Here is a 68,477-nt window from a genome sequence, read left to right as displayed (position 1 = left end):
CGAACAGGTCTGGTACCGACTACAAAAATAATTGATTTGTTTATAATTTGGATGTTTAGATTATTAGAGTAATTTTTGGTCGTTTCAAAGTTAAATTATAAATTCAAAAAACCCCCTACTCAAAAATCTTTAAAAAGTAGAAAATGGTTGGACCGATTTTGGTAGAACATGTCTGAGAACCATCGCTAGAAAACCCTCTTTCAAATTAAAAAAAAACCGCATCCGAATCGGTTCACCTGTTTAGGATGCGGTGGAGCCACAGACAGACACATAGATAGCGGTACAACTTATAGCACCCCTCTTTTTGCGTCGGGGGTTAAAAAATAGGGGCACAACTCACTAATTGTAGCATGATGTTTGCTATTTAGTTCAAAAATGCAGGATATTTTTATGAATGTAGGGTAGGCTTAAAATTTTCTATGCGACGTATACTGACTTTGGACTTGTATCATGTAAACTGTAGTCTATTGACTTGCATATAATGCGCGCTATGTGAGGTATAGGATCGATGTTGTGCATTTAGTTCAGAATGTACACTAAAATTTATTAGAAATGTCACACCCTTATAATTAACTATGGTCCTTATTCAAGTAATAAGGTACAAATAAGTTTAGTCTCACGATTTTTTTGTGAGATCTGTCTTCCATTTACGCTACAAGTACTTGAATTTGTTTGAGATAGGTACATTTTATTTGTAACCTTATTAATGCCAAAACACCTAAGGGACTCTCACTCATGAGACGCATGTCTTGCGGCGCGCAACGGACGTCTCCGCCACGCCGCCCGAATGTAATTCAAAAAACGTCTCCTCAGTACATTTTGTATAGGAAGGACGTAAGATGCGCCCCCAGGAGGCGCGGCGGCGGAGTGTGGATGGTCCCTAAAGGCATCGTCTAGTCGTGGCTAAGGTGCCATAAGATTTGTGGCTAATGGTGTATCCTGTCAATTTAATATTTACACTTGATACTTTGTGGGTTAGATGCGTCTTTTGAAGATACCTTCTAAACGGAACATTTTAGAACTATTGCAACCCTCTATGTTGGAAATGTTAGAAGTATGGTCACTGAACTTTAAATTTATATGGACATCATAGTTCTCATTTAGGGAATTTCGTAAAATATCCACCAAACGCAAATAGATCGTTTACATCTGTGTTCTTGGCGTGTGAGTTTTTTTGCCTATGAAAACCTTTCAAAGGGTTACCGAGTAATTTTGATTCATATTGCCTTGACTGTAAGGACATTTGTGAAGATTATTTTAGTATCTTTATCTCGAATAATTTCAACGTATACGAGAAAATCACGCGCATATTTTAATATAAATATAAGAGAATGCTTGTAATATTAGTCATTTTAAGTGTTATATTTTAATAGTTAATTTAAACTTGAATGTTTTCAAAGATTTTTTTACGAATTTTTAATATTTTATCTTGCCAATGGCAGCTCTCTGGCAATGATAGTGAAAGGAAAAATGTGGTCAGTACCAGTAGTAAAACGAGATGTAAAAGGTACCATATTGTTGGTTAACATAAGGTCGAAATTTGTTTGTACATATCTTTAATACGGATTTCCTGTTAGACCGCCCTTATACTCTGTACGTTTTTAAGTAGGTATTTCAAAAAACGTAAACAACTAATTTGTACATTTACGGGTAGTTACGACATGACATTTGTTGGTTAACCAACCAAATACTAAACCAAGCGGATCTAACACTGAGTGACCAGGCAGGCAAGTATGTAATTTGTTGTTTTGACATGTGTCAATTCTCATAAATACAAACCTGTATTAAAACGGATTGTTTCTTTAGCAAGTTTCGTTTACACTTTCGCGTATATACACCTATCGCGTCTATCATCTTTGCAAAGTAACTCAGACAATGGACAAAAAGTGGACAAAGTACTTGCAAAGTGTAAACGGGGCTTTAGTCATACGCTTATGTTGTCCCATAGCTGAAGCAATATGTAGCTAAGTATGTTGTTTACACGTTTTATCGTAATAGTTTAAGATAACACCCACTGCATTGCGAATATGGAATATACAGGTCAGATAGGTAATAGGACAGAATGCGTTCAATTAAGAAAATGTGTTTTAGATTTGACATGGTTTTAGTTTTAACTCCAGAATAAGTTACTATTTAACCTAAGTACTTTTTAGGTGCAGCCTCATTCATCTAGATCTATTTTTAATTACTATTTAAGTATTTGAGAAACTATTAGAGCGTTTTCATTTCATTATCCAATACATAGGATATCGGTCCTACATCCGATATCGGACGGATATGTACTGTGAAAACGCACTTACGTAAAATGTACAGTAGGTATGTATTATTTAATGTTAGTTTATTCCCTTATTACCTATCTGACATTCGTCTTAAGATTTTTGTATATAATTTTGTAAAGTTTAGTACAAAAGAGTATTGAAATCTCAACAGTAATGAAGTTCCTGTGTAGATATTTTATTGTAAATAGTCTCACTTGGCAATAATATTCTATCTGTGCAAAATAATCCGCTCACTTTTGAACTTTATGTTGTTTAAGTATTTTTTGCAATATTAAGTATTCTTAAAGCATTTAACGGAATTTTTGGAGTGTCAGTGGGGAAATTTCTCATATATAAAATTATATACTGTTACCTTTATTCAGATCAAAGTTTACTATTTATTGTTCGATGGATGTTTTATAATATGACTTTGTGATTATTATTTAGATGAATATAATTATATCTAATGCAATCATTCGGTGTATTATTTTATTGATATTCCAGAGTAATCTACGGTATCCCAAATAAAATTTTAATGCAAACATATAGGTAAGTTTTGTAACTGACAGTTCTATTTTCAAATGTTTCTGATTTTGTGATAGCGCTAATTGCTTTACCGGGGCAGTATTAAGAATTACTTAGCTCCAGAACCAAACGACTGTGTGCGTAGCCGAATGCAAAAACTAGGCTTGTGTCGTTCACGAACTATGAACTGTTAGGAATAAAATCCCATCAATGACCGAAATGAACTGAATCTTTCCGTGCTCTGTGAATCGATCTTTGCTCATTTAGTTCAGTATAGGATCGGCGAGCGCGAGCGGTTTGGATCGAGAATGAGTGTGTGACTGCGCCGACCGAGAGCGAGAGCTACTTAGCAGAGCAACACAAAAACGTCAAGTTTTCATATTAAACTTCGGTTACTTACAACCTTTCGGTCCGGAATGTTACTATCTGTGGACTATTCGTATAATTTCGACACTATTCGGTCCCATTCGTTCTGATCTTTCCGACCGCAGTGGTCACTGGTCTGGCTGAACTAAATGAGCAAAAGACCTAAAAGAGCGAACTAGTTCGTGGGAGCGATTGAACGAGATCGGAGCGCTCCGATCAACGAACGAAACGGCACAAGCCTAGCAAAAACGCTCACTGTAATATCTCTTTCGAAGCTATCTATCTCTATCGCTCTTGCGTATTGACGCGACAGAGCCAGACTACGTTTCTGCGTTTCGCGTCGCAGAAATGCCATTCGGCTACGGGTCTGTTCTACAGTTCTAAATTTAAAGGCGACAGCGGCGAGCGGCGGCTATAGGTGCGAACGAAAGGTCAGATTGCTGTCTCGCTCCGACCTATGGCCGCAACTCAGCTGTCGCCTTAGCCCAGATAACCCTAAATGCAAAAATTCTTACCCCCGGATTTTTCGGGATATTTTGGTATATTGTAACTTACCCACTAGAAAAAACCAAAAAAAAGAATCGGTGTTATAACACCTGGTAGGGTTAAGTGGGTTAGACCATTGTCAGCGGCGCGTCATCTTATTCTCTCGATGGTAGAATGAACCGTTGTGGGACTATTAGTAAGGTAAAAGACACATAAAAAGATAAATTCATTCATCATAATCATACTTTAATAAATATCTATCACTGTCCATTGATATCTTACGCGTACAATATAAAACCTCAAGACCAGAGCCGATGACAAATATTTCCAAATATATGGCATTGCTAGATAATGAGATAAACAGCTTGAAATATATAATATCTCAGCAAAATGTTATGCGAAACAGCGTGTACATTGTAGGTCACAATGTTAGTTTTCAGTAAAACCCCCATAATATGACTCCTTATTTTTGTATCCTTTAGCATAACTTGCCATGTCGCGCGCGACTCCATACATGAAGCGCGCCTTTAAGTATGGACCCGCGCGCGACGAGGCAAGTTGTGCTAGAGGGGCTGGTATTAAATAGAGTTGCGGACAAAGTGCTAAAAATATGTATGCACAACCTTAACGTATAGGTAATAAAGTCGTGTATACATATTTTTGTCACTATAGTTTTTTTGATTGATTGATAATCTGTAATAAACTAGTAAGGGAGTTTCACTGATTTACATACAATACAATGTAAAAATATAAGGCACTGGTCCCACCGCGAGCTAGTAAACTATGAGCTATCGGCTATAAAAACCAACAAAAGATAAGCACACCCGTCCGTGTAAATAAAAGAGACACGGCGATGTTTATAGCTACTCGCCCAGCGGTGAGCTATTAATATCGCCGTGTCTCTTTTAGTTATCGGAGTGATTATCTTTCGTTCGTTTTTATAGCCGATAGCTCATAGTTTACTAGCTCGCGGTGGGACCAGTGCCTAAAGGTCAATTCACAAGAGCTGGCATGAATGGAACGAATGAGTGAATGACAAAATGCATGTGTGACAGATTAACCAATAATATGGTAGCTCTTGACAGTTACGACTGTTTATCGAGACAGCTGTCACTGATACAATAAAAGTTATGTTCATTCCATTTGCCAGCTTTCAGGAATCGACCTGTAGTAATGCAATATTAATTATAAATTATGCAATGGCCAAAAAGTCGCGCGAACCTCAAAAACATTAGCATAATCTCTTTACTATATACAGATACTGTTTTAATGCTTATTTTATAAATTGTTAATATAATACAGTCCGCACGACTTAAACTTATGTGCATTACAATATAGCTATAATATACTCGGTACTTCCCCAGTAAAGAGAAAATTACTTTAGATCTTAAAGTACAGCAAGAAAAATATAAAAGACGCATTTTCATATGCTGTTATTCTTTTATGTCACTATTTGGTCATTGATGCTGAAAAATCGATTACAATTGACAGTTTTTCTAATTTTTATTTATCATATGTACCGTACAAAGTCATAGATTGTTAAAACATGTTTGCCGTAAGGATGCGATAATCGACCTTATGGACAAATTCATTTCCCAATAGAAATCGTCACACCATTATTGTACATCATCCGATGTTCAAATGCTTTTTCATTAACGAAGCGAGACGATGTACCACACTGCAAGCTGACAATTCCTAAACTTTAAATAATGATCTCAGTGCGTTTTTACATAATTCAATCCGATATCGGATGTAGGACCGATATCCTATACATTAGAGCCGCCATCTTTGACATCCTTCTTACAATAAGAGTTTTGAATGATTCACGGTTATTTTCATTAGACTTATATTGACCGGGATATAGACCGGGTTTTTTCCGTGATCATGATGCATGCAACTGCGTCGAAATATCGGGAGCTCGACAAAAATCAAAAAGGTAATCACGGTCTATATCCCGGTCAATATAAGTCTAATCCTTCTTACAACCGATATCGGATTGGAGAAAGTGAAAACGCTCTCGGGATGCTCAGTCTCACCTGCTTCCCCATCAGTCCAGACTAGAACCTAGCAGAAATAAAACATCTTTCACCGCGAGCGAACTCTTCAAAATAAACTGACCATGACTTCGGTCAATTCTAACCTACACTGTCTTTTTATATTCGGACATCGTGCATTTCGAAAACGTATACTTAAAGGTATGTTTCGTAAATCGTAGCAAAAACGCACGATGACTTGAATTACAGAATTAGGCAGTGGTCCAGCCAAAAGCTATCGGCGATATTCTAAAAGATAGTAGCTCTCGTGTAAATAAAATAGAGAGCGAGCGATTTCTAGTTCATCGCTTGGCAACGAACTCGCTCGCGCTATCATCGCGTCTCTTTTATTTACACGGGAGCCACTATATTTTGTTCGCTTCTATCGCAATTGCTCATCGCTTACTCACTTTTGGTGGGACCAGTGCCTTAGAACATCGTTCTGATGTCGGTTCACACGTAGTTTAAAGATGTTTTAAATCTATAATGTACAAGCTTGCGCGCTTACAAGTACTAGCTGCCATCACTTATTGCTATCGCCGCCAGGTGTGTGCGCCACCTTATAATTGACATAAAATTCAAAACTATCTCTACAAAATTACCATAAGTTACGAATAAATATTTAAGCAAAAATTTTGTATCATGTATTTGTATGTAATAATGTATTGATTGAGATAGCTGTTACGTCATTTTACACACTTAAGTTTCAGTTGCTTACGCCGTGTCTTGCGTGGGCGATGGTCGCGCGACCGTCGCCGTCGCGTCTCATACTTCCATATCGATAAGGTTTGATTTCGTATGCGTCGCATCGCCGACCATCGCGCGACCTTCGCCCACGCAAGCCACGGCGTTAGATGCCATCATGCCACATTGTCATCATTATTTAAAAAAGGGAAAATTAAGTGTCAGACTTGAGCGAATGCCCGATAGGCTTGGCGCGCAGCCGGGCGGGCTCACCCTTGTGCACGCTACGCAGCGTCGACTCTGGACACATGTAAGAGTTTCAATTGTTTGCCATGCACGCCGCACGCCCCGCGCCGCTGTACGCCCAATATCGGCTGCACACTGAACTGAATGCTACGCTAAAAAAACTCAATGTACTTAACAATACCGACGCGCGCGCACCTGTCAGCGTCCTTATTTGGTACTAAAGACTAGATCTCATAAACTTTACATACTCCGTAACATCTATATTACTATTACACTATTCTTATGGCGGACAGAGGCGGGTTGCGATGTACTCATATATTGTACAAAATATTTAGAAAAAGGATCGCTAAACATTATTCGAGGCCGTTCAGTAAAAACCTTATTCTTAAAATTGCATGCGGTGAAAACCTATTATTTTTCATTTTATTAATAATGTGTTCATGTCTCTAAGTCTCTATACTCGTCAGTGTTAAAAACTCACGATTCTCATTTAAAAAAAAAGTAGCCGTGACCAGAAACTCTCATTTCTATGAACTATTAAGAAAATTTACTTCAACTCAACTTATCTACCCTAGATGAACTATCTAAAATCGATCATTTTCATAGGTTTTGATCATTTTAACTCAACTTATTTTTAGTAAAATACATCGTGCATCACTTTGGAAACTGCAATGAAACAATCAAAATTCTACGGACCTATGATGCTACATCGCGGTATCGTTTAGGTCTAAATCTCACTGAAATCATTCTTTTGCGTTTCCTTTTTACATTTGAACGCTATACATACATGTTAATACTTTTCATAGACAGCGGTCGGCGGTAAAAGTTTAGAAACGGCAAAGAGTGCGAATTTATAAAAGCTCACATGACACTAGATGAGATCATTACAGCATAGGCAAAATTGGTTCGGGCACAAAAATATCTCCAAAAATATAAAAATTGAGATACAAACGTACAAGTAGTCAAAAAAGACCTGTCTCGATATAACAGCAATGTGTTTATTAAAATAAAACTTGACATTTTCTCAACTGCGTGTGTGATAAGAAAGTTTGCAAACTTGGAACATTTTCGGAAACTTCTTAATATATATTTTTGAAAGGTCTGGAAACTTTCCCAACGTTTCGAAAGCGTCTATAAGTTGCACAGGATTAATAAATAATGATTGATATCCATGTAATGAGTCTTAGGCAGGTGTGTAAAATTATATCTTTAAGTTTACTTTGCACAACTTTTCTGGTCTGAAAATCATGTCACTATATAAAAAGGTAGTACATAAATCTAAAATACTAGGCGTGATATTTAATAAGTAGGTAAATATAAGCCGGTTTCGGTGCTATCAACCTCTTCTACATTGCCTGGCTTTAGAACGCCGATTCTTTATGAAACAACTGTCAACATTATTTAAAAGAATGAGGGTTTTCTGAATCGTATTTTAGCCAGGCGGCGATATACTGAGGCTGTCTAACAGCAAACTTCAAATCCACCAATCACAATAAATCGACATTTATTGTACTAAAATGTACCTAAGACTTAAGTACCTTGAAGTTTGAAAAAAAAAATGGTTCAGAATAGGTACCCTCACTACACTGCTACCTATTAGAAATTAGATAAACACGTAAAGTTCTGTCTGTCTGTATAGTCACCGTTTTTTAACGCAGTTAATATTGGCATGGTACCTAAGCATTATTGAAGAGATTGATGGTAGCCCCTAAACCCTCTGTGCCACATTTCCGTAGTGACACTGATTGTTATAATTTAACACTAAAATGTACAAGCAAAAGATGCGATACACAAAACTTTGTGCGATATAAATTAGACTATACAATAAAATTGTAAGATTGATAATTATACATTTTTACACAATTATACATTATTCCGTATTTACAAATATAAACAAAACGTTCGATCTTTCGTTCATTATCAGTATAATAATTATGTTCACCACAGATGTCATATATACCATAGATCAAGCAAACGTATCTATTTAGCGTGTCAAATGAACTCAGTGAAATCCACTGAGTTGTCCGTCTTTACTCGCAGCTTGCAGCTTTCGGGCGTCAATCTTTGTAAGTTGAAGTCAACCAAAACATAAAAAATGCCTCGTTACGTGATATTCAATTGCAACAACACAAAAATTATGAACAATCAAGAGCCTGAGACATATTTAAAATTACAGGCAAGAATCAACTTCAGTACAAAATTTGACACGCTCGGCCCCTATACAAATATATGAATTTGTTTCTTCTATCTAAATTAAGTTCTGTGATGTTCACTATAAGAGTCACTCACACGTCAAATGCTGGAAATATGCTAGTGTAGTGTTTTTCTTATAGGTGTTTAGTTCGACGCATAAAAACGTTGTTCATTGCTTGACAAAGTTAACAACCTCATACTTGAATTAGGCTACTTCGTTAGATGCCGAACCTATCATACAATAAAGGCCAGAGCAGACAGTTGGCTGTACTGATACTAAACATATCACTTCACTAAAAGTAAAGATAGTGATTTCCAGCCAGTTCATATATGCTGAAGGAAAATAATAATATAGTTATTTCAATTAACATCTATGCAGTCGGCGCAAAGGAAGTTGTTATGACAGCGCAACTTATTATTTGTCAAGAAAGAACGAGTCATAACCGTAATCGATTTAATATAATGTTGATACGGATAAGGGCCAACACACAGCCTCTTGTGAGCGCCGGTATCTAGTCGAGAGCTCGGGAGACGCTAGTACAAGTATGTGGAGACCCAAAAGCCTCCGCCACAAATGAGCGCGTACAGGGCGCGATAAGGGAGCCCGGCTGACGCCGCGCGCGAGTTTCTCCCGAGAGAAGTCGAACGAGATCAAAGCGAGCCGCAAGATACGCTCGCATCGCACTCCACTCACACTACGCTGTTAAAACGCTCATGTGTTGCGGAGACTTAAGAATTCTAGGGGATAAGTATAGTTAGGTTTTACATTGGAGCCCGTTTGAGTGTGTCGTTGAAAATAACGTAGGCATAAATTATATATACAAATCGGCAATTAAATATCTAATCTGAAACTTATCTCAACTAAATGTCAGTTATGATTAATGAGTATTCATCATAAAAATGTACACTTCAGGTTTTACAACCGCTAAGATGGCGGAACGTGATGGTGGCACACGAGTGGTGAAAAAAATAACGCTGTTAAATACTTATTTATATAGGACGACAAAAGATAATCTTCAACTGCTCTAGATTAAGAACCCCGAGTATGTTTTGTAAGTAACACTTGTTATGGGTGCCTGACATTGAAAAGTAATTATACTCGAGTAAATAAGGATAATAGAACTCAAGACAATCGCTGTAAAACAATACTGAATATTTACTAAAGCAATGCGGAATTTGCATCAACATTGCGTTTGATTTATAATTTACACGTATTTACATTCTTAGTAACAATACCTACGGTAGTCTAATTTGACTGCTACGGGTAGTAAGGTTGCCATCGGATAGGTGTATACGAGCGCTCGAGGTACTCAAAAATATCTCAACACGCCTCTCGGCATGACAATAGAGGCGCGTTCAGGCCCCGTAGCCGAATGGAATTACTGCGACGCGACATGCCGTAGAAAGGCAGTCTGGCTCTATCGCGCCAATACGCAAGAGCTATAGAGATAGATAGCTACGAAAGAGATATTATTGTGAGCGTTTCGTGAGCATTTGTGCATTCGGCTACGCAAACAGATATTAGTGAGCACCTCTGACGCTCCGATATATTTGATGGCGAGTGTACTACCCGTCGCAGTCAAATCAGCTACTCATTATAAATGATCTAAATAATTTAATCAAAGTTGGTATGACAAAACATATAGAGACACTAGCCGATGCCCAGGACTTCGTTAGCGTGGGTTTATTTCCCAAATTTAGGAAAGCCCAGTTTCCTGCCGAAGTTGCGGCTTCTTAAAATAGAACAAACTTTCGTCCTCCACTTAATCCCCTTAGGAGATGAATTTCCGAAAATACTGAATTCGTTTTTCTTTTATTAGTCTAACTGTCATTTTACGAAGCTTCGAGTTCGTCGATTTAAATAAAACAGTTGAACCCTTTTTAACACCTCCAGGGAACGAATTATCAACAACCAAGAAATCACTATTATTGTATTTAAACTAAAAAAAACTTGTTCTTCATACAAACGATCATCCCTTTTTCAACCCCCTTGGGGGATGAATATCCAAAAACGCTGAGATTACTTTTCTCCTATTCTAATTTATTAACTTTTTGCCAAGTTTCATGTTCCTAACTCAAAATAAAATTTGATCCCCATACATACTTTCATCCCCTTTTCAACCCGTTTACAGGTTTTTTTTAAATAGCTATATCCTGTAAACATCCAACCTAGTGTGTAAACTTCAGCGTGTCTGCCGTGGCAAAAAGGAAATGTCGATATAGGTGTTCTTTTATATTATAGGTAGGTAGTAGGTACAGAGGGTTATAAGCATATTCTATGACAAAGGGACTGAATTTTAAAATAATATGATGTGATGTAAAATCTTCAATAAAGGAAAACCTAATCTAAATGTTCAATTTGTTCCGTCACAGCCGTAAGCGTCAGATGTATTGACCACCTTGTTTTCATAGCTTCCCTGACCTAGCTAGATTTTACTCCCTAAGGCACTGGTCTCACGAAAAACGAGTAAGCGATGAGCTATCGACGATAGAAAGGAACAAAAGATAGTCGCTCCCGCGTAAATAAAAGAGACGCGATGATAGCGCGAGTGAACGTGAACTATAAATCGCTCGCGCTATCTTTTGTGCGTTTCTATCGCTGATAGCTCATCGCTTGCTCGTTTTTGGTGGAACTATTGCCTAAAATATTCTACTGATTTATATGTCGTTCACATCGTTGACTGGCCTTTCGTGAACCTTATTGTAATAAAATAAGGCCTGTCATTGGCCTGACACGGGTGTTGCAGTTAGTATACAAAATAAACAAAACTATAAAGTTAGTAGCTCAAGCCTACTAAAACAAAACAAAGGAACTTTTTTGTAATCCCGTAGACGTCTAAGTTTTCACATTATCCGATGCGATATCGGATGTAGGACCGATATATTAAAGGCGCCATCTTTGATTTTTGCCTTTGACATCGTTTCTACATCCGACATCGGATCGGATAAAGTGAAAACGCTCTAAGGCCGCGATATTTTTTACATGTGTCTTAACAATTTGTCGATATTTTTATAAAACTTTGAGATCCAAGGTATTTAAACACACCTCTTCAGGGTCGCTGAATGGGTTGATATTCCTTCTCATAGCCACAGCTTTATTTTTAATTATACATAAACAATTGCATTGAGATACGGGTTCATTGCGCTTTCTCGGTGGCATTCATCTGCAGCGCCGCCAGCGCCCTACTGGCATCAGACTGGCCCTTCGCGAATCTTCTGTCGCTGAATGGGTAGACACAGCTTCAATTGTTTTTTAACTACTCATTAACTGTATTGAGATACGGGTTTCCTATTGTTGTGGCAGGCTGACCTGTCGTTCGCTGCGATCCGTCCGCGCTTCCTCGGTAGCATTCTTCTGTAGCGCCGCTAGCGCTTTGCTAGCGTCAGCTTGGTCCTCCTTCCTCCAGGCGACGGTTCCCCTCGGGGCGTAGGAGGACTCCTCGAAGCCGGAGCGGAGGCCGAGGATGATGCTGAGCGCGGAGGCGTCCTGCCCGTGGCAGCCCGAGTAGCGGTATTGAGGCTTCTTGTCGAAGCGACAACCGCCGGCTGCTTGAGCACCTGTGACATAATACTGTTTTAAACTGGAGCATAAGAGAGGCCATGTGATGGGCAGGGTCGCCATGTGATGTGAAATAGTGCATGAAACACATTTACGTATAGGTTTCTGTCTGAAGTTAACAAATTAGCTTCTTGTTATTAACTGGGAATGTGAGTGTCCTTGGCGCTTACGATACGGTGATTTTTTTTCTTTTCAAAATCCATACTAATATTATAAATGGGAAAGTGTGTGTGTTTGTTTCTCCGTCTTTCACAGCAAAACGGAGCGATGAAATGACGTGATTTTTTTAAGTAGAGATAAAGCTAAAGGGATGAAGAGTGACACGGGCTACTTTTTTATTTGTTTTGTCTCTTTCTAACCCCCTACTTCCCTAAAATGGGGGTTGGAATTTTGTATGGAGCATTCCGCAATTTTCGAATTTAACACGAGCGAAGCCGCGGGCAAAAGCTAGTAATACATAGAAAATGCGAAAACATTGCAAACCTATACATCGTTTCTGTAAGGTTCACATTCGTTGAGGTTGACGTACCTATAGGCATGATGCAGTCCTGCGTGAGCGCGCACTGCACCCACGGCCGCATCACCTCCTTCACGGCCGGCGTGTCCGCCACTAACAACCTGCAATCGATATGAAATCGTTCAGCGGACAGTCACATGCTGGTGCCGTGACCAGGATAATTAGTTGGATATCTTTTATATACACGAAAATGACACTAATAGGAGTCGAAGATGACAAAGATGCGTCTTGAATCAATGTTAGTTGAAATAAATGTTTATAATAGATATTTAACAAACCTTGTGAGTTCCAGCATCTGCACGAAGAGGAAGTCGTCTAGCGCCGCGTTGAGGTAGTGGAACATCCTCGGGTGAGTGAAGGACGTGACGGCGGCGCGCCGAGGGTACGCCAGTACCCCGGAGTGGGCCGCTCTCGTCCACAGAGCGGTGAGAGAGGCCGGCGAGCCAGTCCAGCGCTGGTTGGGCTCAGCGAAGATCACGCCGCCCACTCGGGATAACGCGTGCTGTGGGCAAACGAAATCGTGTTAGAAATAACAATATCAACAACATAGTTAAGTGTCTGTAAGTTAAAGTTTATTCAAATTTGAGAACAATTGAAATCTTAAGAAAAGTAAGTAACATGCAAAATATGTTTTTTTCTCAAACATGCAATGAAATATTGTCTTTACGTTCCTTAAAATGGACTGGGAAGTATTGCTTTTTGGGCGCAACAACTCGAGAGGACTGTAAAGGGATTTCATATTATTTTTTAGGCCTAGGCCTGCAAAGTAACTTTTTTTTATAAAATATTGTCCTTTAGAGCATTTTTTTTTATTTCATTGTATGTTTGAGAAAAGCACTATACATGCCTCGGCGTGAAAACGGATTCCTGGCCTCGTATCCCTATCCGGCCTCGCTCGGGCCGGAAATTCTCATTTTCCCGGCGTCTGATGTAATGTACTATTTTGTCAAGAAATATTTTTACACGGTTGTTTAATTTTTAATGTCCCGAAAGATTATCATTACAGGATTACCTCAGTTCGTGAATGCCACACAAGCGACTAGTTGCCTAATGAGCCTATTACAGCTATTGGATTAGGTACCGAGTTTGCCTTTCATCGAAATATTTATATACAAATACATATCCAAATACATACTAAAATATTTATGTAATTTATTATTATTTTTTATTTCCAACGCACAGGAGAATTTCGCAATATTGTGTTTGTGAACAATGAGTACCTTCGCAAAGTGATGCAAATGAAATGAACCTTGTAACCCGCAATTTACATAAACTTGAAGATTAGCTCACTGCAACTTGCACAAAGATAAAGTTAATTATTGTCCTTAAATTTACTCATTTAAAAGAATTAAAAGGTGTAGCTTTTAATTTTATACGGGACGATGCAACACTACCAACCTACTGTACATTATTATTTTATTTTCCATTGGATTTTGTTTCTTGGTTCCGCGCCATCAAAATATATCGGAATGCAGCAGCTCAAAAAGTCTAACGCTAGGTTCGTTTTTCCCATACGGCGTTAATTTTTCCCTTCTTCCGTAATACGCCATGTACATTGACGAATCCATTAATAGTAGAGGCATCAAGCGCGGATCCAGCTTCGTGCCCAGGGGGGGGTCACGTGGTAAAGGCCCAAGCCCCAGAGGGGGGGTCACGTGGTCTATTTGTATGGCCAACCTAGGCTCCAGGGGGGGGTCATGACCCCCATGACCCCCCCCCTGGATCCGCGCATGAGAGGCATGGTCAGATATTTGTGAGCGCCTTGTCAGCATTGATATATCTGCCAACGACTACTCAAGTATTAGCCTGACGTCACACGGCGTAATGTAGGTAAACGGCGTCGTCGCGTCTATCGGCCGTCTGCCAGCCTTGGCCGCGCCGATTAATGGCCGGAACGATAAAAAACACAACCATTTCCTACTCGGCCTTTGGAGACAAGTAATAAGGGTACTTAGATTTTCCGGTGTAGTTATACCTAAACTATGGTAAACTAGATTCTATCCGCGACTTCGTTGGGAAGACTGGCAAAGCTATGTTGTTGATAACCCCGCCTGTGCGAGGATGAAATAAACGTCATAATTTCATCGAACTCGAACTTTGACTGTGACGAGGCTGTCGAAATCGCATCCAACTTAGCTTGGTATTAGTCTTGGTTCCTATGACTCTGGTCTTTTTCGGGTTTCAAGCTATCTCGATAGGTACCTACTCCATATCAGGTAAATTTCAAAAACCCGATACTTCATCGGAATTTAATGTCGACCGTATCGATAATAAGTTCCGAGAAAGAATATTGAGAACAAAAAATACTGCGTGGAGTTCCTCCGGAAGAAGTGAAACTGAAACAAATGTGGAAATGAAAATAGAAAGGAGTATTTCAAACTTCGAGTTGGCAACACTGAGCGTTAAACTTTTAACGCTGTCAGTTGGAAGTCGCATTTTCATTTTAAAAACGAACACAAATGAAATAGCGTCCTGTAAACTTCATCAACGGCAGTGTGACGTGACGCTAATAACATACTACACCCATGCGGTTATGCACACTCCGCTTTGACTTACATACTACTCTGAAACAAAAGAACAATCGTGTTCTCCCACCTTAGATCTAAACTAAACGAGTGAAGGATCATAATAGTAAAACTTCAGCTTATGCATTTACAGCTTTTCGCTTATAAAGTTGCCGTCAAATGTCATTACTGCAGTGGAAATTCATGTCGATAATGATTAGGTAAGAACCAGGTCGAGTTTAGGACGAGTGACCTAGTAGCTAAGTTTACGGTAAGTACTTTATCCTGCGACGAACTGGTGACAATTAGATAGGATTGCCATCCGTCTGGGTTTCCCCGGATTAAGTCCTAGGGCATCCGGGGAGCGTCTGGGCGGGGTTTCATTCGTAGTTCGGGTTATTTTAAATCTTGTCTGTGATATATATGATGAGTAAGCTTAGTAAAAAAAAATACGCTTACGCTCTGTGCCCGAACGCCGCCACCAATTTTTTTGACATGTCCGGTTTTTGGACTCTAAAATCCAGGATTATCAATATATCACACGTCTTGTTTTGGGATACCAAATTTTAAAGATGGCAACTCTACGTTTAGATCTTAATTCAGGCGGCATGTGACGTTTCGCAATGAAAACGAAGATAGGACGGCATGTGTGAGTTTGTGAAGTGCATCTCTGGAGAGGTCACGTGAGCAATGTGTGTGCTCAGTCCAGGCTTCAATAAGGGAGTCAATTTGTATGATCTAGGCTGGACCCGCGCATGATTGAATGAATGATAGATAGATAGATGATTCGTGCATGATTGAATTAATGGTAATACGTTTTTTTTAGGAAGTGTTATCAGTCAGGAAATACTGATTATTTTACTATATTAGATTTTTTCTGGTCAGTTTTTGTGACTAAGTAGATAGGTATAGATAGGTAATATTATAGATAAGAGCGCATAGTAAGTAAACGTGTGTCTGCGTAATCTATAAGTACACTCCACATGAGTGTTTGTTTAGGCGTTATCGTTTTGCAACAGGGTTTGCAAACAACCGTGGCTAAATAGTCTAAATACGCGCCTATATGTGTCATTGTAAAGATTTATTGACAAAACCAATGCGTTACGTTATTTTTCCTTACGCCATTTCCTAATATAATTATTTCGTACAATAGCATCCTAACATTGCTATATTTATATTCATATTCATATCTATTTATTGCATCCATGGTGTTATAAGATGTTACAAAGTAGGTATACGTGCTCATGGACCCTATAAGGGCGTGGCAACATATATTTATATGCTATAACTACATTTACATTAAACATTAAACATACCCAATGCGTAGCCTATTTTCACGCCTTAACTAAGTTATTACCTATTTTTTTAACTTATAAATGGGCTTACTCATGGGTCTCAGATTAGCCGAGGCGAAGACGTGGCGTACGATGAAGCGAGCTCGTTCAGAAGGTGCTATAATTACTACTACATGGCAAAGAGTACAAATGGAAGTATTTTTTATTCTTACCCCATTTTACCATACCTATGGATTTTGTTTCAGGAAATGATTGAGAACATGTAAATATAGAGCCATGCTGAGCATAGGGGATACACTGAAGTACGTTTCTAAATATTTACATAGTAGCTATTTTAGCTCCCTAAGCCGAATATTATGAACAACAATGCCTAAGAGGCCAGTTTAAATAGGAGGTTAGTTTTAGCAATTTACAAACCTATATCTAGACTAGTATACAGGGTGAAATAAACGGTCCTTTTTATTTCACCGTGTATAATAGTATAGTACAGTCACCGGCATAAGTGATGATTTATGTACCTTGTCATATTAACGTCTTGTTTGAAATGTCATACGAAATTGTCAAACTATTAAAAGCGACAAGCTACAGAAATCATCACTTTTTATGCCGGTTACTGTACCTACGTTTCGTTGTTGCTAAAGTCATTCTATTGGTTCTTAACAATTCCCTCGCTATTACTCCTAGCATAAATCCGACGGAAACGCAGTCTTAGTGCGTTTACACATTATCTGATCCGATATCTGATCCGATACATTAACAGTTGCATAAAAAAAACATGCACCATCTTTGACATTTGCATATGAAATCCATCCTACATCCGATAAAAGGATGATAGGTTCGCACGATCTTTATCAGAGGACCTAGAGGACCTCAAAATCTAACTGTTAGGTATCTGATTCACGGCTCCCTTATGCCTCTCGCTCGAGGATTAGAGATAGACCAAGACTCTGTAGCACCACGTGGTAGGTAAGTTACATTGATATAGTTCCCAGGCGGTAGTCATCGTGAATAGACAACAGTCTGCCACGCGAAGGTCGTAATGTAATTAATGACACCAAAACGGAACCTAATCGTCAACGCGTGACACCCAGCCGTAGAAACGTGTGATACACTAAAATATACCTTTTAACATGATAATATGATTTAAATTTAAGTTGGAAAGGTACGAGCTGACGACAGTCGATGTTATTCTGTCATTAAATTTTCAGATGTTTGTTGATGAAAGTTTAGGAACTTGTATTGTACCACACACACACACACTAGGGTGACTGGTAGGGAGACTGTCCCAAATAAATTTGAGATGGCGATTCGCACTTCAACTTTTTATACGTCGTGTTTTTTTAAACTTGTAAAATTGGGTAACTCACGTAAAATTCTCGAAGATCGCTCATCGCATCGCGTGTGCTCAATGAAGATGCTCTTCGTTACGGTGTGAAACATGTCGGCTATTTTCGACAATTTTACGTGAGTTACCCGATTTCACATGGCAAGTGTCTCACGGTAGTTTTGTTATTAAAATTGCTATTCTTTACGTGTTTTTTTTTTGTTTTCTGGTATTATTAGATACATTTTTAACCCCTGACGCAAAAACGACGGGGTGTTATAAGTTTGACGTGTCTGTCTGTCTGTTTGTCTGTCTGTGTGTGTGTCTGTTTGTGGCATCGTAGCTCCTGAACGGATGAACTGATTTCGATTTCGTTTTTTTTATTTGAAAGCTGTGTTAGTCGGGAGTGTTCTTAGCCATGGTTCATGAAAATCGGTCCACTAAATCGCGGTCGGGGGTTTTTTCAAAATTTTAATTTTGTGGTTAGGTTACAGATTTAGGATTCCGTACTTCGAAAGGAAAAAGCAACCCTTCTAAGATCAATTCACTTATTTACCATCCATCAGTCCGTCTGTTAGTCTGTCAAGACCTTTTTTCTAAGGAACGCGTATCAGTCATAACCCCCTTGTTTCGCTGTCGGGTAGAAATTCCCAGTCTTAAGTGGTCTTTCATTTTGTTTCTAAGAAGGATAAACACAAATTATCCCATATCTTTTACAAAACCATACGTTTTGCCGCGAGCTACATCTGATCCTATGACCTCGATTCCGTAGCGTCCAATAAAATAATTTTGAGTCTTTTTACCAACGCGTAGGTTCTAAAAATATTCGCAATATAAGACACTTGTGTTTCAAGGCCAAAGTGGCAAAAATATAATTTGCTTGGGTGTGGTTTCTTGTGATGATACTTTCAAACGTATACCTACTCGTTATTGCGTAATGAATAATGATAATTAAGCCAAGTAGGTAAATAATTATGTCTTATACTTTAGGATGTCCTACAGATCCTTTGGGCTGAATGAACGCGATACATGATCGACAGCCCGCCTGCTTCTGGCTACTGTAGAACCTTTTCACAGTTAACATCAAAATTGATTGTATGGAAAATAAAGCATGATCAATGAGACAGGGTTCTAGTTCTAGGGAAGCCTATAATTCCAATTGGTTGACCGTAGGTGCATATGATGTACTTAATATGAATACCATCTTTATAATTAGGAAACTGGACTCCGTGCGGTTGACCACGCTGATATGCGTTGCAATGAATCTGTTAAACGATTGCTAACTAACCACTTGTCATTCTATACCGTCGATAACAACACAGATAAGCAGTGCACTTCATGTGCCATAAACATGGTTAATGCATATTTTTGTTGCAGTCATTTTGATTGCCTACTTTGTTTCCCACTTTGTACGATTGACCATTTTTTTCGCCGCTCATCCGCTAATCTCGGCTCTGTATACAAACATCTGAGTATGACACCTTTTTTTAGGGTTCCGTAGTCAACTAGGAACCCTTATAGTTTCGCCATGTCTGTCTGTCCGTCCGTCCGTCCGTCCGCGGATAATCTCAGTAACCGTTAGCACTAGAAACCTGAAATTTGGTACCAATATGTATATGAATCACGCCGACAAAGTGCAAAAATAAAAAATGGAAAAAAATGTTTTATTAGGGTACTCCCCCTACATGTAAAGTGGGGGCTGAAATTTTTTTTCATTCCAACCCTAACGTGTGATATATTGTTGGATAGGTATTTAAAAATGAATAAGGGTTTGCTAACATCGTTTTTTGATAATATTTATATTTTCGGAAATAATCGCTCCTAAAGGAAAAAAAAGTGCGTCCCCCCCCTCTAACTTTTGAACCATATGTTTAAAAAATATGAAAAAAATCACAAAAGTAGAACTTTATAAAGACTTTCTAGGAACTTGAACTTGATAGGTTCAGTAGTTTTTCAGAAAAATACGGAAAACTACGGAACCCTACACTGAGCGTGGCCCGACACGCTCTTGGCCGGTTTTTTCTTTTCTTTTTCTGAATAGGTAGACGTTTGACCACGATCACACCTGATGGTAAGTGATGACCTGGGTGCGGTAGAATGTTCGCCGTCCTAAGCGGCAAGCCACACACAGGCGACGCACGTCGTAAGACGCGGAACGGACGCCCGCGCCGCGCCGCCCGAGTGTCTTACGACCTGCGTCGCCTGTGTTTGGATAGTCCCTTACGACGTGCGTCGCCTGTGTGTGGCTTGCCGCTAAGGCGACTCTTCGTCTCCATACAGCACATTACAGGTTTAATAGTGGGTAGACAGTACAGTGTATACCCCCTTCCTATAGTATGAGTTTAGTAGAACGAGGTGGAGGTGGGATTCCCGCATCCCACAAATGCCTACGAATCCAACTTATCTACTCGAGAGTCGAGATAGAAATAATTATCTTCATAATTCAGTTAACACCAATCAAGGGTGTTTTTGTGGTGGCGGCGTACACAGGTCCCGTGAGAGTCGTGAGCATCGACCCCGCGAAGGATACGGCGAGCCTTGCCCATGTGCCTATCAGCCGGCAACAGTGTCCCGAGATGAGATGGTGTTATTCTTCTCAGGTGCCAGCACCACTCTCTCTCTATTGGCCTCAAAGTCCATAACAGACTATACATGCAGTGTCAAGTGGGGCGACAGCGTTTTTCATGGCTATGTGAGCCAATACGGGAGCGACAAACACGACCACAACTCGGGCAGGTGAAGTGTGCACTCTGCGAACACGTATCGCGCTGATGACGCTTGGCGAGCTTACTTGCGAGTGTCGCAAACCAAGCATTGTCGTGGATTTTGCGTCCGTCGAACACCATCAGTTTGCGTCATTTGTCCCTGTCCTGCGCAAGCTCTTCCCATGCACACCGCACGGGTAATACCTACAGTCAACCATTTGGAACCCTAGGCTCAGGGAGAATAGAAGTATAAAGGAGGAACATCTGTTCGACAGATGTTCCTCCTTGCACAACAATCGCAAAAATGACCAGCTGAGGCCTTGTAATTGCAGTTACAAATCTCTCCGCTTGGAGCGCATGTCTCGCTCAATGATCAGCGATGTGACATGACATTAGAAATTCTTTTCTCTAGGCTGATTTCGTCAGACTGAGCAAGTCAAGACGTAGTCCCGTGGTAGTGCGCTGGCTTCGTACGCAGATGTTCTCGGGTTCGATTCTGACAGCGATCTTTTTGCTTTTTGTTTTTTTTTATACATTAATTTTCTTTTTGTATATTTTATTTGTGTTTATTTATTGTTTTATTCAGACAAATGTTAATTTAAGCCCTTTTACATTGTTTGCCTCATCTTAGGATTATTAGGTAGGTAATGTTGTAAGTCTTGCGAATGAAATTTCGAAAAGTTGTAACAAAACAAAATATTTTTGGACATTAAAAAAAAGTAGAAAAAAATAAAAAAGATCTCATCAGGATTTGAACCTGGGACCTCTTGCTCCGTAGGCGGGGTCACTACCGAGAAGGCTAAGAGATTGTCAAACCTTTATCTACCTGCTATTGCAGCGCCACCTATCTTTTCTTTTATATGTGCAGTTCTGATACTTAAAGCTTTCGCTCCTTATATTTCAGCTCCATACCTAGGCTACTCTACAACCATGTCAAAATGACAAGCAGTAAGAGATTTCTTACAATCTGATTTATAACGTCACTATGTATAGTCAACGACATTATAGACTAACCTGTATGATGAGCGGGCGATACGCGGTGATGCTTTCGTCGCTGACGTGAGAGGGGAAAGCGTCCAGGTCGAAGTCGATGACAGCACAACGTGACGAGTTGCAGTAGCTCGACACCTGTCAACAATGGTAGAGGTTTTAACAGGGATGGGGTAAACAGTTGGTCCTTAGATAATTTAGATTTTATTAACTAAGCGAATTACAAAGACTGTGCCGCCTTGCGAGAAAACTTTAAGTGAAGCATATCAGTCTCTTTAGATATTGGGCATTGTAAATATACGCGCGGGCGCTATGGTTTATCAGTCGCTTCTCACGGATTCCGAGACAATATATAGAGTGCTAGAGAAGCTACAGAGTCATAGATCTCACAGTAACCCTTATAAATTGAGCAACCAAGTAGAGATCTTGGAACAAACTCCCAGAAGACATGGTCTCAGCACAAAATGTGAATCAGTTTAAAAATAGACTAGACAAGCACATCACATCTATTACCCGGCAATGATTACTGTTATAATGATCACTGGATACAGGCTATATCAGTTTTTTAACTGCATTCCTGCTTATTAAATAATAAATAATATATAGGGCCCAATTGTCAATTTTAGATAACTTATTCTACTTGGTCACAGTCACCTGAGTCACCTGCAATAACATGTTACTAAACAAGGGCTGCAAAAATATCTGATACAATTACAATGGTATTTGTACAGATCTATGTTTATCATTGCTAGTAGAAATATATTGTTCAGACTAATATCACATGTTAAAGTGTTGTTATACTCACCACAGCCAATGAGTTTGGCTTTAATCCTAAATTGTACAGCAGTACAGTGTAGGGCAGCTTCGCTGCCGCCCTCACAAAGCTCACCGCCATGGCAGGGTCATCCCGGGCGTGTGTCACTATTACCGGCACCGTGGTGTTATGCCAGGGCTCCACATGCCCCGAGAGCCCCAGCATCTTGAGGTATCTCTCCTCTTCCACCAGGTGGTTCTCTTCCACATCTCGGAGGTTGTCCTGTGGGGACACAACCTGCTGCATTATAAGATGGTTCTCTGTAGGATTTTTTTTAATTGGAGAGGTATTTTCTTTTATGACTTCATATTATTTTGTGCATAAAGAATTTAAAATAGGCTGAAAATGGGCCATTTTTTTAAAAGTTGTCCACTTTTTTTTTGGATTTGGAAATTTTTATGTGGTTTCCACTCACAATCGCGAGCTCTTTCAATTCTAATGGGAGAAAGAAAGTGTCCCAAGGTTTTTTCCCATTCCGTTACCATTTTTTCATACATTTTGTATGGAGGTAAAGGAATGGAAGGTTCGAAAAAATGTATGGAAATCTTGGGACTTTTTTTTCGAGGATCGAAAGACCTCGCGATTCTGAAAATTAATCGCGTAAAAATACCCATGTTACAAAAAAGTGGGGTGGACACCTTTGAAAAAAATAGCCCAAATATAACTGTAAGGTCAGTGCGGGCAAGACCGGCATAGTTTATTTGAAATAAAGTTTGAGTGGATAAAACTCTATAATTAATGCAGTCTGGCGTAATGCGCATGGTCCTATGGGATAGCAAATATTATATTTTACAAAGCTTTTACAGTATTTTGGTGAAATAAGGTACTTTTAAGTGATAAAAATCAAATTTTTTAAGGCTCGGCGGGTTGACCGTTCTCCCGCGATGAGCACGGAAAGACCGTCTAGTGCTTGTTGTCGCGTAATTTCATATGAGACTAGGTTCCAAAATCATGATCATTGTTATTTTACGTAACAACGGGGCAGAATGTGCTAGATAATTATTAAAATAACGTTGAAATTTTGAACATATAAGCATTTTTCTATTTATAAGGCAAGACCGGCATATGTCCCGTAGATGGGGTTCATAACCTTTTCTTTTCAGGTCCAGATATTGCATAATACTGTTTTTCCAACGAACACCAGCGAATACAATTTAGTCACGATATTACAGGCTCATATAAATCCAACTACTTATCTGTTTTTGAAACTATGTTATTAAGAAAACGTAATAGGATATTAAGATACGTGAATTAGTTTGGTAACATTTCTTAGCAATGCTTGGTTTTGCTTTAGTCTATATGAACGATACAGTTTATATGAATGAATGCGTTATTTTTTTTTCATCATACTCGCACACTAAATGTGATTTTGCATGCAGGCGGAGCGTGAGTTATAGAAAAATCGTTCTCCCAAGGGAGTTATGAAATTTCTAGTACTGTATTCAATTTTTTTTTATCTTTTTACATATTTTTATATTGCAAGTGTGATGAAAAACATTGTGTGTAACTCGGGGAGTATGAATATTACAAACTCGAGTCTTTAAATCGCTCTGGCATGCCGTCGCGATTTAACTTACTCTCGTTAGTAATATTCAAGTTCCTTCCCTTGATGCACAATGTACTATTAAATGCTAAATAAAAAAATACTACCCACTATTTATCCATTACAGCCTTTGTTAAAATACGTCAAATTGGCATTGTTGATACCAAGTCATTTTTTTTACAAGGGCATTTTAAAGTCGTTATTTAATCGCAAGTAGGCTTAGTTCTGTTCACCACTTATAATTCTTCACAACTATGTCATTTTTATTTAATACTTTCGAATGATATTAGTAACACCATACGAATCATTACCAAAACTGTATTTCGAAGTTAAAATCAAAAACGGTACAATTATCATAAGCCAAAAACGTACTTATATATTGATATTGTTTACACTCGACTTATTTCCAATAAAGCCTAAAAAAGGTTGGCAACTCCTTGTTTATCGTATGCCGGTCTTGCCTTTCTCTTTTATGCCGGACTTTCTGAGTAGGCACAATTTCTAAGTTACATATTTCAGAACATAAAACAAGAAATTGAACGCGTTTTGAGTAGATTAATAGTACTAGTCAGAAAGAACGGTTATTAAATGAGTACGTTACATATATGATATACAAATATTCCTACTGCTTCTATTTTATTCTAATTTTTTGCGGAACCATGTTGAACTCGATGCTCGAGTTCGAAACACGAATCAAGTTTATTGTTAACTAGTGTTCGTCTTAGGGATATGTATTGAAGACCAATGGCTTAAGGATGAAAAACTGATATACCTTCGGAGGTGTGAGAGGCGTAGATATATAAACACAAAAGTTATAGTCAATAGACGGTCTTTCCGGGTAGACGGTCTTCCCCACACTGACCTTAGCTTTCTAATATAATTATAAATTAAATGAAAATGAAAAAAAAAAATTTTCTCTAAATCATACAGGTCAATATACATTAATAAGGATCTCTGAGTAGGTATAACTCTGACAAGAGAACCTGTGTCTGCAGTCATATGTTGTACGTTTAGTTAATCATAAATCTAGTATGTTATTTTAAACAATGCAATTCTGTATACATTATAAAGACCATTCTCATCTACATAGCATACTGAAATTAATGGCATTTCCCTGAGACAGCACACTAGTTGGATAAACTTTATTACATTGGTGCATCCCTATCGCACTTACAAATAGTGTGAAAAGGACGGCCTGGCATTATTTAATTTATCATGAGACCATGCTTGCCTGCCTGATCTTTATCTAACTTCATAAACAATAATAGCATAGTTTAAAGACTCTATGTTCGTTAACATAATTCTAAATAGTTTTTTTATTGTAATTAAGTGATTACTGAGATTGTCAACAACAGAAGCTATTCAACATGCAAGACTTCTGAGCCCTTATAACAGCTCTAGGGCACAAATTAAAAAATGCATGCCAATTTACTTTGGTAATGAAAGTTATTTTATGAGGTATGTCTTGCTTGTAGTGGTCTGAGGTAATATTTTTATTCAAAGTGTATTTTGACGCAGCTAAAAACTGACGAAAAAAGTTTCCCTTAAGTATATCTTTGTCCATTTCACACTTTGTTAAAAAATAATGAAGTTTGTACAAACAGGCAAGTGCAGTACCTGGAAGTCCTTGATGTGCTGGTGCGTCTGCGATACGATATTCTGGATGGACTGCGGCTGCTGCGAGTGGAACACGATCAGGAACAGGCTGGTCGCGAACACCGACGTCGAGAACAGCAGGAAACTCTTAGTCTTCATCTTGCCCGCTCATTCTACCACTTCCCGGCATTTCCACGATCTCCGTCCCTTCACCACACCAGCCCGCTCATCACACGCACCCCTTCATCCTCAAACCACCACTCATGTTTGAACTTCTTTGAAAAATAAATCAATATCACTGACAGCCGCTTCCCCGCTCATTTATTTGACAAACTATACACAATATCCACCTCGCATTAAAAGCCAAAATTGGAATCAGTAACAATATTCACAGCCATAACTGACTATATACCGCTCTGCATGTCATATTATTTTTTTATAATATTTTTTGCAATAGACAGGCGACTCCTTCCGCAACGGCAAAAAAAGATGACTGATTGATTTGTTTGAGTGACTGAATGAATGACCGAATGATATAGATGTATACCTACTTATACACTTCAAACCAAAGAATATTTGTAACATGAATTGGAACTCAAAAAGTACATTTTCAACTGCAATCGAGGAAAATTATTATATTAAACTTATTTATAAACAAAAGAATATAAATTAAAAAATGTGGTAAACTGCCAACACTGTTTTACGTTCCCATTGACATTTACTAAATAAATCACTCCAAAACGTACCTTGTGGTAAATGGATTGCGATAGCTGTCACATTGCTGTCAGTGTCATAGTATTTAGTTCGCTCATTCATTCTCTTATTTCATTCGCATATCATTGTTTCTGTTTAGGTGCGTACCGCTGGATTGTGCATATTTTAATTGTATAACGTGCTCATTTCATGTTCATATTCCATTTTTTCTAATTATTTAAGGTCATCATTAGCGAGAAAGCAATGTCCAACATATCAAAGAGGAGGCGGGAAGGGTCGCGGTCCAAGATCAAGGTAAGAAAATGAGGTCACATCGTGGCCGATTCATGCTCCTTGTATGTACTTATCAAAATCGCACAGGCAACGTGTTTTCTATCATTGACCTCTGTTTGATTAATATAGTAAACAGTTTCTGATCACTGCAAAAAGGTCTGGGTGGCTTACAAGACAGTGGTACAGCGTCTACGTGACGTGGGTTGCTGGCTGGTATGAAATAATTGAAACGTGTTAAATTGATTTCATTATCGCTGCCGGTAAACGAGTCGTAACTTCCATGACGCGTGACGCCTTAACTACAAAGCTGTTAATGATTTGATAAACACAATTGCATGACTTTTTTTCTCTATTTCCAAACATATTATTGACATAATCTTGTGTGTAATAAGAAGTTGATGTATACAGAGTATGGGAGACCACAAAGAGTTTCTGAACCGCATCACAAAAACTCTCTACTATGGTGAACTGCCCTCGCTACCGTGTCTGAGTCTCCCCGTCACTGGTATGTTGGTCAAAACATTTATAATTTAACTAATACAATTAAATTATCATTGATAGAGCTTGGTTAGTAGGTGGCTTGTTTGAAAATAGGTTAAAAGGTGTTTACTAACATTAACATTTCCATTTTTAACATAAAGTTGTACCCGGATTCTCTAAGGAAGTTCTGGCCTCTTCCAGTTCTTCTATTTTGCTTGATCTTGGGCCTCCCATAACCAGTTTGGCCTTGCTATTTTTGTTATGTCGTCAGCCCGGCCTTTTTCTATTCCTTTTAACTACTGATGTCATACATAAGAGGATAGTTTATTTTGTGCAAGTTCTACAACATTTTTACTGAAGGTATTTTGTTTTTGCATTTCCACTTTAGGAGAAAGTCAGCCAGCTTTTGGCTTTTGCGCTCCTTGCTTCTCTCAGTGTGATGACTTGAGCATGCTAAAAATAATAAGCCAATTGACTATGTATTTGTATAAACTGAAATAAATGTCATATACAAAGAAAAAATGACCAAGGCCTCCAAGTGTCCTATGCTGGATTCGAACCAGCGTACTCCGTTGGTTTGAATCCAGCATCGGACAAGTGTCCGATGCTGGGAGGCCTTGAATCATCGGACACTTGGAGGCCTTTTTCTTTGTATATGACATTTATTTCAGTTTATAGTTAAATAATAGTGGTGTGTCTACTAAAAACACAAATTAAAATATTTCCTATGAAATAATTTAATTTGGTCTTAGTATGTATTTGTAAATTGCAAACACTCAGAACTGCCTGTTTGTTAACCGGAGTGAAGGAGTTTAAGGAAAATGTAAGTTCCTTTATTACTTTGTTTAATAAAACATTGTTTGCAGAGGTTTCACCTGCAATAAAAATAAGATGAAAACATCCTTATTTTGAACTTGAAACATAAGGACCCCTTCTTGATGTGAAGCCACATTTTAGTTTTCTTATCATTTACAAATACAGGATACAAAAATGTTTAGTTCTTCTAATAGGAGAATGGATAATCCATACTAATATTATAAATGGGAAAGTGTGTGTCTGTTTGTTTGTCCATCCTTCATGGCAAAACAGAGCGACGAATTGACATGATTTTTTAAGTGGAGATGGTTTAAGGGATGGAGAGTGACATCGGCTACTTTCTGACGCGAGCGAAGCCGCAGGCAAAAGCTCGTACTTAATATAATTAAATACTTCAGTATGTTATTAAAAACAATAGTGTTGCAGGTGTTATTTTAATAACACACTTCCAATAAGTACTGCCAATAGGTAATGGCAATAGGTGCTGTTATCTCCTTGTTATAAGGTTGGGAATGGTATATAATTACATATAAATCATTGTTGTATTGAAATGAGGTTGTGTACTATCAATGTTTACCACATGTGTTCATACCATTGTAATATTGATATAATGTAGAACACAATGAACATTTGATTATGAAAAGTTAACCTTTGTAGTCCCTCCTTAAAATGAGCTATAGTCCCATGCAGAAAAAAATACGAAACTTGTCATGTGTATAGATTTATAAGAAAATATAGAAGTGAAAACACGCAAAGGTGTTAATGTTTCCCCTACTAATGGCGGAAGGGCTTTTTATATCCCTAATTTTCATGAAAACCGTGAAAGCTGCAATGATGATGTCTAGGAGACCTATATTCTCTATTGAATTCTCATGAAATAGATCAATTAGCTACCGTATATCTTGTCTATCATTGGAGAATACTTGCTCTAGCCTAGAACTGTGCTGCGACCAGGATAATTAGCAAGTTTGATATATTTTGCAGAGGTATCCTGCGCGCTGTGGTCCGCTGCCCAGCAGGGTCGCTCGCTGCGGCGTCTGCACGTGAACGAGACCGCTCGGTTCGCGTACTACGCTGGCGTCTCGCCGTGCGCGCTTGTATTAGCTCTGGTGTACTTGGAGCGGCTGCGACACCGCAACCCTGAGTACGTCGCGGCCGCAGCGCCGTCTGACCTCTTCCTCGCGTCGCCCGCGTGCCGCTTGCACGTGTAGTCTTATGACGTTAGAAACTGTGTGCGCTTGCACTGGGTCTGGTGTACTTTTTCATGTCGCTGGTAAGTGTCCTGTGGTCTTTGTGTCGCCTGCATGCGTGGTCTATGACGCTTGTATCTTCGTGGGCGCTTGTGCCAGCTCCGTTGTACCAGGTGCTTGGAGAATGGAGAGGTTATTTGCGATACTATGAGCTAGCGTATAAATAGGTATTTAATTTGACATCTAACTGGAAACCATTTGTAAGTAAACATTTATTCAGTTCGTTTGTTAACAGTAGACAAGGTATGTAACATTCTAAACATTTTAGAAACATCCTAAACACATTGTTGCCATTACGAGATATAAACATTTTGCAACAAAACAATTCTCGGAATAGTTTCCAAATAACCGATTCTGAGTTTACATACATACATAGTTACATACAATCACGCCTGTATTCTATAAAGGGGTAGACAGAGCACACGAAACTACTCTTTAGTGCCACTCTTGGCAATTAAGGAGTCGAAAGAGAACGAAATTGTGACATTGCAGTGACAGGTTGCCAGCCTCTCGTCTACGCCACAATTTAATCCATATCCCACAGTCGACTTCTACGACACCTACGGGAAGAAAGGGGAGGTGGAATTCTTAACCTGTCAACACACGGACAATTCTCAGTTCAATAGCTTTTTATTTCCTTCATGTCTGCCTAAAAATGTCCTATAAGATTTATTTATTTATTTGTGCATGTTACAGATGGTTGGAAACAAATTCCTTCAAGACGACGGTGTGGACGCGGAAACTCGAGTGTCTGAGTGGGCGGCCGCGGCCGGGATCGAACCCGCGGACCTCAAGCGGCTCGAGATAGACTTCCTGGATGCTATTGTAAGTAACCTCCACATTACATACGAGACACTTTTTACACTAACTTAAGATATTGACATCATCCTCCTTGCGTTACCCCGGCATTCGCCACGGCTCATGAGAGCCTGGAGTCCTCTTTTACAAGTAATCCCAGGATTTGGCGTAGCCACTAGTTTTACGAAAGCGAAAGCGACGAGATAGACTACCAGTCCTTATGTCATTAATCTAGAAGAAGACGTATCATCTATCTCGCGGCGACATACTCTCGCGGTCATCATGTGCTAGGCCTACTGACCTTCCAACCTGAAGGGTAAATAGGCCTTATTGGAAGTAGCCCGGTTTCCTCACGATGTTTTCTTTCACCGAAAATCGACTGGCAAATTGACCAATAGGTCCCACCGGAAGGCACGCATGGATTCAGACTGATGATGATGCAGCGTTAATGGGACAACCTGATAAGTATTATTTATTATAACGTAAATACATAATTAATTTAGTCCTATAACTATAAAAAGCTCTAAATTATCAAAAATATTGGTCTGTTATGGGGACTTTAAAAAATTGCCAGTGATTGACCTTAGTCGCACCCGATGGAAAGTGACGACAACGCCGACGTTGTAGCTCACTGGTTCAGTAATAGAATAGACTATTCACTCTCTTGACTTGAATACACCCATATTGTATTCGGCCGGGAATATTACAATTTTTAAGTTATATTTAAATGGGTTTTACCTTCAGCTATTATAAACGTGCATATGTATTACATGAATACATGATATATTGCAGGAATGGAACGTATACGTAAACGACGAGAGCTTCGAATCGGGGCTGTCCTGGCTGGAGAGCCAAGTGGCGCTCAAGCAGGCGAAGGAACGAGGGTTCTTCACATACAGCGACTTGGCGGCCGCCGGCGGAGGTAAATACAAACATCATTGAATGCTTATTTAGACCTACCAATGCAAAATGAAAATATTATCTTACTCGTAATGTCATTTTTTCTAAACATGTTCTCATCACATTTAAAGTTTTAAGACGATGTTGCTTCGGCCGTTCGGTCGTCTAGGCTAATAGACATGTTCATTCACAAGAGCCATGACAATAAAAAATGATAGTGTGTGGATTCCCTTCGCGCGGCAGAAGTGAAACGTGTAATGTGTTTTTTTTTTTAAATTCGAATTAGAAACACTGAGAATTAAACGTTTAGCGCTGTCAGTTGGAAGTCGCATTAGAAGTTTTAGTTCTATAAATCGTCAACTTAGGTCAAACATTTTGGGTTTTTTTGTCATCTTTGAGTTAAGTTATTATTGTGTCTCAACTGACGGTTCTCGTTTCAGACGCCGGCGCAGCAGTAGCGGGTCGCCTGGCCGCCGCCGTCGCCCTGGCGTACGTGGCCGCGCTCGGCGCCCTCGTCGCCTCCGCGCTGCTCGTCTCCTACACCCTGCCGCTGCTGCACCTCACGCACACCGCCCTGCTGGCCGCTACACAGCCGCCCTGCGCACGCACACACGCGCACCCGCCGAGCCCGCCGCACGAGCCGACCTTCAACACTACCGTCGAGTTCTCCGCCCCGCCGCGCTGCTGCACGGATTGGCTCAACTACCACGCCACTCTCGACTCCCCACCCGCATACCCGATGGACTACCGGCCCTGGTTCGACATCGAGACTGACTTCACCTGGTACCGCAGCTCCCTAGTAGATCCCCTTCAGAGATGGCTCGAGAGACTCGACGAGTACGCCGATGAGTATATCTTTAAGTCTAAGCCCGAGCCGCGGTGCGTGCGCCAGTGGCTGAATCTTAGCAGATTAGGTGGCCTAGCCGTCGTGTCGGACCGGTAATGTAGTACTTAAAACTCGGTTATGAGAAACTCTACTCTTTTTGGTTTGCCAATACGTCCTTTCGAATGAGCCATCGACAAAAATATCACTTACATGTACCTTACTCATGTCAATACTTGATATTGAGACCTTCATAATTTAAGGCGTTTTTAGCATCCAATCGGGGAACCACGTGTTTCTACATATAACTGGGAAAAATAATAAATCGCTCACGCTTGTCTTTTCTTTGCATTATTTATAAGTAATCGCTCAATAGGATTTGATTGTTGAACAAAGCAATAATTGTTTCTTGTTTAATTTTGTTTGTACGTGAGCCTCCTTTTACGTTTGACGTGGAGCCATTGTAAAAACACTTGTTGGGTCGACCTCAGCCTGTTTAATTTTGGTGCCCTGTTACATACATATTGTATGGATTCTTTAAATGGTTGACACTGAAAGTCTATGAGAATATTACAAAATATATGACAACTCATGTGAATTGATCTAGCACGGATTTGATAGAAGTAGGTATTTTGTACAGAATGTATTAGCTGCCCCTTCCTAATAATTTGGACTGTCGCCATCACTTATATCGGAGCGGTCAAGGTGCTCACAAATATTTGAACACGCCTCTATTGTCAAGATTGTTAAGGCGTGTTCACGTTCAGATATTTTTGCGATTCGACAACACTAGTCTGCCGAGTGTTACCAAACATGCAAAATTCATCATAGGTACCTACTCCTTGCGATCATTTACAAAATAAATAGGTACCTACAGTACCTAATTTATAACTGCAAACAAGTGCGGATCCAGCTTCGTGCCGGGGGGGGGGGAGGTCATGACTCCCATGTCCCCCTGGATCCGCGCATGACTGCAAAGTGATCTTAAAACTGTCCATTGCATTAGTTACCAAATTTCACCAAATTGTATGGAATATTTTGTAAGAGTTTTGAGATAGTTCGTGATTGTAGATAATCTTGACAAATTGTAAATAACGTAATATTTTTGTATGTCGTCATTGGTGGTGTTACTGCAAACTAAAAAATAAACTACTTCTGCATTATACGCTGTTTCCTTTATTATCTACTATCAAGCAAATAACAAATAAATGAGTCTATGACAAAAGTCCTAGCAGGCGAAGTATTTTTAAAGATCAACTTTATTCCGTACTAGCTTTCGCGGCTTCGCTCGCGTTAACTTCGAAAATTGTGGAATGCTCCATACCTACATATTTCCACCCCCGATTTTAGAATAGAATAGAATAGAAACACTTTATTGACAAACTGTGTACAAAAGATAACAGGTATGTAATATATGTATATGTATACATATAGGGAAATATGTAGGGAAGTGGGGGGGTTAGAAAGAGACAAAAAATAGCCTATGCCACTCTCCATCCCCTTCAACTATCGCCACTTAAAAAATCACGTCAATTTTTTGCTCCGTTTTGCCGTGAAAGACTGACAAACATATAGTATAGATGTGTTGAGGTAGAAAATTAAATTTACATGTACTTACAATAAATAAAACAAGTATTACATGGCTTCATTATGTATTTGAAGCAATCCACGATTTACTTGCGTACACCGAGTGTTTTAATTGTACATTCGAGTGCAGTTACATCTAGACAGTTACACGGTCAAAAATATCTGAATAATACGCCCTTATGCTCATAGAATAAAGACGTTCAGATAATTCTGTTCGCGTCTGTGTAGATGTAACTGAGCGCGACTATACAGTCAAGGTACCTATTTAATATCGACAATTGGACACGGAATTTTGGATTGCATTTTATCCGCATCTATATTTTTGATGACTGTGCCAATGTTTATAATGTTTCATAATCATAATATCGTTTATTGCGTGGTAAAAAGTTGTTACATTACGAGTATAAAGAACCTCATGGACCCCAGTGGGTGTTGCAAACAAGTTCCAAGACTTATGAAAACTCGGTCGGAACATACAACAATTTACTTATACATATAATAAAATAAAATGAATACGGAGTTCATTGGTATTTACAACGTTTACATAGAATTTATATACCTACTAAACTACGCGCGATATAAAACTGCTTGCTTCACGTCGCAATATTTAATATCTATACATACAAAAATACTATACAAGAAAAAAAGTGTTTGAATTTATTATTTTAGTATACCTACATACACTTACATAAGTAGCATAAATCAGTTTAGAAAAAAAAATATTACATAATTCTGTATTTTTAAAATATTTTACCGTGCACAAGAGCAAATTATAGATCTACATTTTAGGCTATTATTTCAAAATAATATATGTAACATGTCTAAATTTTAATTAATATAAATAAAAATAATATGTAGGTATAATAATATAGATGGTTGAAGGTTTAAGTATTGGAGTCATTATAGCCCTATTTACAAGTAGGTATAATTTTAGTTCATAATCTTGCGTGCAATATTTCATACAATGCTAAGTACCTACACAATGTAATAAATTAGTCGACCGACCAAGTTCCACATGTACCTATACCTAATGAAAATCGCACGCAAGCTCTTGATACTTACGTATGAATAGGGTTTATGTACAGTCAACCAATTGGAACCCTAAGCCTATCCTAAGCCACTCTACAACCATGTCAAAATGACAAGCAGTAAGAGATTTCTTACAACCTGATTTATAACGTCATTGTGACATAGTTCTTCAGTGGCCTAGGGTTCCAATTGGTTGACTGTACCTATATTAGAATGTCATGTCACCATTGCTAACTACCTCTAGATGTAAACTGTATATCTTTCACGATTTTACACATATTTTTAAATAGGTATGTAAAATTACAATGTGAATAACTTTATGCTCATGTTACAAAATCTACACAACTTACTACGAAAGAACATCAATAATTAAGAGTAGGTAATAACACGAATAACAAAGCCCTGTGGTTGCTAGCGATCTAACGAATTCCTAATAAAATTTTGGTGTTAACTCTATTTTAACATTACGTTTTTAGTTTATAACATATAATTATTAACATATAACAGGTCTTCTAAATATGTTATAAGCGCTCATCGTAACTTATGAACGCATGTAGCTCCAGGATTTCTCATACGCAAGTTGCCGATTTTTTTAAAATTCTTATGACATTTTAGTACTCATCATACCTAATGTTAAAATATTGAATGCTTTACCAAATAAGTACTAGTGACACAGTTAAGTCCTCGGATTACGTCACGGTTATCTGAAACACTCTTAAACAGCCGGTGGACATCAGACTGCAATAAGGTAAAGACTTATAAGTGCGCGCGATTGAACCATAATGAGTAGGTACATACTTAACAACAAAACTTTAGGTGTCCATTCATCAATGGATCTTTGACCCTCCTCCCTCCCTCCCCCAGATAGATTTAGCGCTGAGTCAATTATATGGTGAAGTAAATGTATTTCTCTATGCGCAACGCGCTCTATCCCAGTAGGTACGCTATTATTGTCTAAACAAAGTGATGGAAGACGTCGTGGTATATTGTCAACGCCAAGAGTGGTAATGGTAACACAAGCCAGGGCCCCGTAGCCGAATGGCATTTCTCCGACGCCAAACGAAAGCGATACGCCGCTGGCTCTGTCGCGCCAATACGCAAGCGCGATAGAGATAGATATCTACTAGCGCTTCGTTTCGTGAGCGTTTCGTGAGCGATTGTGCCATTCGGCTAGCCACCCTGGACGGCCGCAGAAAAATCTACAGCAAACCAATGAGCGGCGGCCCTGGTCCCTCGCGGCCAATGAAGGACTGCTACAGCAAGCGCGGATCCAGCTTCGTACCATATTTTTAAAATGTCGCTAGTTTGCTATGCCACTTTATCGTTTTCCCGAAACTCTATAACCAGAAGAACGGTTGCCAACTTTATCATTTGACAACCAATTTGTTAACCACCTTTTCATAAATCCGATGCTACGTGACATCGAAATGTCATTTTCCCTAATATCATTTTATAAAAACTCAATAACCAGAAGAACGGTTGCCAATCTTATCATTTGACAACTATTTCGTTAACCACCTTTTCTTAAATTCGATGCTACGCGACATCGAAATGTCATTTTTCTTAATATAATTTTATAGAAACATTACAAAAAAAATAGGTTATGTTAGAAATGCGACCCCCCCGGAAACAAACTTGCTAAGAAAAGTGGGTTAGGTTAGGTTAGAACTGCGACCATACAGAAACAAACTAGTGCTAGAGAAGTGGGTTAGGTTAGGTTAGAACTGCGATCCTCACAAAAACAAACATTAGTAAGAAAAGTGGGTTAGGTTAGGTTAGAACTGCGACCATTCAGACACAAACTTGTACTAGAAAAGTGGGTTAGGTTAGGTTAGAACTGCGACCATTCAGACACAAACTTGTACTAGAAAAGTGGGTTAGGTTAGGTTAGAACTGCAACCATACAGAAACAAACTTGTGCTAGAAAAGTGGGTTAGTTTAGGTTAGAACTGCGACCATAGAGAAGCAAACATTTGCTAAAAAAAGTGGGTTAGGTTAGGTTAGAACTGCGACCCTCACGGAAACAAACATTTGCAAAAAAAGTGGGTTAGGTTAGGTTAGAACTGCGACCTTACAGAAACAAAATTGTGCTAGAAAAGTGGGTTAGGTTAGGTTAGAACTGCGACCCTCACAGAAACAAACATTTGTAAGAAAGTGGGTTAGGTTAGGTTAGAACTGCGACCCTACAGAAATAAACCTTTGCCACAAACTCTCATGGCAAGGACTCATAGGTCAAGTAAGAACTGCGACCGTGAGGGTCGGGAACAAACTTTTGTTAGAAAATTAAGGATTTATTGAACTTTTGATATAGCGGCTTAATAATATTTCGAATTATAAAACTATACGCCATACAAAATTGCTGTCAAATGATACTTAGGAATTTTAATAAGTGTTTCAATTCGAATTTCGAACTTTTGATATAGCGGTTAAATAATCGTATTTCGGAATAAAAACTTTACGCGACAAAAAGTAGTTGTCAAATGATTCTTAGGAATTTTAATAAGTGTTTATTCGAATCATAAGCGAAACAAAATTACAGCGAAATAAGAATCGGGAAAATAATAATAGGGGAAAAGTACTTTCGGGCAAACAAAACGTAGGCCAATTAATAAAATGGGAAGCGTTTTCGGGCTACTAATAATCGACATTTGTAGCGAGACAAAATAACATCACGCGCGAGCGCGCGGATCCGAATACTTTCTCGCTCGCACATCACTACCTGTCACGATCAGCGGACCGATCTACCCGAGCGGGCGTGAAGAACTCCGAGCGGCGCGGGGAGCGCGGGCGGCGAGGAAACCGTAATAAAAGGCGCCGCGCGGCCGCCGATCAGTCATTCACTCGTTAGCGGTGAAGCTTGAGAGACGGCCTATGCTATGCCTCAAGCCTAACCAACAAATGAGCACGGGTCGAGACCGTCTACACGGACCGCCCATAAGTTCATATTCGGTTAGCCGTGAGTGGACAGAGCAAGGGGATGAGAATGCCGATGCGTACCGCCCCCGATCTTAAGTTGCGCCCAAGTGGGGCCCATGAATGACAACTACCCTCAATGTCAAAGAAGAAGTTGCACCTACCCTACAATATATTCTGGAATAGAAATAAGGATGCAAGCAACGTATCACGTGCAAAGGAAGTTGTTTAGTTATCAATGCTGTTGAACACTACTGGACCAGCTTCACTCCAGGGGGAGGGTTCTCACAAACCCTCACAAGCAGAGCAGTACAGTGTTTCGTCAACTCCATGGAACTGGAGTATAAACCGATCTACACACGTTTTGATACTCTCTCGTCTGCATACGTACCAGAGGGAGAGACAACACAGATCCTGTTATTCCTGGTACTCTCACGGGACGTCAAAGAATACCAGAGGGGGAGAATCGCTACATTCTCCCCCTCTGGTATAGACAAAATAACATCACGCGCGAGCGCGCGGATCCGAATACTTTCTCGCTCGCACATCACTACCTGTCACGATCAGCGGACCGATCTACCCACGGAAGTATAACTAAAGCATGGAAGCCATGCTAAAATAAGAGCTCGGTGACATGTATCTTACTCACACCACACTATTACCGTTTTTATATGAGCAAATGAGACAATATTCCACAACTTCTTTCGTTTTCTCGAAGGTTGTCCCTAAATGCTGATGTCAAAACGGACCTGGGGTCCATTTATTATACGGCAAAATTAAATATACGTTTGTCATTTCACACTCGGTCTCCATCTTTGACAACTGTACATAGTCGTATTATATTGGTTCGAGTTTTTAGCGCGACTTCAATGGTCGTCTTGACGATATTTATTTATTTTGTGAGGATTTCTGATAGATCGTGGAAAAAATAGCTCAGTGTATATTTGTGATAGTTCCAAGTTTCATTTCTGACTATGGCTTGTGTGATCAAGTGTTGCAAATCACATTCAGGAAGAAAAGAAAACACGCAAGAGGTTATATCATTTCATCGGTAAGTTTCTTGAGTTTTTGATAATATTTATTGATACGACCTGGCAGAAATATAAATGTACATATTAGTAGTTTATACAATTCAAATCTTATTCAATTCTGTATAGATTTTTGCATATTTTTTCTTTGAGTAATTATGTTAAGTACGAAGTACGAAGTAATAATTACTCAATGTATTTTTTGGAAGTTTTCTCAAACTCGGAAAGGTTATGTTTTTTAGCATAGTGATGTGATGTGTTTTATCGACCTTGCAATAATAACCTATCAATATTCATACCTTAAAAACGCCATCAATAATTATTGTTCTTTGTTATGATTCTCTTGTTATTTAGCTATTTTACAAATTCAACTTTATATATTTCTTAGATTTCAGAAGAAGAAGACCGAAACACGAAGTTCAAGGTGCGATGCTCGCGGTTCCTTTACTCCCAAGACTCCACCAAAAAGAAGGCCAAGAAGCTGAAATGGAGCAGGCCCCCAGATGTCTCCCCAGGTGTCTACCTTTGACAATTGTACATAATCGTATTATATTAGATCAAATATCTCGGCGGTCGTCTGGCCGATTTTTAATTTAATTGTGTTTATTCCTGATAGATAGTTGATGATCCTGCTAAATTCTTATTTGTGATGTGTTCAAGTTCCTTGTGTGATTATGGCTTGTGTGATTAAGGACTGTAATTCATGTATATGGAGAAAAGAAAACTCCCAAGAACCTGCTGTGTTTCATTAGTGAATTTCGGTCAGTTATTGATACTATTATTTGTAGGATCTAAACAAAGCATAAAATACGACCTTTTCATAGTTTATATAATAACTACTACCATGTTAAATTCTGTTCTGAAGTTTCTCCAAACTGTTTTTAGGTTATGTTTTTGTACTAGTGATGTGTCATTTTTATCGACGTCCCGACATTAACTCTATTGACATTCTTGCATTGAAAAGGACATAAAAATGATTAATGATGATCAGATATCACAGACTGGGTAAATGGTAATGTAACATTTCTATTTTTTAGTTTTCCAGAAATTCTCAAACATTATTAAAAAGAAACTAAAAATAGGTGAAACTATTGAAATAATAAATTTTGGTACCTACACTGCCGTTTTGTTTTATTTTATATTTGATAGAGAAAATATTATTGAGGTAAGTATAAGTAGATTCTTGAGTGGTGGACTAGAAATTAATAGAGGGATGCTACACGAATTAAATTACTTAGGTATTTGCGTAAGGAGAAGAGAAGAATGTATTTATTTGTTTTATACTCGTATCTCCCATCTTCTATTTTTTACAAACTATTTAGGCCGATATTATACTATCATAGAAATATAGTCATAGACAACATGCCGTCCTTTTTATTCACGTTACAGAAAAAGGGAGGCATACAGACCTATGATCAGAGATATAGGTATGATAATGTAATATTAAGACTTGGTAAGAGAAGAGAAGTGACCGTTTATGTAGGTAAGTACATAAACAAACCATTTATTTGCAATCAGTAGGTACGGTTAGCCAAGAAGGCAAGAATGTATGAATATATGACTTTCATAGCCAAAAAGCCACATAATAATCCAAATGAAATGTTTATATCAATATTGTACGTTTTCGTTACTTTTATATATATAACGTTTATTATTTTTAAGGTGAGAACGTAAGTAAGTTCATATTTTATCGATAATTGAATCGACAAAGTAACATCCCTAGCTAACACAAAACCAGGGACCACCTACCAAAAAGAGAAATAACTAGCATATATCCATCCTTTTTCAATACATTATCTAAGTCATAAGGAAGTCAAGGATGAGTATATGCATTTTACACGAATTTTTATTAGGGGGGCTTGGATCTACCCGAGCGGGCGTGAAGAACTCCGAGCGGCGCGGGGAGCGCGGGCGGCGAGGAAACCGTAATAAAAGGCGCCGCGCGGCCGCCGATCAGTCAGCAGTGTTGCCAGATCTACTGATTTAGCAGTAGATCTACCTGATTTTGAAAAAATCTACTGATCTACTGCTTTTTTTGTAATTTTTCAAGATATCTACCAGCTTTTTCCCAAATCGATATTTTTTAGTATAAACAATTGGATTGGCTACAAATTTTTATTATAGACGGTCCAACAACTTAGTCAAGTCAAGGCGCGAAATTAAAATTTTCTATGGGCCAACTGTCATCCCTTCATTTCTTAAAGTTGCTGCTTTTTTCTAGTGACAGAAATCGCTTGACAGACTTTATATCTCTGATTGTTCGTAGTGTAGTGGTAGCTTTGCATTAGCAATAGCGATTTAGGCGGGTGCAAGAGTTTGATGTTTGTATGGTTTAATATTCTGTATTCATATCAAATAATAGTACATTACGTCAGATGCTGGGAAAGAAGGGCTTACATGCTGTGTAGGTATATCCATCTGAGTAGGATAGTGATACGAAGCCTGTAAGCCCTTTTCACGGCGAGGCATGTAATTATAGTACTTTTCTCAAACATGCAATGATATGAAAAAAAAAATCTACTAGGCAAAAAGAAAACTCTTCTAATTCCGCGCCAAATTTTTTTTTAACTCTGAGGTAACTTATGAAACGGTGACATTCAGGTGCATTAGTACCTACTATTAATGTTTTTAGGGTTCCGTAGTCAACTAGGAACCCTTATAGTTTCGCCATGTCTGTCTGTCCGTCCGTCCGTCCGTCCGCGGATAATCTCAGTAACCGTAAGCACTAGAAAGCTGAAATTTGGTACCAATATGTATATCAATCACGCCAACAAAGTGCAAAAATAAAAAATGGAAAAAAATGTTTTATTAGGGTAGCCCCCCTACATGTAAAGTGGGGGCTGATTTTTTTTTTCATTCCAACCCCAACGTGTGATATATTGTTGGATAGGTATTTAAAAATTAATAAGGGTTTACTAAGATCATTTTTTGATAATATTAATATTTTCGGAAATAATCGCTCCTAAAGGAAAAAAAAGTGCGTCCCCCCCCCTCTAACTTTTGAACCATAAGTTTAAAAAATATGAAAAAAATCACAAAAGTAGAACTTTATAAAGACTTTCTAGGAAAATTATTTTGAACTTGATAGGTTTAGTAGTTTTTGAGAAAAATAGGGAAAACTACGGAACCCTACACTGAGCGTGGCCCGACACGCTCTTGGCCGGTTTTTTTTTCTGATTACTAAATGTCATCGAGTACATACCCTAATAGAGCAGAAATGTTATTTAATTTGTTCGAGAACGATTCCGCCAACTCGCTGCTACTCATATCCCCTCTCACTGCGCTGCCATTGGCTGATACAAGGTCAAGTAATAGGTGCTAGGGATGAGGTAGTGCGTAAGTAAGGTTTATCGATAAGGATATTTTAACCCCTTACGCGCTTTATGCACCACCGTGTGTGCAAGCCCCAAAAGTCCGTAACATTGCATGCACACACGGTGGAGCAGAAATCTATTACATACTACTATATATTATTATTAGTATAAAACACGGTATACAAAAAGGGAAAACTATATTTTCTTGGAAGTAAAAATGGTATAATAATCAGATTATAATTATTTTAAGTAAAAGTTATGAAATTTTCCTATCCCTAATTATGTATCTTCGAGTTTCTCAAGTTGTGTTTTTTATTTCGATTTAAATAGCAATTTATTATTGTACAAATTACTTGAACGTAATATTTAAATTAATACATATATCAGATAGAGATTTTACGAAATCGTGTCACCTAAATATACCCAAAACATATCTAATTACACCTAAGAATTAGGTACCTAATACATTAATATAATCAATCAAGCTTAACATAATCGATTATATACAAATATTCGACATAAACCATTAATGCAAACATTAGTGCAAGATAACTTTCTCGTTTCTTTATTTAAATAGAGTGTGATCATTATGTAGTAGGTACACACAATAATATTCCTTACTCATTACTTAAATATCGATACACCACTTGATGCTATAAATTAAGCATGTACAACACTAGTGCAGACTGGAAAGAGATGGTGTGATGTGAATTGAGTTACGTGGAAGCAAGAAATAACGACATACGTCTAGCCTGCGTCATCACCTTTCACTTTTGTTGTCCAGTTTAACTTGGCCTCCGGACAAAATTTAATATAAAGTAGTTTATAATTTAAAATCGTAACATACCGATGAAAAGTTATTCCTTATGTTTTAAAGTCAGATGTTTTGCTGTTTTTTCTACAAAACTGAATAGAACAGCACGCCATTATAATAATAGTAAAACAAACTATAATTTATTTCGTAATTCGCAGAGACGTACGCACGGATCCAATACTGGTTTTGTACTGTTTTAGTGAGAGCGTGCGCTAACATTTATAAGTGACAAATCACATATCCGTTGCGCAGACGGACAGCCCCATATTACCACTCTATTGGGTATGTCCTCGATGCTAAATGTCATGGTGTAGTGTCAGCATTTGACGTTTAGAAACAAATGGAGGGTGCTTTACAGGCAGGCTTTTTTTTTTGCTGTAAACTGTACTATGAAATATTATCTTCACTCAGCTCACCGGACACGTAGTAGTCCCGACAACATTTCATTGCAAGTTTGAGAAAAAGTTCTTATTTGTGCAACTGCCCCATCGATACTGAATAGGAATGGAACCAATTGAATGCATCCTACACCTTATAAAACAAAGTCCCCCTTCGCGTCTGTCTATGCGTGTTCGCGATAAACTCAAAAACTACTGAACGGATTTTCATGCGGTTTTCACCCATGAATAAGTGATTCTTGGGGAAGATTTAAGCATATAATTTGTTGAGACTTTGTTTGAAATATAACGATATTTGCTAAACAAGTCGGACAAAATCCCACTTTCTGAGAGCCTTAATCGAAAACGCTGCCCAAACCGTTTGAGCTATATCATGATCTGTATGGCGAAATATTGTATCTCTCATATGTTTACATAAAAGTCCGCGAAAGCATATGTCTATCTTTTACGGATAACTTACTATGTATAACCATTTTTAATCCCCATGCGTAGCTGGGGCGGGCCGCTAGTGTGGAATAAGTTTATTTTCGTAAAAATTGTATGGGATAAGTTTTTTGATGTCTTTTTTTTCATACAAACATTTGATCATGGATAAGAAAGAAAAAAAGTTTATCGAAAATGACCTTCGTATGTTTTTTCCAAAACCTATCAACGCCAATCTTCATGAATTTAAAATCGCGAGAAGTCTTAAAGGTTCCAGGACCGTGTTCATGTCACAGTACCTATAATTTTTCTTTCATTCTTCTTCACTTAGTATCAATATTTGTAGTCTACTGCTTTTTTTCCCGATCTACTGCTTTTTTATTCATTTTTCTACTGTATACTTCAGATTCCGTCTGGCAACACTGTCAGTCAGTTGTTAGCTAGTGGTCTAGCTTGGGAGACGGCCTCTGCTATGCCCCAAGTCCAACCAACAAATGAAGCACGGGTCGAGACCGTCTACACGGACCGCCCATAAGCTTCATAATCGGTTGGCCTTTGGTCTTGCAGTGGTCGTCCCTGAGGACCTTCAACTCATGTTTAGCTAGGTACTCCACTTGTATGATGATTATTTGTAATATTGGAAGTTAAACCAATAAACAACTGGTTCCTACTTGGCGTCTTATTCCAACCACCCTACACATTACAATTTTCGACTTTTTGATAGGTAACCAGATGTTTCAAATGTTATCGTTTAGGACAAATATTTCAAAACAATGGCATTATTCATAGTTGAATTCTGAACATTTTCTTATTGACGTTGCATCTAGAACTCATTATTTCCTAATATAATTAACAGATATTAACTCGTTTACACCAGTCTCTACTGGTATTGCTGATAGTGATAGTTGTTTCTGTACATACAGCAAAAATGAATAATTTAATTTTGAGGAAAGGCAAAAAAGATTCCATACTTATTATAATAATTAAATGAGAAAATATTAAATATCATAGTTTAATCGGCTAGTCATAGAGGTCATATATGGGAAAAAATGCCATATTTAGTTTTTAGACAGTTTTTTTTTACAAGAAAAGATATACATGTAAGAGAGTTGCAGTAAATTAACAACACAGATTTCATTTTCATATAAAAATGTGTATTACGAATATATTTTCATGAACCGGCTGTACAGTAAATTTAAACCTAAATAACAATTTATTCTGTTCCACTAACAGAATGTACCCAAGCAAAGTTATAACTAAAACAAATATTTTTTACATTAAATAAACATTATACTAGAATAACCATCACATGTTGCGAATTATGTAGTTTAAACTACGTACGTATTTAAGCGTTTTTCGAAAGAATAATAAGTTTGACTACAGTTGTATTTTTATTTCAATATATTGAAATCTCGTTTAAATATTACAATAATAAGAATTCATTTTATTGATGGTATATTTTTAATATGAAATGTACTCGAATTATACAAGACTGTACTACTGGACATCTTACCATGAGTAGAATCAATAATTTATAAACTATAGAAAAGTACATGTATTTTCGAAATCGCGTATTGTAAGTATTGTAACTTACATTTTTAAAGTTCATTGCAGTCACACTGAAAGCTACATTTCTAGCGAAACTTTAATGCACTAAAATAAAATATAGCTAAAAGTAGTGATAGATAACAAGTAAACAAATTATTTACAATTGAAACTGATAATTTGTTCAAATACATATTTTTTTAATCAGAAGATACATGAGAAACTTAATTACCTTTTTTAAACCATTAGGCAGTACAAAATGTTAAATAAAGTAGGTAGCATTAAAAATACTAAGAGACTATGGCTGCCTTTCTGAGATGGCGTTAAGTGAAATTAGCAAAAAAAGAGCATTTAGCAGAGCGGAGAAAACCACTAGAGTCCAAAATAAGTTAGCAACGATTTTGACAGTTATGCAAATGCTATCCTAAACATCAAGCTTCGATGTTTTTTTTTAATGACATTTACTTAACCCATGCAGAGGCGGGGCTATCAAATTAGGATTTGATCCACTTCTGTCTCAGCTCAAAGGCAGCCAAAGGCTTCTCATTAAATTTAATTACAAAACAGCACTTCACGAATATGTAAAAAACAAAAAAAATACAAATTAAAATTTTATGTGAGTTTAATTCATTATAGATGACAGATGTTGGTGGTTTAACGCGCTTACCGTTTAAGGTAATTTTGTTAAATAAATCTATATACAATTTGAGATAATATCACTATTCCTGCAACAGTCAAATGTATGATTATATGTATTCATTGTGTTATGCATAACGTAAATTACAAAATGACTATGCGTACTGGCGTAGTATAAGTACTGAACGTAACCTCGTCCTAATATGCTTCCAATAACATTATTATTCTTCTAACAAACATACGCCGCGCGATATGTATGCGGTATGGGTATGCAAGCCGTGTACGTACCATCGACAATAGCCTTGTGTAGGACATGTACTAATAGTACAAAAGATACGATTCCCTGCACTGTACTAGACCGAACTACTCCCAAATGATTCTGCTCTCTAGTACACACGCGCAACAGAAAGGGAGCGAAAGGAACGAAGAGCCGAGAAGTGACAATGACAGCAAAGCGATTCGTGTGATCCGACCGCAACCGAACTAGAACCGACTGACTCGGACCGAGAGCACGCGAAAACGGCCGATCAGCTCTCGGCTAGTACGAGCGAGCGTTACTGTACACCATATGCACAATTTATCTCTCGCTCTCTCGGTGTACTACTGTACTAAATGTCCTAAAAGAACGAACTAGTACACTTCGGAGATCGTACTAGTTGGGAGCGATCTTTTCAGTGAACGAGCAGGCACAACTCTAATCGACAACACTGTTAGCTGTACATTTGTAATCCTTATTACAAGGACATAAAGACTACCGATAGTTAGTTAAGGGTGTTGCTGTTTGTACGCAACACATGTAAGCGAATGCGAATGAGTCTTACTTATCCGCTTACATGTGTTGCGTATACGTAGACGGCGCGCACACATACATACCGCGCGGCGAATGTTTGTTAGAAGTGTTAGTACTGGTCTTATACTGTACCGCGTGTCTTTGATCACTAGCAACTGCGTCAACTCAAACGCTGTGTATCTCGCTTGCACAGTGCGAAGGAGATGAATTGTCAATTTACGCAGTGACTAGCGATGTCAGTGTCCATGTAGTGGATAAAAGGAAGGATACTGTTGTATTTCGAGGTTATTTTGAGTAAATTCGATTCATTAACTCAACATGTCTTAAAAACGATATTTTTCAATGATAATTATATACTAGTTTTTTCAAGCTGAGTCTCAGGACTATACCTAGAGATTTAAACATCACTTATTATATTAATATACATGTATTTAAGGCACTGGTCCCACCGCGAGCTAGTAAACTATGAGCTATCGGCTATAAAAACGAACAAAAGATGAGCACTGCCGTGCAAATAAAAGAGACACGGCGATATTGATAGCTCACCGCTGGGCGAGTACCTAACTATAAACATCGCCGTGTCTCTTTTATTTACATGGGAGTGATGGTCTTTTGTTCGTTTTTATAGCCGATAGCTCATAGCTTACTAGCTCGCGGTGGGACCAGTGCCTAAGTATGGATTTATAATTCATACGAGTATATTTTATTTACAACCATTACCCTATAGGAATTAGGACTAAATCGGGGCTAAAAAACTATTTCCATTTTTTTGGTCAATAATCGTGTAAACTTTGTTTATTTGTGTCGTTTTCAAGAAAGAAGTCTTTGTCGCTTACCATAAGGATGATTTTAACAGGTTATTCCTAAAGATACAAGCATATTAGTCCTTATGGTAAGCTACAAAGTGGGGCCTTTGACTAGACATCGACACATTTTATTTCATGTTACTTATCAACTATTTTTTTAGGAAAATATAAGCTACGTAAGAATGCGAATAGTGATAACGAGTAACATGTTGTAATTCATAATTTGAAAGCGAAATGAGTATGAGACATGATAACTATACTGACAGTAAGGGTCCACTTAGACGGTACCAGAACTCGCATACGACTTTTATTACATTGCGGTATTTAATAGCCGTGCAAATTGTATGTATGTCCACAGCCCGCAATGTAACAAAATCGCATGCGAGTTCACACGCCGTCCTCATCCGGCCTAACACAACTGAGCAGAAGAAGCTTCATCGCATTGACATAAGATTCACAAATATCCAGTCAGTTAACGCCAGAACAAATCGACTGCTTAGGTGCACGCCTGCAGCTCCACGCATACGTCACGCAAGCGGTGTGCCGTCTCTAATACAATACTGTCTATTACAACGCGCGCGTGCACGCTACGTATGCGTCTTCGGTTTGTACAGACCTTTTCTTAATTAATAATCAGCCACCAAAAACGAACCGTTTTACATAATTTTTTATATATCATAAAACTAATGTTGATTAACTGCGTCACTGAGTTTTTTATTGGTAGGTATCTAATAGAAAAATGGAATGTTTTTTACAATTTAGGAGCATGACCTTATAGTAATGAGTACTTTGAATGTTTAAATCATTCAGTCACTTTGATTTCTAATCTTTTAACCGCTTTGAATATTTCATCAACCCGCGCTCGTGTCGCCGGCGGTAGTATGAAGTCATACGAAATGAGCTGCATATTGTTTATCTTTATATATCGGACTACGGCGCTTGAAGGGTTAACAATCTGATCCCTTAAGTCTTCATAATAAATGTCAATTAAATTATTTAACTTTGGGAAGAAATCAAATTACCTCTAATAATATTTCCCTAGGACTCCAGGCTAAGAAACATATAATGAAGTTAGTTTTGAGTCACTCGATAGGAGCATGTTGGTTAATATAAAGAAAACCATTGATTTCGGTAATCAGTAATCAATCACAATTAACTAAAGATTCAGCGCCACTTACATTTTTAAACATAGTTATAGCTAACGGCAAGAACCGTGAATCATAAAAAACTCTTCGACTTAGGGTCGGTTGCACCAAACCGTCTGTCACCGTTAAAGCGTTCGTTAAATTTTATTGTTTGGGAAGTTCCATAGACGTCTGCTGCGTGACGATGATGTGTCTGTGAAATGTGGTTGATGCAACTGGCCCTTAATTGATGTTCAATATTAAACGTGCCCTAAAAGAGATGAGCTTAGTTTATGAAGGATGATGTACATTCGGGACGTGACGTATAGGAGATTAGCTCTGAATCCGGATAAGTGGCGTGCTCAAAGAGCTAGGCTGATATGATGATTATGTAATACTTAGCCAGGATTTAGGAGCGGAATCGCACGCTTAGCACGCTAGGGTGTGTTGTAACAGCCACACACTAGAACCGGAAGAAGCGTACGACTTGCTGGCAACGAATCGGACACTTTGCGAGCCGCTTGTCTACACATCACACTACCGGGGCGTGTTGTGACAGCACTAGGAGCGGAAGAAGCGCACGGCGCGCACGACGTACTGCCGGCAGATGGGGCACTCGGCGAGTTGTTTGTCTACACACTACCGGGGCGTGTTGTGACAGCACTAGGAGCGGAAGAAGCGCACGGCGCGCACGACGTACTGCCGGCAGATGGGGCACTCGGCGAGTTGTTTGTCTACACACTACCGGGGCGTGTTGTGACAGCACTAGGAGCGGAAGAAGCGCACGGCGCGCACGACGTACTGCCGGCAGATGGGGCACTCGGCGAGTTGTTTGTCTACACACTACCGGGGCGTGTTGTGACAGCACTAGGAGCGGAAGAAGCGCACGGCGCGCACGACGTACTGCCGGCAGATGGGGCACTCGGCGAGTTGTTTGTCTACACACTACCGGGGCGTGTTGTGACAGCACTAGGAGCGGAAGAAGCGCACGGCGCGCACGACGTACTGCCGGCAGATGGGGCACTCGGCGAGTTGTTTGTCTACACACTACCGGGGCGTGTTGTGACAGCACTAGGAGCGGAAGAAGCGCACGGCGCGCACGACGTACTGCCGGCAGATGGGGCACTCGGCGAGTTGTTTGTCTACACACTACCGGGGCGTGTTGTGACAGCACTAGGAGCGGAAGAAGCGCACGGCGCGCACGACGTACTGCCGGCAGATGGGGCACTCGGCGAGTTGTTTGTCTACACACTACCGGGGCGTGTTGTGACAGCACTAGGAGCGGAAGAAGCGCACGGCGCGCACGACGTACTGCCGGCAGATGGGGCACTCGGCGAGTTGTTTGTCTACACACTACCGGGGCGTGTTGTGACAGCACTAGGAGCGGAAGAAGCGCACGGCGCGCACGACGTACTGCCGGCAGATGGGGCACTCGGCGAGTTGTTTGTCTACACACTACCGGGGCGTGTTGTGACAGCACTAGGAGCGGAAGAAGCGCACGGCGCGCACGACGTACTGCCGGCAGATGGGGCACTCGGCGAGTTGTTTGTCTACACACTACCGGGGCGTGTTGTGACAGCACTAGGAGCGGAAGAAGCGCACGGCGCGCACGACGTACTGCCGGCAGATGGGGCACTCGGCGAGTTGTTTGTCTACACACTACCGGGGCGTGTTGTGACAGCACTAGGAGCGGAAGAAGCGCACGGCGCGCACGACGTACTGCCGGCAGATGGGGCACTCGGCGAGTTGTTTGTCTACACACTACCGGGGCGTGTTGTGACAGCACTAGGAGCGGAAGAAGCGCACGGCGCGCACGACGTACTGCCGGCAGATGGGGCACTCGGCGAGTTGTTTGTCTACACACTACCGGGGCGTGTTGTGACAGCACTAGGAGCGGAAGAAGCGCACGGCGCGCACGACGTACTGCCGGCAGATGGGGCACTCGGCGAGTTGTTTGTCTACACACTACCGGGGCGTGTTGTGACAGCACTAGGAGCGGAAGAAGCGCACGGCGCGCACGACGTACTGCCGGCAGATGGGGCACTCGGCGAGTTGTTTGTCTACACACTACCGGGGCGTGTTGTGACAGCACTAGGAGCGGAAGAAGCGCACGGCGCGCACGACGTACTGCCGGCAGATGGGGCACTCGGCGAGTTGTTTGTCTACACACTACCGGGGCGTGTTGTGACAGCACTAGGAGCGGAAGAAGCGCACGGCGCGCACGACGTACTGCCGGCAGATGGGGCACTCGGCGAGTTGTTTGTCTACACACTACCGGGGCGTGTTGTGACAGCACTAGGAGCGGAAGAAGCGCACGAATACATGTTATAGGAATTATTACACAGATTGACTGAGCCCATTGCACAATGAGAATGTTGCACGTTTGCGTCCGTGGTCCACAAATGATCTCGCCGGGAGACCAGCGCTGACCTTATGGTTAGCAATACGCTGAGGCGGGACCATTTCGTGGTAAACATTATTTATACTGTTTGTTTTTTAACCATTTGTTTGTATTTTTATGACTGTTTATCACGAATAAATGCTTTGTATTGTATTGTATAGTTATAAATACTGTAAGCTCACCGTCTTTATATCTGGCGTGGTCCTGCCACAGGCGCTGTGCGCGTACTAATAGTTCTTGTCGCTCAATACATCCGCGGATCTCGACGCGGTTCCGTACTAATAGTTCCTTGAGTTGGCGGACGCTTAGTACGTCCAGTGCGGACACGTCCTTCACGTCTTCGAGGTTTATTGACTGGGAACCTGAAAAAACAGAAATAAGTGCAGTGCTACTTGTAAAGAAAACATTGTATTATTGATAGGAAGTAGATAACACTCGTTTATAGGATATACTTTCGGTACATAACTCTTTCTTCGCAGGTGTAGGTTTTTGTCACGATTATTTATTTAATTGAAAATTTCCATCCCGACTCGGTGTCCGTTTTTTCCCGGAGGAGATAGCCTTTAGGACAAGAGAGGGCTAAAATAATTATAGTGTAATTGCGTATACCAATCTTTTTCACACTCTGAAGACCTTTCTCGCTTCGATGGCATTTGCGGTGTGGAATCGGTATTTGGAGAAGTCAGTCTTTTCAGAGGGGACTCTTAGAGAAAGCGGCCTAGGTGCCTGATCTATGGCTTCCTGTAGGGAGGCATCGTATAACTATACCTTCGTTATAATTACCCGTATTAGAGTCAGAATCATTTCATCATCTTGCTTCGGCGGTATCAGATGCGTCGGCGTCTGTGGCATCGAATTTGTTCCCGGAGGAGTCAGTCTTCTCGAAATGTCTTCTCTGGTCGGTTTCCTAGGTGGAGATACCCCTAGAGAGGGCGGTCTGGGGCTCGTCCTGCAGCAAGGCGCCGTTAGGTGCTCGCTTTATAATTACCTGTATTAGAGTCGGAGTCATTCCCGTCTTGCTTCGGCGGTATCAGGTGCGTCGGCGTCTGCGGAGTCGAATCTGTTCCCGGAGGGGACAGCCTTCTCGGAGACGGCGCTCTCCTAGGAGGAGAGCGTCTCCTAGAAGAAGGCGGAAGGTCTAGGGGCTCGTCCTGCAGGGAGGCGCGGTCGGGCTCGCGCGCGGGCTCGTGGTGCGGCTCGGGAGAGCGCAGCTCGAGCGACGACGCGGCGCGCAGCGGCGTGCCGGGGCCGCCGAGCGCGCCCGGGGACGCCAGCAGCACGTCCGAATCTGAGGAGAAAAAATACTAGTTTCAAAAAACAGGTTTTTTAACGATACAACTTCAAGCGAACCCACAAATCGTAAACCAAAAGTATGGAATCCTACACCCTCGAAGTGGTTCCCTTTGCCCGCATAAGCCTTAACTGAGACGACTCGGTATTGTTGATATCTAACCTATTGTTAGATATTATTAACAAATAACACCCCCTTATCGCTAAATATTACCACGTAACAGTAAAATTTATTTATTAAAATAGTCCTTAAATTCTAAGCAACCTGAACTCGAACTCGGCCATAGAGCCGAGCGTCGTTGGCGACGGTACTGACACAGACGTAAATTAGTTACCGTTGGGTAGCGGATCGGCAGGCCGCCGCACGAACTCCCAGCCCGAGTCGTCCAAGTCCTCGACCTCGAGGCAGTCCGCCGTGTCCACGTGGGCGGGCTCGGCCGCGCCGGGCGTCGTCGGCGGCGGCACCGGCACGGAGATGCGTTCCTGCCCGCCTGTGTACACGTACGACACAATAAGCAACATATACCCGATATGCTTACACTCAAACACACAATATGGCGTAGAGAAAGTCACGATTTTTAATTGACACTTAATTATTTGTAAATTTTCTACCTTTGTCTACTGACAACACCTCATCTTTATTCAAAAATGTACATAATAAATATCTAGCCGATGAGCAGGGCTAATGCTGGACGATAGCCATATTCATTCAGGCATAGTTACGCTAAACGTGCCCGAAAAGTCACGTAATGCATTTTGCAACATTTATATATTTTCTCCCTTATACCATAGATAAATCAAGAAAGATTGGTAACTCAGTACATCGCTACATGGCCTACTTAAACGCGAGTTATCGTCGCTGGTACCTCTTAGTTTTCGAGTTATTTACAGATGGCGCTATTTTCAATGTTTAAAAGTGCCGTCTAGTGAGATAATAATTAATTACATTGCCGAGTAACCATAACTGAATATGATTCAATATTTCGAGGCGGCGGCACCTCGTTTTTTGGCTCAGGGGACTTGCATTTTTGAGATCTCAGGTTCGAGACCCAGCTCCGTTTTTTTTTAAATTTGTTTAAAAATAATTATGTTGTTGTTTTTCACTTTTTTTATCTACCTAGTTGAATATTAGAAAAATAAAATATGATGTGAATTTGAATCATAGAAAAGTAAGTATAAATTTTTCGCGCCTACTTGTTGTATGTGTGTTTATAAAACCGATAGGCCCATAGGGAAGTACCTATCTTATCTACCTACTCGACTCTCCAATCACTTGCCGCCGTGTCAAGAGGATCATGTACTAAAGGACTGAAGTGTTTTTTTGCAATGATTATGGTCCAAGAGCTGGCAGGATTTTGGAGTAGGTCCATGAGGCAACCTGGAAAGGTGCTCAGATGCTTCTCTAATCATGACCAACACCGAGTTTAACGCCGAGTGTGGAGTTGAAAAACGAGCGAGTGTAAGGATTCTATAGGTGAACCACGAGCGAAGCGAGTGGTTCGAAGTAGAATCCTGAACTTGCGAGTTTTTTAACACACGAGAAGTAAAATACATTTGCACCCGAGTGTAACACAAAACTTTTCCCCTCACTATAGCGAGGAAACTACAAGGCAAAAAAATGCGTTTATCACTGCTTCCAGTAGTTCCACAGGTGGTAAATCATCTTTATTACCAGATTCACCTGCTTTTATCAATTTTAAAGCAGTTTATTTGACTTTATTCAAGGTCAAATTACTTTACCCACTAGTGGATAAAATGCGTTTTTACCCGCTGGTATTAAAGGACAAAACACGTGTTTCCGAGCTAGTGAGGGAAAAAAATATTTCTATTCTATTCTATTCTATATGTATATTGATCATATCGAAAAAACGTACATAACCTTTCTTGTAGGATATTTTATGTAGATATTTTCTGTTAAACATATATATTTTTTGCTGTGGGCCACCGTTTACGAGTTATTTACGAAAAACTAAAAAAATTACTTTCAAGATCGAATGGTAGGGTACGGAACCCACCTCATGTCATGGCATTATTTTTCCATGGCTATTTAGACCCTCATCTTTTACTGGTAAAAATGACAGATTGCCTCTAGAACCATTTTTGGTTCTTTTTTTACCACTTTGCACTGTTCTGGCACGGTGAAGGACCCGGCCAAATGATCTGGCATAAATACCATGCGACTTCTAGTCATACTAAGTTATGAAAAAAAAGCTGCACTTTTGGATGGAAGCAAGCCGCTTTGCATGGTGATAGTAGACATCATAGTAAACGATTTTTTCCGAGGATATTGAAATTTCATCCCTTAGGAAGCCGAGCGTAGCGAGGTGTTTTATGAAAATTAAAAAAATTCTATCTTTTTATTGTGTAGTCCGATTTTGACAAAACGTATCTCAAATGAAAGGTATTAATTTGTGTAATTAAAAAAAATACAAAGAAAAAATTTTTGAAAGAAAAGTAAGAAAAAAATTAAAAAAAAAGTAAATTTACGTCTCGCACTGAACAACTTCAAAGAATGACAGACAAAATGTACTATCAGCTGCAAAAGTGGATGGCGAATTTATCAATGAATTCATTCATAATTTCTCCATACACTTTTGCAGTTGATAGTACAATGTCGATATGCGAGTTTTTTTAAATCAAAGACAGATAAATTTGTAGTTGACAACTGAAGACCACATTGAAATCGGAGTAGCATTTTTTAAGATACAAGTTGCCAAAGTTGGGAAAGATCGCTTTATATGGCCACTTTGAAATTCCTATGCCAGAAAGTCAGAAATAATATGTTTTTCTGACACAGAAAAATACATAGTAACAGTACACATCAAAATAGAATTAAAAATTCCAAGGATATTATAATTTCATCCCTTAGAACGACGAGCGCAGCGAGGTCGAAAAAATCTCTTTTTTTACGTCGTCCGATTTTGACAAAACATGTTTCATTTGAAAGGTATTGCTTTATGTAACTTAAAAAAAAATATTGAAAAAAATTGGGAAAAAAATGAAATGAAATTTTTATATCCTTGTAAAAAAATGTTTATAATGATGTCTATTACCTATGCACACTTTTAACTGTAAGAAAAATATAATGTTTCTGACTTTCTGGCTAAGGAATTTATAAGCGACCATATAAACAAACTAAGCCAACTTTGACAACTTGCATCTTAAAAACTACTGATTCGATTTCGATTCGGTTTTTAGTTTATAATCATGCATTTATTTGTCTTTAATTTAAAAAAATCATATATCGAAATTATACACCGTGTCTACCGTTTTTTGCGGTTATTCAGTGTGATACGAAAATTAAGGTTTTTTTTTAAATCTTACATTTTTTTTTCCAATTTTTTTCAATATTTTTTTTAAGTTACATAAAGCAATACCTTTCAAATGAAACATGTTTTGTCAAAATCGGACGACGTACAAAAAAATTAGATTTTTTTTCGGTTTTCGTAACCGACCTCGCTACGCTCGTCGTTCTAAGGGATGAAATTATAATATCCTCGGAATTTTTAATTTTATTTTGATGTGTACTGTTACTATGTATTTTTCTGTGTCAGAAAAACATATTATTTCTGACTTTCTGGCAAAGGAATTTCAAAGTGGCCATATAAAACGATCTTTCCCAACTTTGGCAACTTGTATCATAAAAAATGCTAATCTGATTTCGATGCGGTCTTCAGTTTTCAACTAAAAATTTATCCATCTTCGATTAGAAAAAACTCGTATATCGACATTGTACATTTTGTCTGTCATTCTTTGAAGTTATTCAGTGCGAGACGTAAATTTACTGTTTTTATTTTTTTCTTACTTTTCTTTCAATTTTTTTTTCTTGTATTTTTTTTTAAATTACACAAATCAATACCTTTCATTTGAGATACGTTTTGTCAAAATCGGACGATACAATAAAAAGATAGAATTTTTTTCATTTTCATAAAACACCTCGCTACGCTCGGCTTCCTAAGGGATGAAATTTCGATATCCTCGGAAAAAATCGTTTACTATGATGTCTACTATCACCATGCAAAGCGGCTTGCTTCCTTCCAAAAGTGCAGCTTTTGGCCAAAAATTCTCCATAACAAGTATGACTATTCTGAGGAACTCTAATTTCACTTTTTAATAATTCCAGGTTGCCTCAAACACCTTTTTTGGGCCTCAAAAAATTAAATCTTTAAAAATTTATAGCTCGTTAAAGCCAGACTTGCAGACCTGATGTTCTGAGCACCTTTCCAGGTTGCCTCAAGGACCTACTCCAAAACTCTGCCAGCTCTCCGTCTATTATGACCATATAAGCAGCGACTCAGCGAGTGTCCTTCGAAGACCTGGCAAGCAATTATGGTCGCTCGATAAGTGATAAAATAGCAGGCCGTCCCAATCGCACTATATGTAAGTGCGATAGGGACGGCCTGATATTTTATCGTCTATCGCGCGACCATGCTGGTTGCGCAGATCCGTCGGTAAAGCAGTGTTGCACCTATGGCTCGGGAGAAAAGGCGAATTAGCAAGCGGCTCCATCGGTAAAGCAGTCCGCGGCGACAGATATTCGTCGACAAGCGGTCATGATTGGAATATTGGCCAATGACGAGACAGCTGTCAACATGGCGGAAACAGTTGTCGGCACGATGTAAACATTGCAACAAAATACTTAATACGATAATGTAGATGATATGAAGACGAAAACTACTAAAAAAACCTTTAAAGTTTATGTGACGTAGAAACGCAGGCGTTAATAGACTCTGGCAGTGGATATAACCTAATCAACAAAAACTCTTTCGACGAATTTAAAGTGGATTGCGTGAGTGAGAACTTCACTGTTTCTGATCGCGATGGTACTGTTAGGAAAACGTCGAGCATTTGGTTGTCGAGTATGCAGACTAAGGAAGCGCCGATCGAGCTCAAGATCACTCTGAAAGATGATAATTATCCCTGTGGCGAAATGAAGAGCTCAATGCGACTAAACAGCTGATTTTATAGCCAATAGTCAATCGTTTATTGCAAGAACATAGTGAGATTACATAAGATGATAACATTGAAAAGCAGTTCTTATGTTCTACCAAGCAAGGCATGCAATATTTAACAATTATTTAAAGTATGTACAATAAAATGTCAATATAATTTGTTACACAATAATTCATTACAAATATACACAAGGATTGAGTCAATTTATTACATTTTATAAATTACACAGCTAAGATGTCAAATATAGGCATAGATAAATTACTTAATTAATAATTAAGTTTTGAAAGATGGTGACTATAATGACTTGTGTTTGGAAAATGGCATGCCAAACAAAGGAGACCAACAGTAATGGGGAAGGAAGTTGCATATAAGGTGCATAGTAATGGTCATTTTGCTATGAGAATGAGGAAAAGGGCATTCACTGAGACGAAGAAGCCCTACGATCACACAATTACAGTTGTTGATGCGTTCACCAAGTGTGTGTGGCCCTACCCGATGAAGTCGACATCTAGAGCAGAGGTGATTAGCAAGTGGCAGTTGCAGCGGCAGACGTTTGGTGACCCTATACATATTACCTTTGCCCGAGGTAAAGCATTAAAGAAAAGAGCTTTCAGAAGTACTGTGAAGATGAAACTTTATCTCGTGTAAGAAATTCTTGGTGCCTAAAAGTTAACTTGATTTGTTACTTTATTAAGTTTAGTAAGTTTGGTGAATATTTAAAATGTTGTTGTGTTGTAAAATGCTAAAAGTTGTTACAGTTATTGTTTTTATATCTAATGCTTATATTGTCGGATGTTTTTCAATTTATGTTGAAATGTAATGTTGAATGAATGAGATGTAGTTAGATGAATGAACGTTGAAGTATATCTGGGCATTTCTCAGAGTGTTTCAACTTTTTTGATTTCGGTGGCAGCATTAGTACCCGAACCATGAGTTTTCTTTGTTTCTGGTACAAATCCGCGACTTCTATTTAAATTGACAGGATTTCATGTGACTCTTACAGGATTCATGTAAAACTGTTGCCATCGAAAACAAAAAAATTTAAACACTGAGAAATGCCCATCTGAGGGCAGATATGAGAGCAGGACAGCCGAGAATGTGGGATCGGAACGTAAGGTGATGGCGTGAAACAGAACGTTGTATTATAGTAGAATGACAGTAGGTGTGAAAGGCGATGGGAGAATAGTTTTGAACGATGAGCGTTCGAACGTGAAAGAATTTAGTAAAATCTGTTAATTTCTTATTTGCTGCTTAATTAAAAGTTACTCATTGTTTATTGCTGGGTTTTCATTCGAGGCATAACAATATCCCACAAATATATTGTTTTATTCCCCATTAATATTCGATATGTAAAAAATACCCCAAATAAATAATAGCACTAGACCCTACTCATAGTGTTGTGTTCCTGCCGGTGAGTAAGGGTGCCAGAGCTCAACGAGGGTGCGGTGTGTTGATGACGGGAGCACTTACGGAACTAACTTGTTCCGTCTATTGTCCTTTGAGTCGTCGGCTACCCGAACCCTCCTTAGAACTTGTACATTCCTTTTTGCTGTGTACTTAACACAGCAAAAGGGAGTGTACATGTTTCTAATAGGGTGGCAACGCGCTTTTGACACTGTTTGAGTTGCAGGCGTCCATAGGTTACGGTGACCGCTTTACATCAGGCGGGCCGTATGCTTGTTTGTAATGTAATGCAATAAAAATTAAATAATCAGAAAATAATACTTCCGTCTTAGTGCGTTTTCACATTATCCGATCCGATATCAGATGTAGGACCGATATCCCATATATTTAAGCCGCCTTTTTTCGATTTTCGCCTTTGAAATCCTTCCTACATCCGATATCTGATCGAATAATGTGAAAACGCACTTAGTGTTGTAATATTTTACGTAGCATATTTTGCCTATTCTGGAATGTACGTCCAAGGTAATTTAGAACTATCTTGGAATAATATATTACTAAAAACTCAAAACAAATACTAAAACTGTTATCTTCAATATGGCAATTTTGGTTAGCATGCAGTTTTGTGCATCTTGCATACGCGCCATCTACCGGATTACTTATACACATACAGTAACATCAATTTCTAAGAAAACAAGTTTATTTCTAGTCATCATCATTCGCTTGCCTCGTTTCATTCACTTTAGGCCATCACAGCATGTCTAAGAAGGAAAAGAAAGAAAGAAAAAGCATTTAGTCTCTTCCATATCTCTTCGAAAGTATCAACCGTCATCTTATTATGACTTATATTCCTTTCATATCAACTTTTACACACTCCATCAACCTTTACCTAGGTTTCCTTCTCCCATGTTTGCCTTCCATTCCAATATAATAATGATCATTAATATCATAATATACCTTAATTACAACGAGCAGGTAACATTGCGAGTATTTGTGTAAGTTAATCATGTTATTAACAAAGTCGATAAAATATAAACCAATATTTCAGTCATTCCGATCATGCCAGCTTTCATGGATAAATCTATATTAGGGTCCCCCCACATCTAGCGTCTTGCGAGCGTCGCGTCGGGCCAACTGTATGGGCAAAGCCTGACGTCGCGTCGACGCGGCGTCTTTTTCCATACAGTTGGAATAAGATCTATATTACATGTTACCAATGATGAATAAAACATTCATTTTAAAAGCAAACCTCTTATCTATAATTAGAAATCGTACATCAGCATCATATCCTTATCGATAATGTTATCAAATCTCATTACATTATTTTGCGGTTTTTTTACAACAGTTATAAAATCCTGGGTCCGAACCTAGATGCTCAAGACGCTCTATGGCGTTTCCGTACTGGCGCGATTGGCATCTAACGATCTTCCATTTCCTAAAAACCCACAAAAATAAACTGGTTCTAGCAATTTTGGAACCAACCTAAAGATTTTGAATATGTAAAGCCAATTAGCGCCATCAACGTTGTTTCTACACATTTACCATTTGACGTACAAACATGAAAGCACCCCAGTACCGTAAGCGGAGCGATGCGCGCGACCAATTTATATGAACTTATGAAGTCGATGTATACGATATTATGTCGTCCGCGCGTTTCCGCCCGCTTTACTTTAAAACGCTCCCAGAACTTTAAATATTAGTCTGGTGCAGATATGATAGCTCCACGCGGTCAGTAGGCGTGACACTAAAACCAGTGAAGGGCTTGATGTCAATAATAAAGTTGAATAGCAAAGGTGACTGACCTGGTGTGGGAGTGAAGCGCTCGCGCCGCGGCGCCTGCGCGGGCGCGGGGGCCTGCGCGTGCTGATGCGCCGCGTTGTAGCATCCTCCTGCAAGTTTTATTTATTATTGTACATAAACACGGTAACAGATTGGTATCTCAGAGGTAGCACACGCCAGAAGAAACCTCGAACAAGATGGGAGAGTGAACTCAAACTCACAGCGGGCCCGAATTAGAGAATAGTCGCCCATGACAGACCCCAATGGAAAGAGCTAGAGGAGGGCTTTGCCAAACGGCACACTGAAAAAGAGATATACTCTAATTCAGAAAAAAGGGTCTCAACAGACAATAGGCATACACTCATCACACAATGGCAAACAGCAAGCTCGAATATTTGGAGAGGTGTTTGCCAGTGATAAGCATAGGTTTTGTTTTTTTTCAAAAATCAAAGACATATTTGACAAATAGTACCCCTTGGACTCAAAATAGAGGTATAACATTTAAGCACTTTCCCCACAATATTTCTCTATGCTCTTACCCTGCATTTATGTGTAAGCATAGTAAGCAAATGTCACTCTTAAATTTATTCTTCTTCATTATCAAGTTAAGGCTGCTTTCAAAAAAAACGTCAAAATAATGTAAAATTGATAGTTTTAGTCGGTGAAATACTACACTTTCCGTTATCCAATAGATTTATTTAATTCAAATTTCAGTTAGAGCATCTTATTATCTTGAAATTTATAAGACTGGATTTTTGAAAACCAAGTCACTAAATAAATTATGATTTTTTCTCTAATGCACGTTTAGAAAAACTCACTTATAGAGCTGAATTAGTCGATCTTATTTGTAAAATTTGGACGATTTTGATTACTAAAACAGGTAAATTTATAATTCGTATACCCTGTACTACAAACTTCTCAGACTACATTTTGATTATAAGGTTTTAAAAAAGAGTAAACGAGGCTAAGACGAATTCAATTTTTTTCAGAAATTACCTAAAATTAAGTGACAATTTCTTTGAAAATCTAAATCACATCGAAATAATTTTTGTACTTAATTAATCTGTAACGTTTACTTAAATTGCTGGTATGCCTTAGTGATTATAAATTGCTATTATTTATTTTTGGCAATTTTTTGAAAACGAGCCTTCACCGGTACAATTATTACCACTTTTGGACATTTTCTCATATTTTGTTAGACCAAGTAGAAAAAGTCCTATAATGTGATATATATTTGTAAACTACTCGCAAAGCCCTTTAATTTGATACCACACACGGTATGATCAAGCGCTCGGTTGCGATTTCACTGTTTTTCACACGAAAGCCCTCTTAACTATATTTAAAGTCACACACAGGTCGAACGCGATTAATTAACATTATTTTTACCTTTTTTCCAACGTTTCGGCCAGGTTGCACTGGCCGTGGTCGCGGAAGACTGACGTCCCAGCAAAGTGTCACCGGAGATGTAAACAACACAAAACTACCCGATATTAATTTATATAAATGTTCGGGGTAGACAAATAAATATAATCTACCCGCTTTTAGTTATTGTTTATTTCCCACCGCACGACACACAGCACTCACAACATCCGCGCACTGGTCCGAAGATAGATCTTTTGGTTTGAACATTTGAATCACTGGTCCCCATGTTGGCGATAATCTATACCCGTCTTCCCTGTTAAAGTTTTTAGGATATTTTTTAATTTCGATCGCCTCCCTCACAATCCGGGGATAATAGTGTCGCTCGGTGGAAAGAACTTTGGGTTTGTGTAGCTCAATCCAGTGATTCGTTTCGAAAAGGTAAAAATAATGTTAATTAATCGCGTTCGACCTGTGTGTGACTTTAAATATGTGTACAAAGCGCGAGAACTTAAAGTGTTATAGCCCTCTTAACTGCCTGACCTCCATTAGTGTTTGGTTGCGGCCTCTGCTGCTGAGGTCTGGGCGGCGGGCGGAGGTCGAAGGTGGAGTTGATGAAGTTGTTGATGTTGCTGGTGATGCCCTTGAGCGAGGGGAAGGGCTCCGCGCGCGGCGCGCGTCGTCTGTACGCTGCGCTGTTCACGTGAGACACGCAGAGAGACACTAACTCTTCTTTTTCTGAAATATTAAGATTATTAAGCAACATTTATAATTGAAATAACAAAATTGGTAGTTGTAAGGCAAAACATGAACTCTGTAAGAAGATGTGCTTGCACGAGAACGGATGTTAGGCGGCGAGGCTGCTTGGTCAGTGTGGACCCAGCTAATTAGATTGACTTTTATCATGTGTGTTTTATTATGCTAATTACATTGACCAGCAGAAGTGGAGATGAACCGGCCATATGCTAAAAGACAAGCAGGAGAAATGGAGCAAAATCATAACGGATTGGTACCCTAGAGGTACACAGTGGGCCTGAAGTGGAAAAGAGTGGCCCAAGATAGACCCCAATGGAAAGAGCTAGAGGAGGCCTTTGCCAAGTGGCACACTGAATTATGAGATATACTCTAATTCAGAAAAAAGGGGCTAAATAGATAGATAGAATAGATAGAATTACATAGCCTAAGACTACCACCTAAGACAAAATTGCCCAGTTATTTAAAATTGCTTGCAGATCTTTTGCAGTATTAGTCACCAGTCTAATATCGTTGGCATATTATAGTGTTGTTCATGGTAATAGTACTGGAAATGTAATTAAATTTGTGAGATAGTAAGTCACGAGATTGAACAATGTTGGGCTCAGTGCAGATCCCTGATGGATAGTGGGCAGGGAGGTGTAGGGCACTGTGATTTATTGATTATCTTGGAATAAATAGGAGCTTATCACTTTATCAAGGAACTTTTAAAAATCCTGTAAAAGGCGGGAATTAGTATTTTGCTGATATGCGAGAAATTACTATTACTGTTTTTTTGTTTAATGAAGAAAATTATAAGATATGATGAGGTTAGATTTCTTATACCTATATGATGTGAATGCTGATACTTTTATCAGCTCTCACAAATAATATAGATAATTTATTCTCTTTGTATTTTCAAGTGAGTAGGTGTCTATTTTTGTAATTACCACGTACACAGCCTAAACATTTATAGTATAACATAACCACAAAATTAAAATTTTGAAAAAAAAAACCCCGACTGCGACATAGTTGACCGATTTTCATGAAACATGGCTAAGAACACTCCCGACTAACTCAGCTTTAAGAAAAAAAAACTAAATCGGTTCATCCGTTCGGGAACTACGATGCCACAGACAGACACACACACACAGACAGACAGACAGACAAACAGACAGACAGACAGACACGTCAAACTTATAACACCCCTCCGTTTTTGCGTCAGGGGTTAAAAAGTAGCATTTATAGGTCTGTTATTTGCTTTTATTCTTAGATTTTATTATTACACCTAAGGGGGTTCCCAAAGTGTCAAACGCTTGATGTAAACATGACGTAAACTGCGTATCTTTAGCGAAATTTCTAGAAGACCTGATAGCGAGTTGTCGCACCGAAGCGTGTTCAGGGGACTCACCGACGCAGCCGCGTGTGGACACGTTCTGGCGCTGTAGGAAGCACTGCAGGTCTCGGACCTTGAGATGAGCAATAGCTGGTCGCGCCAGCGGGCGCGTCGAGAGAGCCCGACAAGGGGCGCACATCGCGCCGCCGCCGCGCCGCAGGCAGCCTGCGCAGTAGTACCGCTCGCACTCCGAGCATGCCCGCTTGCGGCGGAACACGCTGAACTGCACCGCACAGCTCTCACACGGCATCTTACTACCGCGTCCTCGCACTATCATTTGACATGCTCAATAGCTCGCGCTCCACTACCGATAGGTTACTAATTATCACAGTTTCATGACCAGAGTTTTTGATAATCTATGTACAGTTTTTCTTAAGATTTGTAAGGGCATTTGATAATTTTATAAAAAAAATAAACATTCACTCAACATCTGCCATCATGGAAGGTTTTGTTTCGTTATACGAAACTTTACTCATAAATATCGCTATGATTACTATCGGAACTGTAGATACTCTACTACTTTACTTTGCGTGTAAAGGACCGCAACTTATGAATGCGTTCAGAATAAAATTATGAAATAAAAAAATCTTGAGCATACCACGCTCTACAGACTGTGCGACAATTTTTAGACGGTGGCAAAGAGTAGTATATATGGACGGTGGTTTGGTGCAGTTGTCTAGTTTTTACGTGATTCTCTATGTCAGCTTATATAGAAGTTAATTGAAGTTTTACTTCTTTTTGCACCATAATTAAATAAACACGCAATGAAGTGTACGTTAATGCAAAGTGCATTTAATCACTACGCTGTAGGTAACAAACGACCGAGAGCGAGAAAACAATGACTCTTTCTCGCTTCCACTTACAGGATGACCTTGGTACGGTGCGGTTTGTTAGCTATTTATTTTTAAGATCCATTACTTTCAAATGTATACTTATAAATCACACATCACACCCGACAAGTAGAAAAGAGTGCGAGAACTTTTTATGTTAATGTACGAGTATGTATCTAAAGTCGAAAGACGAAATGAAAACATAATAACTGGAGGAGGTAGAGAACTTGATAGTACAAAAAATCCAAACAAAAAACCAATCTCCGTGTAAATAATAAAGTCCCCTTGTTTAGGTACTCCTTGTGTAGGTACTCCACGTCATATTATGGGGAACTGCCGAAATTAAATGAATCCCCCGCTACGATTGACTTTATTGAATCGATTATAGAGTATATTGGGAACTGCCGAAATTAAATGAATGCCCCCGCTACGATTGACTTTATTGAATCGAGGGTTCGTGTAGGTCATTCAACAATCAGTCACATTAATACATGCCATAAAAGGGGACATTAATAATATTTACAATTTAATCCATGTAATTAGCCATAGAATGCCGTTCGCTAGTTTGCGGGCGGTACAGCGACATCTAGCGAAAATTTTGGACATCAAAAAATGCTTATACATTTTACGAAAACAAGTCATTACCCAGTTTGCGGACGTAACAGTGACATCTAGCGAACAACTTGCACTACGGCATATAATTGATTTTCACGCCCTCTATCGTTAATTTCCCTAAACATATCGAAAGTACATGGGATTTACTATTTCCTTTGACTGAAAACACCGTGGTTCGTGTGTTGAGTCACTGCATGGATTATCGTAGGTTGTTAATAGATAGTAATGAAATCACATGCAATGCGTGAATCCGTATATAATCTCACATCACATTAATTCCAAAGTTTTCCTCACAAAAAATCCGTTTTAAGTCTGATCATTTGTATGCGCCTGTTTGAAATGCCTGAGCAAAGCGACAAAGCCGAAGCGAGGGCGTGGGATCAGGCGCTCGAGCGTTGCATTTGCTCACAAAGGCTGAGCATTATGCACTCGGGCGAAAGTCGCGAACCGAAGTGCTACTATGGGCTAAGTTTTTCTCACAAAAAAATTGGTTATCCCAAGGTGAGCTTTTAAATTATACTACTTAGCGCTAGTGTCAATGATTGTCATTTCGGGTAGCCTGGCTGGCAAATTTACTTACTCACCGGCAGCAAAACAACACAAATGTAATAGGGATCTTGACTGTACTTAAAATAAAATATTTTATAGCATGCACGAAAGAAAGCATCAGATAAATATAAGAAAAACATGGATAGAAGTTATTTTTAAATCGAATATCTATTTAATAAGTCACGTAGAAATATAAAAAGTAACTGAGTTGATCGTGACGTCACTCAATTCGATTTCATATTAATTCCATATTAGCAAGACGTTGAAAATCGTTTTGACAGTTCTTAAAAAGAAGTTGATTTGACTAGGAGGCAAGTAGCCTATTAGTTAGGAATTAGTGTTGCTTTACCCTAAGTGAATGTAAGGCCTGAGGGTAGAGTTGATGCTCATATTGGGCGTTTCGCGTGAATGTTAAACAAATGAAGCTCATACAAGTGTCTTGAATCGACGCTGCATAGGATAATCGCACGCTGGCCTGCCCTGCTGCTCGTCCCGACGAACGCTTCGCTCCGAGGTCTACACTTAGGCCTGATTTAGACGGCGTGCGAACTCGCATGCGATTTTAGTTACATTGCGGGCTGTTTAAGTTACATACAATTTTGCGCAGCCGTCAATACCGCAATGTAATAAAACTCGTATGCGAGTTCTCGTACCGTCTAAATGGGCCCTTAGGGTTCTGTATTTACTTTTTAAACCAGTGGTAGGGGTCTCTCTTCCCTTCACGCTCCACCGCGCCCGTTTCACACGTTCCGGCGCTGAATGGCAAATGCGCCGAGCTCGTTCACTTGTGCACTATTGTCTTATTTAGGATATTTGTGCATATCGCTTGCTGTATTGGTCGAAGCTATTGGTGCATGTTCTATTCGGTAGGGATGTAGTAGAGTTTAATAAATGAAACTCATGTTGACTCTCCAAGGCATCAATACGTAATGTCGATTAGAATACAGATAGAATAAGCTGATCATTATGAGTAATACAGTTTCCATATATAAAGCATCTAGCCTACTTAATCTAATTAGGTATGCTTACACATCACACCTTCCCCCTATTTTTTTTTTTTTTTTTTTTTTTTTTTTTTTTTAGAAAAAAAAAAAAAATATTACACAAAAAAAATCATGTTTAACAAACTTTCAAATTAACCTACAATAAAAATACAGGTCAATCACTTTTATGTGTTATTGTATAATACGACACGCTCATAATTATGGTGAGGTGATTACTCTCTTAGGTTACGATAACAATAATATAATGAAATGTGACGCACACCTGGTGCACCGATGAGTCAATGATTATGACTAACTTATTACTAGCATAACTCGTTACATAAAATAAGGAATAGTTCTATTTTTATGGATTACATTTTGTTTATTTCCTATAGAAACTTTTACATTAACATCCATGTCTTCAATAACAGAGTATGGACCTAAATACACTGGGTCCATTTTTTCACGTCCTTCTTTTTTCACTAATAATAAATCGCCTATTTTATACTTAATTGGATTACATGTTTTATCATATCTTTCTTTTCTTAACTGCTTTGACATAATTAAATTATTTCTGGCGTCTTCCTGAGCCTTTTGCAATCTATACCTTAAAGCTATCGGATAATCATCGAAGTTATACACAGGATCTATATTATTATTAGTTATATTAGTTGGTAAATTACAAAGTTTTCCGAATACTAATTCGAAGGGAGTATACTTAGTTTCAGAATGCATAGTCGTGTTATAACTGAAGCACCAGAATTGAAGCCAGTTGCTCCATTCGTGAGCCTGGTTATCCGTCTGGATTCTGAGGAAAGCTCCCAGGGCCTTATGAGAGTTCTCCAAAGAACCGAGACTCTCATGGTGATATGCCGTGGATTGTATCTGATTTATTTTTAACAATTTACACGTATTTCGCATAGTTGAAGAAATAAATTCAGAACCTCGGTCTGTTGCTATCTCGCGCGGGATGCCGTAATGTAAAATAAAACCTTCAACGAATGCTCGCGCGACCGTTTCGGTCTCTTTATTGGGTAATGGGTAAGCCCATACGTACTTAGTGAGCTCGCACTGTATCGTCAATATGTAACTATACCCGTTGTTATCTTTAGTTAAAGGGCCAACTAGATCTAGATACACTTTTTCACATGCCGATGTGGCTGTGGTAGTAATAGACATCGGTTCTTTTATGTGTTTATGGAATTTTTGCTTTTGGCATTTATCGCATTTTTTTACAAAAGCTTTTATGTCATTTTCCATGCTTGGCCAGTAGTAGTGACGTTTTATATTATTCGTCATCCTACGCATACCCGCGTGTCCGCTAGTGGGTAAGATATGAAAATCATTCATGATGACTCGCCTGTCATCTTTATTCTTTACTTCTTTTGCACCCTTTATAATACATAGTCGTGGCCCGGACCACTTACTTATATTTTTTATATGTTGAGCTAGCTCTTTGATAATCTTTTCATTGTCTTTGTTTTTAATAACGCATATTTCGTTAATGTTTATAATATTGCAGAAAGCTTCCAATTCCCTCATGAAGAAAGCTCGTTTCATACATGATAGGGATACTGGTGCAACGCTAATAAGTGACAATGAGGGTGTATATACAAACGTATTGTTTCTGCTATAAATACAATCATTCATTTTCGCACACTTGCGATACTCTTCTGAATTAAAACTTAATTGTGTTGAATTGTTAGGTTTTTTTAGAATTTCGGCCACGTTTGGGTGATCAATCCAACCGTTTTGGAAATCCGTAGTGCCGGCATTTTTTTGCCTTTCTTTCTCTTCCATTTGCTTCTTTTGCCCACGTGTTGTTACGAACATAACTCTTTCACTCATGTCTTTCAGCTGTTCACTAGTTATCTCAACCCTTGATAATGCGTCTGCAGCCACATTATCTTTACCTTTCAAATACTCTACCACAAAATCGTACTCCTGTAAATACAATTTGAATTTGGTTAGGCGGCTGGAGGGATCCTTCATGTTAAATAAATAGACTAACGGCCTATGATCCGTAATTACTCTGAAACGTCGTCCAAATAAATAAGGTCTGAAATATTTTATTCCCCACAAAATAGCTA

General features: G+C 39.1%; 3 protein-coding genes across 3 annotated transcripts; 1 reads left to right on the top strand and 2 right to left on the bottom strand.

Moving 5' to 3' along the window:
• Positions 1-8,869: 8,869 nt before the first annotated feature.
• LOC125227991 lies at positions 8,870-26,345 on the bottom strand. The gene is made up of 6 exons (XM_048132427.1): positions 25,660-26,345; positions 22,491-22,736; positions 21,710-21,823; positions 13,146-13,369; positions 12,880-12,968; positions 8,870-12,349 (listed from the first exon to the last, which is right to left on the bottom strand). The coding sequence occupies exons 1-6, from the start codon at positions 25,795-25,797 to the stop codon at positions 12,081-12,083; spliced, it is 1,080 nt and encodes a 359-aa protein (XP_047988384.1). The 5' UTR covers positions 25,798-26,345; the 3' UTR covers positions 8,870-12,080.
• A 152-nt stretch (positions 26,346-26,497) lies between these two features.
• On the top strand, positions 26,498-32,855 carry LOC125227990 (protein CNPPD1). The gene is made up of 6 exons (XM_048132426.1): positions 26,498-26,646; positions 27,034-27,130; positions 28,906-29,126; positions 29,868-29,996; positions 30,762-30,891; positions 31,310-32,855. The coding sequence occupies exons 1-6, from the start codon at positions 26,596-26,598 to the stop codon at positions 31,810-31,812; spliced, it is 1,131 nt and encodes a 376-aa protein (XP_047988383.1). The 5' UTR covers positions 26,498-26,595; the 3' UTR covers positions 31,813-32,855.
• Positions 32,856-50,536: 17,681 nt separating this feature from the next.
• On the bottom strand, positions 50,537-63,987 carry LOC125227985 (E3 ubiquitin-protein ligase rififylin). The gene is made up of 7 exons (XM_048132419.1): positions 63,426-63,987; positions 61,826-62,020; positions 59,947-60,033; positions 52,126-52,281; positions 51,489-51,788; positions 50,683-50,862; positions 50,537-50,547 (listed from the first exon to the last, which is right to left on the bottom strand). Exons 1-7 carry the CDS (start codon positions 63,685-63,687, stop codon positions 50,537-50,539), a joined length of 1,191 nt encoding a protein of 396 aa, XP_047988376.1. The 5' UTR covers positions 63,688-63,987.
• Positions 63,988-68,477: the final 4,490 nt, after the last annotated feature.

The sequence above is a fragment of the Leguminivora glycinivorella genome, chromosome 7 (genome assembly GCF_023078275.1).
Source record: "Leguminivora glycinivorella isolate SPB_JAAS2020 chromosome 7, LegGlyc_1.1, whole genome shotgun sequence".
Taxonomy (NCBI): Eukaryota; Metazoa; Arthropoda; class Insecta; order Lepidoptera; family Tortricidae; genus Leguminivora; species Leguminivora glycinivorella.
This window is presented reverse-complemented; position numbering and strand designations above follow the sequence as displayed.

Bases quoted from the DNA above. Each gene is read 5' to 3' on its own strand.
- LOC125227985 (XM_048132419.1), bottom strand. From the start codon at position 63,687: ATGATAGTGCGAGGACGCGGTAGTAAGATGCCGTGTGAGAGCTGTGCG. The intron at 60,034-61,825 runs GTCAGGCAGTTA...TAAAACTTGCAG, and splicing joins GCAACCAAACACTAATGGAG to GAGGATGCTACAACGCGGCG. The intron at 51,789-52,125 runs GTAACTAATTTA...TTTTCTCCTCAG, and splicing joins TGCCGATCCGCTACCCAACG to ATTCGGACGTGCTGCTGGCG.
- LOC125227991 (XM_048132427.1), bottom strand. From the start codon at position 25,797: ATGAAGACTAAGAGTTTCCTGCTGTTCTCGACGTCGGTGTTCGCGACC. The intron at 13,370-21,709 runs GTTAGTCTATAA...GTTTGCCCACAG, and splicing joins ATCGCCCGCTCATCATACAG to CACGCGTTATCCCGAGTGGG. The intron at 12,969-13,145 runs GTTTGTTAAATA...TATCGATTGCAG, and splicing joins CAGATGCTGGAACTCACAAG to GTTGTTAGTGGCGGACACGC.
- LOC125227990 (XM_048132426.1), top strand. From the start codon at position 26,596: ATGTCCAACATATCAAAGAGGAGGCGGGAAGGGTCGCGGTCCAAGATC. The intron at 29,997-30,761 runs GTAAGTAACCTC...GATATATTGCAG, and splicing joins TAGACTTCCTGGATGCTATT to GAATGGAACGTATACGTAAA. The intron at 30,892-31,309 runs GTAAATACAAAC...TTCTCGTTTCAG, and splicing joins CTTGGCGGCCGCCGGCGGAG to ACGCCGGCGCAGCAGTAGCG.